Source organism: Nelumbo nucifera, chromosome 6 (genome assembly GCF_055504915.1).
Source record: "Nelumbo nucifera cultivar China Antique chromosome 6, China Antique-T2T, whole genome shotgun sequence".
NCBI lineage: Eukaryota > Viridiplantae > Streptophyta > Magnoliopsida > Proteales > Nelumbonaceae > Nelumbo > Nelumbo nucifera.
The window spans coordinates 60,665,296-60,737,384 of record NC_142654.1 but is presented as its reverse complement, the minus strand read 5'-3'; the positions used below and the strand labels follow the sequence as shown (position 1 = coordinate 60,737,384).

At 38.4% G+C, this 72,089-nt stretch overlaps 1 protein-coding gene across 1 annotated transcript; it reads right to left on the bottom strand.

Annotated features, from left to right (window-relative positions):
• Nucleotides 1-46,202: 46,202 nt before the first annotated feature.
• On the bottom strand, nt 46,203-69,143 carry LOC109115189 (uncharacterized). Its single transcript, XM_019198921.2, has 11 exons — nt 68,909-69,143; nt 68,294-68,424; nt 67,950-68,183; nt 67,574-67,829; nt 66,078-66,223; nt 65,090-65,114; nt 51,178-51,462; nt 50,209-50,339; nt 49,865-50,098; nt 47,104-47,359; nt 46,203-46,787 (listed from the first exon to the last, which is right to left on the bottom strand). Exons 1-11 carry the CDS (start codon nt 69,126-69,128, stop codon nt 46,594-46,596), a joined length of 2,112 nt encoding a protein of 703 aa, XP_019054466.2. The 5' UTR covers nt 69,129-69,143; the 3' UTR covers nt 46,203-46,593.
• Between the last annotated feature and the right edge of the window lie 2,946 nt (nt 69,144-72,089).

The window sequence follows — 72,089 nt, the reverse complement described above, 5'->3', positions numbered from 1 at the left end:
GCAGACTGTACCCACGTCTCTCGACAGATGGTGGCGTGCCTATCCTCTCGAGACGTGTCACCCATCCAATTGGGTAGTACCCTCCAACGGTCACCTGCGCAGCCCTGGCAGGTAACGGCTGCACAGAAGCCTAGTGGCGGTTACGCCCGATTTGACAAGAACACCTATATAAGAGCTCCCTAGTTAAAGGGAAGCTCTCTCTCGAACATCTGTGATCTTATCTGAAATTTACTTGCTCTCGAGCTAATCTTGAGAACTTAGTGATACAGCGCGACCTACACTCTTAGCCTCTTTACACTCTTTGTTTTCTCCCCCAGCGTTATAACTTAAGCTTTGGAGTATTCCCGCTGGGCAAATCCCCTGGGAATACTTCATCTTCTTCCTCTCAGGTGCCGTTCGTTGCCAGCTAGTAGCCAGTCAGCAGTCGGCTAGGAGTGCCCGGATCGTGCCGCATCAATGGCCCTTCCCTGCTCTTCCCTTGGAAATGAAATCCCATTCCTATTGATTCTAATTCCCATTCCCATTCCTGTTTAAATCAGACAGACTATGGGATGGAGTATTCTGATTCTAAATGCAAACCAAATGGACCCTAAGATGATTTCCTACTTGCCTTGTGTATCTGGAATATTTGGAAAGCCTGAAACAGCTTTATCTTTGAAGGTTCTAACCCTTCTCCTAATGTTGTGATTGGTGTTAATAACAAAGCTTTTATGGAGAAGATGAGGATTTTCCAAGCAAGATCTCAAAGCTTTTCCCCTCCAGAGAATCTCTCTTATAACCGGGAAAGTTGGGAGGCACCGGAGGAAGGGTGGATCAAGATGAACATTGACGCTAGCTTTCACAAGTGAGGATGTAGCGGGCTATAGTATTGCGACAAGTGATCATTTGAGCAGCTGTGTTTTGAAACCAAGGGCTCTTGGATTTAATGAAGTATTTTTGTTTATCAAAAGGAAAAAAACAAAAACAAAGATTTTGTCCAAGACAAATATTAAAATAATCATTTTAATTTTTACAATGGTGCCATTCGTAACTTAAAATTTCAAAATTAGACCAATTAATCGTCACTACTAATTTGTTCAAAAAGAAAAAAAAAAAAAAAACTAAGCTAACAACCATTAGTATTTCTTTGTTTTCTTAATGTTCAAAATCAACATATATACAAAAGATACATAAACAAAGAATTTGTTTGATCTGTAAACATAAGGGTCGATTTAATCTTAATGGGACTTGGTTAATTAGAGTCGGATTGGACCCTCGTCTCCTCGATAGATCTGGTTTAAGAACCAAGTCTAATCCTATGATTTTTTACATGGTGAAGGTGGAAACCTTGAACAACTGAGAATTCCATTGGAGAGAACTTTGATTTGTTAGAAATACATATTTAGGGCTTATACGTAAGGGAGTGATTTGGGCACATCTCTGGTTGAAAGTAGGGGTGGTCACGAGATGAGTCTTTCATGAGCTATTTGAGTTGGGTTTGGTTTAAACCAAACTTTGAGCGAGCCCGATATTTAGGGTCGTTTGCTAATCGAGTCAAGCTCGAGCCTAGTGAAGTTCGGCTCGTGAGGCTTGCAAGCCTAATATTAAATAAATAATTTTTATTATACATACATACATACATACATACATACATACAAACATACATACATACATACATACATATATAAACAACTTAACTATATATATAATAATATTTTTATTTTTTATGTATAATAGTAAATAATTTTTATAATTCTTATTTTCTTGTATGTAAAATAAAAATTATTTTTATAATTATTTTTTGTATACATAATATTAAATAGTTTTTATAATCCTTAATTTTTTGTTTGAAAAATAAAAATTAATTTTATACATATAATTTTTATTTTTCAAAAAGAAACTTTGCTTATATTCAAACTCGAGCCGAGCTGAACTCGAACTTGCGAACTATGAAACGAGCCAAGCTCGAGCTCAAGTCTCTAGTTTGAATTGAGCTCGAGCCTAATACTATTCCTACGAGCTGAGCTTGAATAGCCAAGTATTCAGCTCGGCTCGACTCTAATCCACCCCTAATTGAAAGACAAAAGGATAAGAAACCTCTTACTTCCATTTAATGATATATGGTGTATTTTGTCATGTACTTTGTTGTATTTGATTTGAAGGAAAAGGTAGGAAACCTATACAAACTTTATATTAGGTTTTTCTTCATTTCCCTGCATTTTCCTTCAAACCAAACACAACCTTAAGTTTTAAATAGTGATTAGAGATATGGCCCCTTATCAAACAAAAATGGGATTTGCCCAAACCACTTCCTTGTATCTATCAAAGTACTTTCCAATGATGAAGTCACAATTCTTCTAAGTTCTCTCTCTCTCTATATATATATATATTAAGGTGGTCAGTGTCACAAGTCACTCCTTTCTCCAATCCCTCCTTAATTCTCTCTCTTCTTTCTTGCTCGTATTAGTCCCAACTTCCCAACTACCTAAAATATCTCTCTCTAATTGACCCAATGTTTTCTCCTAAAAACTCTTTTAATTACTTTCTGTTCATTTACGTGGATCAATAAGATAGAGACGTCTAAAAGAAAAAATAGAGAGACAACTTGAATAATTTATGTGTATAACATAAAATATGGACCCCATGTGTTGACATTACCTGTACTATACAATACGGACCCCATAATATCATAGCTTAAATTACACAATAATAACAATTTACTAAATAGATTAAAATTGATTTAAATTCAATTTTAAAATAATGAAATATAAGCACAACAAGTTGGGTTCAATATGGATTTGTCTTCACACTTAATTTAGAATAACAAATTCTAACATTATCTAAAATTTTAACAATAGTAAACTTAGCAAATATCATTACTTGAATTACACATCAATAACAATTTACTAAATAAATTAAAATTTAATAAAAGTAAAAATTAATAATTTAAAATTTATTTAAATTCAATTTTAAAATAATGTAAAACGAACACAACAAGTCAGATTCAGTATGAGTTTGCCTTCACCCAAACACAAGTCAGATTCAGATATATAAAATAATGTTCAAAATCAACAAATATAAGATACATAAACAAATGATTTGTTTGATCTGTAAACATAAGTGTCGATTTAATCTTAATAGGACTTGGTTAATTAGAGTCGGATTGGGCCCTCGTCTCCTCGATAGATCTGGTTTAAGAACCAAGCCTAATCCCATGAATTTTTACAAGGTGAAGGTGGAAACCTTGAACAGCTGAGAATTCCATTGAAGAGAACTTTGGTTTGTTAGAAATGCATATTTAGGGTTTATACGTAAAGAAGTGATTTGGGCACATCTCTGGTTGAAAGTAGGGCTAGCCACAAGTCGAGCCTTTCATGAGCTATTTGATCTCGGCTCGGTTTAAATTGAGCTTCGAGCCAAATTCAAGCCCAATATATAAGATCGTTTGATAATCGAGCCAAGCTCGAGCCTAGTAAAACTCGGCTCGTGAACCTCGCAAGCCTAGCATTAAATAAATAATTTTTATTATATATATACATACGGGTTCAACTATGATATGGAAAAGATATGATGTCCGAAAAACAATTGGCCAATAAATTGGAACCATAAACACGGTAGCAAATAAGGTATTATTTATCAAAATTCATGGATGGGTTTTGATTGTCAAAACTTTTTCCATACCATATCTTTTCCGCATCATAGATTTTCCCATATACATATATATATATATATATATATATATATATATATATATACACAACAATTTAATTATATAAAATAATATTTTTATTTTTTTATGTTTAATAGTAAATAATTTTTTTGTTTGAAAATAAAAAATAATAATTTTATACATATAATTTTTAGTTTTCAAAAAAAAAAACTTGGCTTATAGTCAAGTTCGAGCCGAGCCAAACTCGAACTTGCTAGCTATGAACCGAGCCAAGCTTGAGCTCAAGTCTCTAGCTCAAATCGAGCTCAAGCCTAATACTGTTCCTACAAGTCGAGCTTGAATAACTAAGTATTCGGTTTGGCTCGGCTCGATTCCACCCCTAGTTGAAAGACAAAAGGATAAGAAACCTCTTACTTCTATTTAATGATGGTGTCTTTTGTCATGTACTTTGTTGTGTTTGATTTGAAGGAAAAATGTAGGGAAAAGTAGGGAAACCTATACAAACTTTAATACTAGGTTTTTCTTCCTTTCCTTACAAACACAACCTTAAGTTTTAAATAGTGATTAGATATATGGCCCCTTTATCAAACAAAAATGGGGTTTGCCCAAATCACTTCCTTGTATCAATCAAAGTACTTTCCAAGGATGAAGTAACAATTCTTCTAAGTTTCTATTTCTAAGTTTTTTTTGAGGTGGGGGTATGAATATAAATTAAGGTGGTCAATGTCACAAGTCACTCCTTTCTCCAAACACCCTATCTATCTCTCTCGCTCTCTCTCCCCTTTCCTAAAGTTTCTCCTAAGTCTTCCTAAAATATCTCTCTCTCTTTCTAATTGACCCAATGTTTTTTCCTAAAAATTCTTTTAATTACTTTCTGTTCATTTATGTGGATCAATAAGATAGAGACGTCTTAAGGATCAGTTTGGAAAGAGTACAAATATAAATATGTACAGTACAATTATATACAAAATAACACAAAATACACAGTTTTGCACTCTCAAATTTGTATTTATACTCCTTCCAAACTGAGCCTAAAGAACAAATAGAGACAACTTGAATAATTTATGGGTATAAGTATAACATACAATATGGACCCCATTTGTTGACATTACCTATACTATACAATATGGACCTCATAATATCATAGCATAAATTACACATTAATGACAATTTACTAAATAGATTAAAATTGATTTAAATTCAATTTTAAAATAATGAAATATAAGCACAACAAGTTGGGTTCAATATGGGTTTGCCTTCACACTTGATTTATAATAACAAATTCTAACATTATCTAAAATTTTAGCAATAGCAAACTTAGCAAATATCATAACTTGAATTACACATCAATGACAATTGACTAAATAAATCAAAATTTAATAAAAGTAAAACTTAATAATTTAAAATTTATTTAAATTCAATTTTAAAATAATGTTAAACAAACACAACAAGTCAGATTCAGTATGGGTTTCTGCCCCACCGTATTCAAGGCAATTGTTTTAACCATTGGTTAGGTTTAGGGTGGGTTTTAAGGAAGCCTGAGCTTTGATGACCGAGGATAGGGTGGGGTAGTATTTGTCCCAATGTTTTAAAAATCGACCTGGACCAAAACCATTTTGGCCACCAATTTCTAAGTCAATGGTTTGATTGTCTAGTTTAAACGAACAACACATTGCAATTTAAAAATTAAAATAAAAGCAAGTAAAACCATTATCTGAGTTAACGATTTAACCACCTGCGTTAATGGTTGCTGACCAAGTCAACGATTTTTGGCAAAGGAATGATTCAGGGGTGAAACAAAACTAGTTGCCTGGATGGTTTATAGTCGAACATTTTGACCATTTGGGTCAACGGTGGTTCAGAAACCATGATTTGTCTAGCCCACCCCAATCTTGACACTATAACCTCCCAATAGATAATGTGTATGATATATTATTTTATATTATCTTTCATGTTTTATATATAAATATTATAATATGATACACACCTATAATATATATTATATATAATATTTTATATTTCCTATAAAAAATATAATATTTTATATTATGTGCTTTTCTCTTTAGATGATGGTGTATGTGCTTCCTTCTACCCAAGAGCATTTTTATTTCACTTAGTTTTTCTTTTTGATCAAAAGTGCCCTCCCTCTTGATGGGAACCCCTATTTATAGATTTCTTGATCTAATCTCTTCTTCCCTTGATTGAGGATTTGATTAGTTCTTCTTACCCTTTTTAGAGAGTAAAATGTTATAATTACTGTCATTCTTGGAGAGAATAACTTATCATCCATTATAGGAGGATTTGATTAGTTTTTCTCTTCAATCATTGACTAATTTCTATCTATAGGAAGATCTGGCTTAATTGACTAGAGATTTGATTGACTCTAGTTACCCTTCATAAAGAAGAAAGTTGGAAATTTACCATTTATAGAGAATGATTTTCAATCACTTATTCTCTCTTCAATCATTGACTAGATTTCCATCTCTAGGCTCTAGTTGGATTATTTCCATAAACCACTAAGACTTGTAATTCACATTTGAATTTGACTTCATAGTGGGTTCCACATGGGCCCTTCCATTATGCTAATGGATTTGCAAAAGCAAGACATACATATTAAGGCCCATGCACATATTTGAGAGTATGGATTGGGTCCAAATAGAAGGACACATATTAAAGCCCATGAGTAAATGGTTCCATTGCAAAAACCATTGACTTAGTCAACAACCCACTGACTCTAGGAGGTCAAACCATTAACCCATTCAAACCAAATAATGGTTTTTAGCAATTTTTATTCAAATTATTTTTTAAAATGCCAAAAGGTTGTTTGTTTGGACTAGATGGTTAAACCACTGACCTAGAAACCAATGGACAAAATTGTTCTAGTTTCGAGTTTATTTTTAAAACATTGGTAGAATCAACCTCCAAAAATATTATTAAAAATAAAAATTTATTGAAATTTAATGCAGTTTTATCAAACAATACATACTATAATAGTAATGTTTGTGATGGATTTAGTCTGACCAAACCCAATACAAACTGGCATAAGACTCCTTCTAGCTCAATTTTCTTACAACAAAGCCCGTTCATCGCATAGTTACTTAAATATATCATATGATTTCACTGAACTACTTAAATATACTATATGGTTTCCATAACGACTTATATATGCTTGTTAAAAAATTTACCATTAAAGTTAAAAGATCAAATTTAAGGACAAAAATGCCCTTAATTATATTTTAATTTTTCAAAATATTGACTTTTGTATAAAAAAATATATTAATATAGACTTTTCAATCTAATGGTTCACTACATTAGCAGTTTTCCCTTAATGCTCTCTCTCTCTCTCATCTGCAAGCATGTTGGATGTCCAAAATAATAAATGATGGTCCATATGCAAATCTTCTACCAACAAAAATCCTACCCATAGGACACTACGACTGTACATTGGGATAGCATGAATATATATGTGAGATGTTCTCAATGTGTGGCTATAGTGATGTGTGGGTAGAGTTTTGGTGAGTAGGAGATCTAAGATGTGACAGTCTCCAACAATTAGGGGCAGCAATTGGATGGGTTGGGTTCGGGTTAAGCTTTAACCCAACCCATCTAACCCATCAATCCATTAAGGACTTGTTAAGATAAAATTAGATTGGCTGAGTTCAACCTAAACCCACCTTAATCCAATCCAACCCACCCTACCCATTAATCTTTTAATTCATGGAGACATACATAAATTGCAAAAAGTTAATACAAAATGCAAAAAATAACAAAAATCTTAGAAAAAAATAGAAGATAAAGAAAATAAAAAACTTTACAAAAAAACATTAAAAAAGGAAATTGCAAAATAAAAACATAAATTGCACAATAATAACAAAAAAATATGGAAAATGAAAAAAAAAAAGAAAAATTATAGATAAAAGAAAAAATATAAAAATAATAACAGAAGCAATGAGAAAGAGAAGAATGGCTAAACAAGTAGAGTTCATAAAACCGAATTTTAGAGACAAATATGCATTCTTATTTTGCAGAAAATCCTAATTATTTGTTCTGGAAAAAAGCAAAGCATACCAATTTTAGAGACAAATATGTTACAGAGAGGTATTCATTTATATTACTAATAAGCTAAGTTATTACTTGTGGATAAGTAGTTGAGATATTGATTCACATCTTTTGAATTAATATGCTAACTAGCGGAGGGCGCCTTGTGTTGTAGGGGCTCGCTCATAAACTATCAGGCTCGAGCTCGAGCTCGGCTCGAATCAAAAGCTCAGAAGTTCGAGCAAGACTACCTTTAATTGCAAGTCTTTCAAGTAGCCGAGATCTCCCTCAATTGCCAAGGTGCCAAACCGAGGTCTCCCTCAGTTGCTAAAGTGTCAAGCTGAGGTTTCCCTAGCAGCAAGGTGTCAAGCTAAGGTCTCCCTTAGTTGACAAGGTGCCAAGCTAAGGTCTCCCTCAGTTGTTGAGGTGCTAAGCCAAGATCTCCCTTAGTGACCGAGGTGCCAAGCCAAGGTCTCCCTTAATGGTCGAGGTGTCGTCTAGCTCGAGCTCGATTCGAATTAGAAACTTGAGCTTGAGCTTAGAAGTTTGAGCTCGGCTCGACTCGAACTCGACTACTTTTGATTGCAGGTCCCCTAGTAGCCAAGATGCCGAGCTGAGGTCTCCCGCAGTTGGAGAGAGAGTGGTATTCTTGTAATTTATAAGGAGAGAGAGATATATGGTAGGAGAGAGAGATGACGCTCTTGTAATTTGTAAGAAAAAGAAAGAGAGAGAGTTGGTAGGAGAGAGAGTGACGTTCTTGTAAACTATCAAGCTTGAACTCGATTCGAATTAGAGACTTGAGCTCGAGCTCAAGCTCGGCTACCTTTGATTGCAGGTCTCTCAAGCAGCTGAGGTGTCGAGTCGAGGTCTCCTTCAATTGCCGAGGTGCCAAATCGAGGTCTCCCTCAACTACTGAAGTATCAACCGGAAGTTTTCTTAGTAGGGGAGGTGTCGAGCTAAGGTCTCCCTTAGTTGACAAGGTGTCGAGTTGAGGTCTCGCTCAATTGTCGAGGTGCTGAGCCAAGATCTCCCTCAAAGATCGAGGTGTCGAGCCAAGGTCTCCTTCAGTGGTCGAGGTGTCGTTTAGCTCGAGCTTGATTCGAACTAGAGACTTGAGCTTGAGCTCAGAAGTTCGAGCTCAGCTTGGCTCGAACTCAACTACCTTTGATTGTAGGTCCCCTAGTAGCCGAGATGTCGAGCTGAGGTCTCCCTTAGTTGGAGAGAGAGTGGCATTCTTGTAATTTATAAGGAGAGAGAGATAAGACATTCTTGTAATTTGTAAGAAAGAGAGAGAGAGAGAAAGAATTGACAGGAAAGAGTGGACTTCTTGTAATTTGAAAGAAAAAGAAATAAAAGAGAAAGAGTTGGTAGAGTGGCATTCTTGTAATTTCTATGAAAAAAGGCAAAAAATACTGATAAATTCCATTTCCCTCATTCTCAGGCCTTCTAGCGGAGGGGGCCCTACGTTGTAGGGGCTTACTTATAAACTATCAGGCTCAAGCTCGATTTGAATTAGAGACTTGAGCTCGAGTTCGAGCTTGACTACCTTTGATTGCAGGTCTCTTAAGCAGTCGAGGTGTCGAGCCTAGGTTCCAAGCCAAGGTGCCAAACCGAGGTCTCCCTCAGCTACTGAAGTGTCGAGTTGAGGTTTCCCTAACAAGCAAGGTGTAGAGCTAAGGTTTCCCTTAATTGACAAGGTGCCAAGCTGAGGTTTCCCTCAGTTGTCGAGGTGTTAAGCGGAGATCTCCCTCAGTGATCGAGGTGCCGAGCCGAGGTCTCCCTCATTGGTCGAGGTGTCATCTAGCTCAAGCTCGATTTGAATTAGAGACTTGAGCTTGAGCTCAAAATTTTGAGCTTGTCTCGACTACCTTTGATTGCAGGTTACCTAGCAGTCGAGATGCCAAGTTGAGGTCTCCCTCAATTGGAGAGAGTGGCATTCTTGTAATTTATAAGGAGAGAGAAATAGATGGTAGGAGAGAGAGAGAGATGGCATTCTTGTAATTTGTAAGAAAAAGAGAGAATTGGTAGGAGAGAGAGTGACATTCTTGTAATTTGAAAGAAAAAGAGAGAGAGAATCGGTAGGAGAGAGATCACATTCTTGTAATTTGTAAGAAAAAGAGAGAGAGAGAGAGTTGGTAGGAGAGAGAGTGACAATCTTATAATTTGAAGAAAAAAATGCAAAAGGGAGAGAGTTGGTAGAGAGTGGCATTCTTGTAATTTTCATTAAAAAAAGGCAAAAAATACTATTAGATTCCATTTCCCTCGTCCCCATGCCTTCTTAGTACACATTTCAGCTTAATATATTTATATAGATATAGATACTTAATTGAGCAAGGGGTGTTGTTTTCACTTCATAGTTCACATTTACATCATGTAATATAAAATGAACAATGTTCCAAGGCTACCATTTGCCTCCATTAAATAAAAAACTATCGTAAAGACGTAAACTGATTTAAAGAGTAATTCTATCAACAATTTTGGGTTGCCAATATCTAGATCGGATCGGATTCGAATTCGAATCAATGAAGAAATTGGATTTTCAGATCTGACCAGATCCAATTTAAATTTCTTAATAAATTAATAAATTATTAAAAAAAAATTAAAATATAATAATTTGAAAAAAGAAAAACAAAAAACATATACAACTATCTTTTCAACTACAAATTTACAAAAAATCAATATAAATAATATATTTATAAAAAAATAAATAACATATGTATGTTATATATATTTATATAAACGAGTAAATAACATATATATATTTTAGATATCCTCAAATCCGATAGGGGCAATCCGAATCCGACCCGAATAGCCAAACAAGGGAGATCTGAATTCGAAAAAATAGATGAGATCAGAATCTGATCCATTTGCACCCGTACCAATACCATCAATATATAGATAATAAAGAGTAATTCTACCAACATTTTTCATGATACCTGATGGAAGTGGAAGTTATCTCCAATGAAATTCATACACGTGGAAACTCCAGGGACGTCCCAACGAGAGCTCATCTCGGTGCTTAAAGCTCACGTCGAGTTAGCACAACTCGTTATGGATGACCTCAACTTATCTCATGCGAACATGCCTTTGTTGTCAAGTCACCATGCCATAAGGACAACAGGCAGCTTGCCAATATGAACCAAGCTGTATGGATAAGAAGAAAGCACACCACACCGGGACAAGCTGCATTAGAAGAAACACATCGGAGCTTCACCACAAGTAGCCTGGCAGCACCATCACCGCCGGTAGTGTCATCGTCACAAATGCCCTTCATGTTAATTAGTGGGTCCCAAACTCCCTCTGTGCATGAACAATGTGGCACGTGAGCCACTTGTACATGTGTTTAAGTGTTTATGTTACTGACTTAGCCTATATCAGAGTCTCAAGCTCGAGATATCACCCTGCGCTCTTTGACCTTCCTGTCTTTTGTAGGTTCCTTGCTAACTATCGAGCTGCCCCCGAGACCCTACAAGGCGTGTTGTCTTTGGGAAGCTAAACAAAAGGTCATTCCCCTATCCTTCCTACCCTATCGGAATGTCTCATCAGAGCCATTCTCGACATTCTTAGCATGTCTCCGCCATTCATTACACGGGTGTTGATCTAGAGATAGGAGGAACCGACACACGGACAGAAGGACTCACCGACAACTTGAAACGTCTAAAGGGAGCACATACGCCTCTGAGGAAGTGAGCAAGACTAGCTCATCATCCAGGACAGATCACTCCCAGGCGGCGGTTGTTTCAGTCGAAATGCGAAGGAAGCGACCTTGGCATGCACCGGTAGAGAGCCAAACCGAATGCCAGGACTACAATAATGACAGGTCAGACACTACAACTTGTGATGGTGTAGTAAGTAGTAGTATGTATGTACACCTCGAGTGTGCTTAACGTAACTAGGGTGTTAACTCTTTCTCTCTCTAGAGATTTTAGCAGAACCCAAACAGCTCTGAAAATTTTGAAACCTATAACGGAACCACAGATCCAATGGATTATGTGGAGAGCTTCCAGGCATTAATGCTCTTCCAGGGTGCTTTGGAAGCGAAAATGTGTTTGGCATTCCCCACCACGTTGAGAAAAGTCACCAGATTGTCCTACTTACGGATCCCACCTCATTTCGCCACAAGCCGTAGGTGCCAAAAGACAACAACTATTCTAATGCACCTAAAACAGAAATCGGACAAAACCCTCAGGGAGAGTACATTCAAAGATTTAACTCTGAGGCACTCAAGGTTAGGAATCTTGACCCTACCATGGTCGTTGCAACAGTAGTGCATGGCATCAAAGACCCATGCGAAGAAGCCCTTGCAAGACATGAAAGTGTTTCTCCTTCAGGCCGACAAGAGTATATGACTATATAAACGCTGAGGAGACACTTGGAACGAAGGACTACAGCAACAAAATGAAGAAGAAGCAAGATATAATAGAGACGAAGAGTGAGAAGGTGGTCACAAGAACTCCAGGCTCCACGAATGAGGAACAATCCTCATGATCGACAACTCCACCTCGGCAGTTTCAGCCGTACACACCCTTAAGCTCTACTTGAGGTGAGATTCTCACATAAATAAATAAAGAACTAGGAGTATCTCAAATGGCCACCTCACATGATGGGCAATCCGGTTAAGATGAACCAGAAGCGGTACTACAAGTTCCACAATGTAGTCAAACACGGCAAAAGCATTATCAGTACTTAAAAAGAACAAGATTGAAGAACTGATCCAACACGTGATCTCAAGCAGTTTGTGAAACAGGACTGCCCTTCCGGATGATGAACTAGAAGGGCTAGCTGGAATCATAAACGTCATTGTAGGTGACTCAGTATTCATAGGATGTAGCCACATAGCCAGAAGTGTCTCGATCAGAGAGTTATAGACCGACTTGGGATGCCAACCTACCAAGAAGACAAAACTCCACAGCAAGAAAAAACGGTCAAAGCCGGCGGTCACTTTGACCGCGGCTATAGGGACATCTAAGGCGGCGGATTTTCAAAAGACCGCCGCCTACATTCGTTTTAAAAACTGGCGCGGCGGTATTAATGTAAATTCGGCGGATTTTTCGTGAACTGGAATTAAACCGGGTTAATCTTATAATGGACCGGCGTGGAGAAACTTATGGAGGAAAAAATTTCTTTCTCCCGCGCACGAATTCCTCTTCCTGTTCGACCAAAAAAAAAGTTCTGTTCTCTGTCTGTCCATAGAGAACCTTGCTAATAAATTTACAAGACATAAGTTATTCTTATTCTTCACGAGCAAGACGGAAGTTCTCTTCCAGCAGATAAATTTTGAAGAATAAGACAAGTTATTCTTGCGATGATGTAAAGTTGAAGTTCCAAAAATGGAGGAGAAAAGAGGCGGGAAAGTGATTTAGGGTTTTACGTTATAGTGAGAGTGAAAGGTCTCCTGCTGCAACGGACCAGACTTCTTCCGAGAGTGCAGACAAGTTATTCTTCACGAGCAAGAAAGTTGGGAAGGAAATCTAGGGTTGTGCGATTTTCTGGACGACCTCTGTTCGTTCGAGCAAGATAAGAGAAGAGAAGGTAACGTTCTAGGCGACCTCTGTTAGTTCGAGCTAGGGTTCCCCTTTGTGCTTGAGAACAGAGAAATTTCTGGGCGCTATCCAAGCAAGCACCGACCTCTGTTCGTTCGAGCAAGAGAAGAAAAGGAAACCTTCTAACCCTTCTTTTAATAATTTGCCGCCGAAGAACAAGCCGACCATCTAGTCATTGACTATTATCAATTTCAAGTTAAGTTAGAGTTCCAAGTTAAGTACCTTTGTATGGATGGACATTAGTACCTTTTTATTCTTGACTGTGGTAGCTAGCTAGAGACTCTCAGGTCACTGTAATATGAATGTATATATATATTGCCAGAGAGAGGCATGCGCTATGGAGGTATCTAGCAAATCTGAGATTTTAGAAATGTGCACACTGCCTCTCTCTCTCTCTCTCTCTATTCTTTAGTAGCATCACTGGCTTAATAATAAAATGCCAAGAACAGTACTGGGTCATTTTTCCCCTAGAAGCCAAGCATTTGTTCCCTTCATATATTTATATTAGTATAGATAGAGACTGTAATTAATCTGTAATTATCATACATTATCCCTCTTCTTAGAAGAACAAGATTCACATATTTAAAACACTAAATCTCAAGAAAAGAGAGGGGGGAATAGACCATTTTTATATGAGTGATCATAAAAAAATTCTGTGGACAAGAATAATATAGAAATTGATGTAATTAATGCTGCAACAAGTGTGCATGCAAATCCTTTTGAAGACAAGAGCCATCCTTATAGAATCAAGTCATTTTATTCTATATGCCTCATCAGTTGGCACCCTGATAAGCATTGCCAAAAATAACCAGAAAATTTTCCACAAGTTAATTAGAAATTATTTTTTATGCCAATATCTCTTGCTCTTATATGACTTGTTTCAACAGTGAAGCACATCAGGATCTTTTTCTCTATAGCTAGGATCGGCTATCCATCATGATCTTAAGTGGCTTCCCATGCAAGATGGTGAAATTTCACTCTAGCTAGTTCTCAGTTTAAATGAAGCTAACTTGTGCTAATAATTTAGCACCGTCCAAAAAAGGTTTCAAGGTGTATTTAATCTGACTACTTTAGTTTTGTCATAGTTATCCCACTTTGGGAGAAGGCTCAGCCTTATCTTAGCTTGTAAAGTGGTTATCTAGAATATCTTCCTATTTCAGCTGTATTTCTGGTGTCTGAAACATAGTGATCAACTTTCTGCTGGCAGATAGTTTAGCCAAGCAATGGGTACATAGAACACGTATGTTTTGGGCTCAAATGTTGTAGTGATTTGGGATAGCTTCTACCGCTGGTTCCTTTCACAACTTATTCTTGTCCCTTTCAGTCCATATTGTCCTTGGCCACGAAAGAAACTAACCATTAGCCAACCGGGACTGTCTTCCAAACCTCTTTAGCCAATCTTGACAAGCCTTTAATCTCCCAGCACCATAGTGAGTCCTTTACTGATGATGGCATGGTCCAGCTCAAACCCACCGTAGAGAGATAATGGTTCAACAACTCTGCAGCAACTAGTCAGTGGAGGAAATACATCACAATCAAAATAATAGGAACATACAGACATCATACGATAATTTTACTGATAAATTTAAATAATGAGATGGGAAACATGAAAGTTTGAATGCTTAACAAGCTAAATGGCTGGAGTGGCAGTCTGAATAATGGCATTATGAAACATTCCACTGCAACAGAACATAATACAGAGGCTACTTAGCTTTAAAACAAAGGGATGGTCATAGGACTAAGCCTCGGCTGTTCTTCTGGGAAGGTTCCATCAGGGTTCTTTCAAAATCTGGAAAGTAGAACTTAGGTGTCCTATGCAGTAACGCACTCCTTGTCCTTGGATGGATGGTTTTTGAGTTTCGTGTAATGTGAATCACAGTGATCAACTCATAGTGTAGGCTTAAGCAATTTGTCATCACAGCTAAATAGATTTTCAATGCATCAGAAAATAGGGCCATCATCCCAGTAAGTTAATAGAGAGCAGCATAGTTTATGACAATGGAAGCAACTAGTTTTTTTTTTTTCTTTTTTTTATTGTTAATTTGTTTGTCCATCATAGAGTATCTGTCATGTACCAATAACCCAACTCTTTAACCTGTTCTACCTTCTCTTGGATGACCTGGCCAGTAAAGCATCTTACCCATCCAAATTAACAATAAAATATCAATAGCCAAGAAAGTACCCAAAAAGGATTATCCTGAAACCAATAGCCAAGAAAGTTTGGATTAAGTGACCCTTATGCCATCCTATAGAAAAGGATAGTGACTTTGCTCTGTTGTATATATCTAATTAATATTTAATTAATGTTCTTTTACACGAAAAATCAGGTTGACTGGGTTATTTGAAGGTCCTTTTATCTGTTGAAATTCCTGAGTTACAAATCATATATCTCATATAGACCTAGCCTGCTTCAAAAAGTATTATGAACCTAAATGAAGGGTCCTAGCATTTCAAAGTTTAGTCCATATACCAATTTAAAAATCTTTTGTCTCTAACCCCCGGCTAAAAAGAAGAGAGAAAAAAGAAGTGGAAAAACAGAAAAACTTGAGTGGTGTGACCTGTTGGGGCAATTAGCCTGGGTGGAGGAGCAAGTAGTTCAGTAAAGTATGTAAGTTCAAGTAAGATATTATTTTGCCTAATGGAAATGACACTAATTTGAATTTATAAACTTGTGTCTTTCATTGCAGGTTTCTGAACTGAAGGGGGAAGATGTAGTTTGCATGATATAGAACTCTGCTATTTTTGGTACATTCTAAATCTGCCAACCCATTGAACACTGGTCGTTGGTTAACCATCTGATATTAGTGATTTGCTACACTAACCATTGGAACTAACCTGGATATGATACTTATCCTTCCTGAATTGTGATCAGGTTTACGTATTTCAAAAATCTGCTATCTACAAGTGCAACATGGCTGGAAAACCTGCAGTTGTTACCCGAGTTGTGGACAGTATGACTGATAACCTGAGAACAACTCGTGCTGAGGCTACTGATATTGCAAATGCCGTATTGGATGGTAACTCATATCCCAATTGGGAAATTAATTGTTTCTTCATCAAACCGGAAAAGATAGCTGGTTGAGGCTTTTGAGCTCCAAATGTTGTGCCTTTGTTCAAAACTTTTAAAATTAATAATGCAAATCAAGCGACATTTAATGTCAAGAATGAAAACACGTCTCAAGCATCAAAAGCTATTATAATTTGTGCCACTGCTGTTATCTTTGGGAAGTTCTTGAGGTTACAATGTTTTTTAGTTTTAATATATGATTAGGGAGGGTATCGGGTTTATATGGTGATGGGTTTACCAGATAAGTGTTCTTCATATCAATTCTTTCTACTTATCTGGTTAAAATATATGTTCAACCACCTAATTTTCATTTTAAAAGCCCTAAATCAATAAGAAAAAGCATTTTAAGTATCCTGTATAAGAGTTTAGAAATTTTGAGATGATCATAGCTAATGTCGTTACATATGAATGAATAGACCAAAACATAGTCTGAAAGAAGATCAATCTTCCTGAACTTTTCTCTAGGTTTTTTTTTCTTTTTTGTATCAAGTCCATCAGCAAGGGGATCCTCTTAGGTTGTTGATATCTTCTATATTAGTTTCATTTTCTAGTTCTTTATAAAATTTCATTACTTCTTGATCTCTTGCTCTCCAATAAGGATGTGCTTTTCATGATCTATTTTTGTGGTTTATCTTGTTTAATAATTGTGTCCTAAAATATTTTCTTCAAGGAAGTTTATCTTGTTTAATATGTGGGTTCTCTTTTGCAGGCTAATTCACATTACTTTGCCATTATTGAGCAGTTATCTTTGAAGAGCTTTTCAATCTGGTTTTTTAGTGGCTATTGCTTCAACATTCATTACATGACCATTTCAAGTGGCCAAGCTATGGATTTTTCAAATTTTATTTAATGTTATATCCATTGTTAGATCAGTGAACACTTAAGTGATGTTTCAGATTTTTCAGAATTTTTGTTTGATCTGTTTTCTTAAGGGTAGTATAGTGGGACCGTGTTTTGGACTTCTGTGATCCCAAGAAGCATGTTTACATCTTTGATAAGATACTAAAACTGAATGCTTAAAGTATGTCTATGAATCATCTTCTTTTTTCTTTCTTTCTTTCCTTTATTATTTTTTTTTTTTATGAATAACAGAATTTTATTAATATGTAAAGAATCCTAGCTGTCCAAAAGAGATAGCAGGGGAGGTACAAAGACAGCTACCACAGAAATTTGTACAAAATATAACTGCCTACACTTGAACCCTTGGCTCAGGCATTTCCCAAATGAGCCCTTGACAATTGACTCCAGCTCTTGCTAAACTATCAACAAGGAAATTATGTTGGCTTCATTAAATATTGTTAAATCTACAAATCCGAAAGAACTCTAAGAATTAATGTTTTCAATCATTCGACATTAGTGGGAAGTGAGAACCTTCCATCTTTTCACAAAACCCCTTTTGAATTCTAGGGGTATAGTGGGTTTTCTGTTTAATACTTGACAAAAATGGGGAAGGAAGAATACTAAAACATAGGACCCAAATTCCTTGTGGTTCATTTGCTGTTCTATCTGCAACACCATCTTTCTGAGAGCTGCAGTTCCTGACAGCTGCAGTTAGGCAGCTGTTGTTGCTACTACTGAGAAGTTGTTGACATGGCTGCAGTTGTAGACAGCTGCAGTAGCAGTGGCTGCTGCTGTTACAGTAACTCCAAGGTTTGCTTCTGAGTTTGATATGGCTGCAGCAACTACCATTGAAGATGCAACAACAGCTGCTGTTGCGGCAGCAGCAGTAGCTACAAGAACATGTTTTACAAATTTTGCTAGGGAAGTGTCCTTAGCTCAAGCAGTAGATAGCTCAGACTCTGATGTATAAGACGGTCCAGTCCCTACCCCTACATCCAATGGACAACTAACACCCAAACCCTCCACACACTTGGGATGTTCCACATGTACGCCAGGACTAGCTTTTGATTGTATACCATGACAAGTCAGAGGTGGAAAATCCTGACCAGGACTGATATCAGTTTGATCCTTATTTCTGGTTCCATTCCTTTTCTTTTCTTTCCTTCTTTGTTATCCTTCTTCTTCTTGGCCTCAATTGCCAAGGGATCTAGCTACTCAGTATCAAATTCAGAGAATAGGTTGGGGGTTGCAACACCACCACTTTCTAGCAAAACATCATGAAACTTCAGAGAATAGGTTGGGGGTGCCAAGGGAATGAACCACAAGGAAGAATACTAAAACATATTTAATTTGAAATGCTATGAAGATAAATGATGCCAAAGTTTTTCCCTTTGTGAATGTTTTCCTTATTCATATGCATTTTCTGATTTGGAAAAGGGAAAGTGATTTTAAACATTTTCTAAGTTAAGGGATTATAACATACATTGGGGCCTAGAAGAATCTCAATGATCAGTAGCTAGCAGACAAGCTTTGCAAGCCCCATTAACATTTTGTTTTTATTCTTTAGGAAGATAATTAAGTAATAGTAATGGAACAGTTTTTAGTTTAATAAGATCCTTAGGGAGTTCTTAGGGAGTTCTCAGTTCCTATTGGGCCTGAAAACATTGCTCTACTACATTTTTGTCTCTACACTCCCTCCTCCATTCCAGGACCTAGAGTTCCCATGTTACCGCCTACTGCCATCAGAGTTGAATTTTATGACACCTCTACTAGGCAGAGTGAAAAGACTAGTGCTGCTAGGATGGTGGAAGGTTTGGGTCCTGAAGGATGTGAAAGAAGTGCTGATTTGTTTTAATGCAGTTGAGAACCCCATACCATGTGATCAGCCATGTGCCTATCCAAGAGAATGTGATGGCTAGGAGGCTATTTGTAAATTATTGAATGGTAGCCATGGCCAAATTGATCAGGAAAAAAGGGGAAAGAAAAATGTAGTAATGAATCTACTTGGGTCAAACTGTTTTTGAGTATTCTGTAATTTAGCTATTTGAAGAAAAATAAAAGCTATTTGATGTTATTTTTAATTTTTACTGTTTTTTCCTTTTCTTTTCCCCCCTTTTTGAAGTAGGACAGAATTCATTTTGCTAGATCAAATAGTTGGGATTAAGGCTGAGTTGAGTTGAGATCTTTTCTTTTTCTTTGATTGCAGGCAATGCAGAGCTGTACTGCAAAGTTGGTGTACCTTTCAAGGATGATTTAACACTCAATTCAACATGTCCCATTCTATGCATATAATTCATTTTCTAAAATTGTTTATTAGTTGCATTTTTTTTTTGAATTGTCATCAGTTAATTTTGATCTTATAAATAATTTAAATTGACATTCATTTGCAGCTCAAGTGTCAAATATCCAAGTTGGCCAAAGTCAGCCCTTACAAAGTGAGAAAACAATATTCTTTTAAAGATTTTCACTTCATTTTACTTGATCTTGTATTTTGAACATTGACCAATTTTTTACTAATAAACATAATCCATTCTCTAACAATTTATATGGTATGATTTGCAGGTTCAACCATCATGTTAAATGGATTTTCATTGGAAGACATGTTACATTATCCTGGAAATTGGACTTTTTTTTTAATTTGTTGTACTTTTATACATCAATTGGATATTGTATTTAAACAACTTGCTTTGAATATTATAATAATAAATAATTCAGGTACCACAAAAATGCTGCAATTAAGTGGGTATATGCATTTTTTTTTGAAAAAAAAAATAGGTATATGCAGACAGTCATGTCCGCCGGCTTAGCTATCAACATGACCAAAAGATGTTAGAATTAACCTAGTATAAATAAAAATTAAAAAAAAAAGATCTAAGCCAGCGGTCATGAAACCGCCGGTTTAGCCACAACACATAAGGCGGTAGTTCGGACCGCCACCTAAGAACATGAGGGAGTTTGAAAGAAATCTAAGGTGGCGGTCTTTCGGTATCTAAGCCGGTGGTCTAAACCGCCGCCTGATTAATGCTAAGCTGGCAGCTCGGTGTGACCGCCGCTTTAGAGTAATTTGAGCCGGCCACCTAAGGCGGCGGTCTTGACCTAAGCCGGCAAAGGTTTAGGGGGCAGACTGAAGACCGCCACCTTAGATCAAAGCCGACGGACCGATTTTCTTGTAGTGGTCAAAGAGCCCATCACCTTCATGGAAGAGGACTTGAAGGACGTGAGACTACCACATAATGACGTATTGGTCATTCACATGATGATAACCAACTATGTGGTGAAATGTATCTTTGTCGATTCTAGTAGATTGATTGATATTTTATTCATTGATGCCTTTGAGCAAATGAAGTTAGATGGGAAAAAACTTGCCCCAACAGGTGTATCACTTGATCGGTTCTTTGGGGACATTGTCATACCCTTGGGAAAAATCTGCCTACCAATAACAATGGGGACCACCCGAGCACAAGCCACAGTCATGACCCAATTTCCTATATTACATTCACTATCTCCATACCACATAATTCTTGGAAGACCTCTACGTACCACCTTCCCATTAAATTTCCTATAGAGCATGGTGTGGGGATAGGTCGAGGGGACTATCTCGAATCTTAAAAATGCTAGTAGCTGCACTTAAGGGGAAGCAGCTTGTAAAGGAGGAGAAAGCATCGAAGGAGAGAAAAAGAAGACTTTGAAGGGAAAGGAAGCACTCATTGTTAACTTAGACTACCTCGACAAGGTTATCAACGTCTAAGGTTAGCTAGTAGAGCAAACTCTAGTAGTGCCTAGTTGAAAATTACACCTACAGTAATTCAAATAATGCAAGAAAAGAATAAAAGAGAGAAAGAGAAAAAAAAAGAAAAGAAGTTTCAGTAATAGGTTGTGGAAGAAGAAAAGAAGGGAAGAGAGAAAAGAAGAATTCGAAGTCTAAGTACAATTACTTGGATGCCCTTAATGGGGCGGCTAGCACTAAAGAAATAATTAAAGAAAATAAAAGAAGACCCATAAGGCCCATAACTAAGAAACATAACTTTTAAATACTACTTAAAAGAAATAAAGAACACTAGGGTCCATTCAGCCCATTCTTACTACACTCCCCCTCAAGCTGAGCATAGATGTCAATCATGCCCAGCTTGCTTACATAATGTTGAAGCTTTGCCTTTGGGACTCCCTTAGTTAGAAAAACTACTAGTTGCTCTTTTATGCAATGAAAGGTAAGCACACCTCTTCTTAAGCCACTCTCTCCCATATAAAGTGTCTGTCTACCTCAATATGCTTACTTCTATCATGCTGAGCTGGGTTGTGAGCAATGTTAATAGCAGCTTGGGTATCACACTACAACATCAGTGGCTCGTCATGTGAAACACTCATCTAACTAAGGAGATATCTAAGTCATAATAATTCAAAAACACCATGGGCCATAGATCTATACTTTGCATCATCTAAAGATCTAGCAACCATTGACTTCTTTTTGCTTCTCCAGGGATCAAAATTTCCAGTTACCGTAGCACAATATCATGATGTGGATCTCCTATCATCCACATTTTCTTCCCAATCAATATCTTTATATGCTTTTACCTTCATGTGTCCATGTTTAGCAAATAATATACCCTTCTTGGGGGTTCCCTTAAGGTAGCATAACACCCTTTCTGCAGCATCCATATGTGTGTCTCTAAGAGCATGCATGAATTGGCTGATAACACTTACAACATATGAAATGTTTGGATGGGTCATACATAAATAAAGAAGTTTCCCTAGTAATCTTTGAAACACTCCCCTATCAGCTAAAAGTTATCCCTCATTAGCTGAGAGTTTATGATTCACATCAATAGGGGTAGAGGTAGGTTTGGCACTAATTTTTCTAGTCTCAATAAGAAGGTTTAGCATATATTTCCGTTTAGAAACAAAGATAGCTTCCTTGGACCTAGCAACCTCAATACCTAGAAAATACTGCAACCCTCCTAAATCTTTAATTTCAAATTTAGAACTAAGAAACTTCTTGAGAGCACTAACTTCTTTTGTATCACTACCACTAACCACAATATCATTTACATAAGCTAAGGAATGTCACCAGAGTGCCTTTTCTCTTAACAAAGAGGGTATGATCTAATTGAATTTGAGTGTAGCCAAACTGAACAAGAGCAGCTCTAAATTTACCAAACCAAGCACGTGGAGATTGTTTCAGGCCATAAAGTGATTTATTCAATCTACACACGTTACCCTACATTTCCTTGCCATATATACCCGGAGGAAGGGACAAATATACCTCTTAGTGAGATCATCATTCAAGAATGCATTCTTAACATCAAATTGATACAGAGGCCAATCATAGCTCATGGCTAAGGATAAAAGAACTCTCACCGAAGTCATCTTAGCAACTAGAGAAAATGTGTGAATGTAATCTATCCCATATACCTGGTATATCCCTTGGCAACAAGCCGGGCCTTATACCTCTCAATTAACCCATCTACACGACACTTGATAATGAAAACCCACTTGCACCAACAAGTTCCTTCCCAGCTGGCAAATCAATAATATCCCATGTATTGTTTTTATAAAGGGCTTCTGTTTTAGTACTCATAGCATCCCTCTAATCTGTTGTGGCTAAGGCTTCTAAAACAGACTTTGGGATGTGATGAGGCAGAAATCTGCTCACTCCTTCATGTCTCAGTGATGTGGCTCAAATTGGGTTCCAACCTAGCGATGCCGAGCTGCGAATCTGTACGTTCGAGCTAAGAGATACTGTGAAGGAATAAGGGTTAGAGTGCCTGGGTAGGTTTTACCCAGGAGAACACTTTGATGCTTAAGTCAGTAAGGAGATTTAATGAGAATCTTTGAGAGAGTTCAAGAGCTTTAGTGTGCATACCTTTTAGAGTGTCCTTAGGTTCTTTTTATAGTTATTGGGTATTTAGGTATCATTGATCAATGCCTTTGAGCTTTTTGCGGAGCTATTTCCACAGTTTGAGGGAATAGTGATCCGTTAGTCGCTAAATTCGTGCAGCGGTTACAGATTGCCCACAGGTCTTGTGGCGCATGGTTCGGAGAGTTGTTCCTGTAGTCCCGGTAACGGTACTAGATTGGATATGGTGCGCGAGATGGTTTCGGGCGAGCTGTTTGTTGTTGGTGGGCCGAGCTCGCCTCATCTCGGCCACACACCTATTATAGATTGCTATGTGTTGAACTGGCGAGCTGTCTTGCTGAGTTGGACACAGTGTTGCTGACAGGTTTGGCGCGTGCGTATGCTTGCAGTTGTTAGTAGCCTATCAGGCGTAGGCGCCGCTCGATCGTGTGAGATGTGCTCTTGTCACATCTTCTTCCAAATCTAGGCCGTTGACTTTTTTCCTACAAGCTTTAAATATGGGGGCCCTCAAGGTCCCCACTTTGTCACTATTCTTTAGATTTTTTTGAGGATAGGTGTGTGGTGAGAGTTTGGAGTTTCCTACTAAGGTGAGCTCTATTTCCCATGGGCGAGCTATACTTTCTTCCTTTGCCAAGTTCGGTGGTTTTCGTTCCGAGTTCTTCCTAGCATTTTTCTGGTGAGTACATCATTCTTGACATTTCTCATAGTTCTGCTAAGAATAGAGTTCGTTGTAGTGGGTCAAGGGAGGAGTCTAGCTCCTCCGATGAAGAGTCTTTCGAGGTCTTCTATGATGGGGCTTTGGTAGCCAAAAGGGAAGAGGTTGAGGCTGCGACGAGTTCGCTTGGGGGGACTGAGTTGTCGAGGGATGAGATAGTAGAACTGTGCCATAGGTATCTTTAGGCAAGCTTGCCCCTAATGAGGTTAGGACACTGGTTGGGTTGATAAGCTTTTTCCATCATTGTGGCTTTCCTCTAAGTATTGAGGTCTTCTCGGCTTTGGTGCACATGAAGCGGGTTTCGGGTCCCTTCTATTTCTATCTTCCCTTCCGTAGTGGGAGAAAAATTTTTAACTTCCCGAACAAGGTTAGGAATTCGAGGCAACGATTTTTTTTCTTAAGAAGGCAGGTGGTTGGGGCTATGGTACTGCCTAGTACAGCAGTCCTCAAAAGGTTCCTGGGTGCAAAGATGACAATCTGCGGGCCACTGTTCAGGAGCTCATCTGAGAATGTGTTAGAATTGAGGATTTTCTGGCCGAGCCGATGCTCGTGCAGGTGGGCCTAAGCCAGATAGGTGGGTCAGATGTTTGACCACTTATTGCACATTCAGTTCAAGTCGCTTGTCTATTTATTTCTTCCTTTTGATTTGGTAACTGATAATCTTTGCTTCTTCTAGGTATGGCGAGCTTAGCTTCCATGATGTCTACTGACGCTGAGCGGAGGTCTGCCTGTAAGAAGCGTTGAGCTAAGCGTAGGCTTTCGAGGGGTGGAGCTTCTTCTTTTGGGACTCCTCCCATTGTCGACCTGGAAGGGGAGGGGGACCCAATGCTTACAGAGTATTCCTGACATGAAGGTGTTTGATTGGTCAAGGTGATGCCTAGGTGGCGCTTCAAATCGGTAAGGGCATTCTTCTTCTGACGGACATGTAGCAGATTGCCGATATGGATCTTGCGGAGACTGGGGCTCGGATGATCCAGTGCATTATACAAGTGCCTTCTCTCTCTCCCCTTTTTTGGTGCCTTACTTCTGTTCTTTCTTTTTGTAGGCGAACTCTTATGGCCAAGTCTTGCTGGATCATGCTTACTCCAGCCAGAAGAAACGAGCTAGCCTGCAAACTAACATTGGTTTGCTTAATGCCGAGGTGTAGAAGCTCAGGCTGGACTCGGAGGGGGAGCGTGTGGAGCGTCAACATTTGCAGCGCGAGCTGTCAGAGGTGTGGTCAAAGTGTTCCTAGAAGGAGTACCTAGGGGCTGAGCAGGCTAGGACGGAGGTGGTTGCTTCTTACTTGAATTCCCCCACGTATGAGAACCAATGAAAATTGGACGGTATCCCCTCGATGAAAAGGGGTTTCAAGTTGTTTCGCCGCTATCTTAAGTCTCTTTTTCCCGACCTCGACGTTAGCTCCATTACTTCTCGGAAAGTGTCGCTCAAGCTTGTCACCCAGGTGGACAAGGAGTCATTGACCCCGTTAGAGGAAGAGGAAGATGACGAAGAGGGGTTTGAAGGGGGAGATGGAGAGGAGGCTTAGGATGTTGCTGGCGGTGATGAGTAGCCTGCTTCTCATCTTGACCGAGGAATCTATGGTGGTCTTTGGTTGTTCTTCTCAGTTGTTCTGGGGGTTTTATGCTTCTGTTAAGATCTTGGGGCCTGTCTGCCCTGTATTGTCTGAACTCATGAAACCTCTTTTTTTTTAGGCAACCACTTGGCCTGCCTCTTGTAGGGGGGATAGTTCGGGTTCCCCTTTTTCCTTTTTCAATAATAGAGGAGTTTGTTTCTTTTAATGTTCCATGCTTGTTTGTCCTGTGTGACTTAGTTGTGTTTTGTTGTTCTGGGCTCATCTATTGCCTATTGCTAAACGGGCTGATCTTTGGTGCTAGCAAGCTATTCGAATCCCCATTTTAGGCATAATACTAGCACATGCTATCTATGTTCCACGCCCGGGGAACCATTTTTCCTTCAAGTGTCTCAAGTTCGTATGCATTCCCGCCAAAAATTTTAGAGACTCTATAGGGACCTTCCCAGTTTGGACCGAGCTTCCCTGCTCCATGTTCAAGCATTAAGATTTTCTTGAGTACTAGGTCGCCAACTCTGAAGTTACGTTTTCTGACTTAAGCATTATAGTGTCGTGCAACACGCTATTGGTATGCTGCAGTTTGAATGTGAGCGAGTTCTATGGTTTCTTCTAATAGGTCGAGGTTAGCTGACATCTTCTTCATTTGATTTTTCAGTGTATACCGCAGATCGCAAGGTTGGGATTTCTATTTCTATTGGTATCACAGCTTCGGTTTCATAGGTTAGATTGAACGGAGTTTCACTAGTTGCTATTTTGGTAGTGGTCCTATAGGCCCATAGCACGCTAGGTAGCTCATCCACCCACAATCCTTTGGCTTGAGACAACCGAGCCTTGAGTCCTCGTAGTATTGCTCTATTGGTGACTTTAGCTTTCCCATTGGCTTGGGGGTGTGTTACCGACGTGAATTTCTGCCTTATTCTCATTTTTCCACACCAATCTTGAAACTTAATGTCTTCAAATTGTTTTTCGTTGTCGGAGACTAGTACTCTTGGTAAGCCAAATCTGCATACTATACTCCACCAGAAAAAATTTTGAATGCTGCGAGCTGTTATTGTTACTAAAGGTTCCGCTTCCACCTATTTGGTGAAGTAATCCATAGCAACTTCCAAAAACTTCTTCTGTCCTTTAGCTGGTTGAAAGGGCCCCAGCAAATCTATGCCCCATTGCGCGAAAGGCCACGGGCTGGTCAGGTATCTTAAGTCGACAGTGGGTTCATGTAGGATGTTCGCATGTCTAGAATAGCTTGAATCTTCTCGGGGTTGACCTCTATACCATGTTACTAACGATGTAACTTAGGAACTTTCCGGAGGTTACACCAAAAGCGCACTTCTTCGAGTTTAAGTTTAAGCTATGTTTACGTAGAACATCAAACACAAGTTTTAAATCGGAAACTAGATCTTTTGAAAAGAATGTTTTTACAACCATGTCGTCGACATAACATTCGACTTTATTGCCAATTAACTCAGAAAAAACAAAGTTTACTAAATATTGATAGGTTGCCCCAACATTTTTTAAACCGAACGGCATGACCTTGTAGTAGTACAGGCCTGTCTCGGTAGTGAAAGCGGTCTTCTCGTGGTCTTTAGGGTCCATTAGAATTTGATTGTAGCCCGAATAGGCATCCATGAAATTGAGCAGTTAATAGCCTGAGGTCACATCTACCAGGCGATCTATACTAGATAGGGGAAGTTATCTTTTGGGCAGGCTCAATTCAGGTCTGTAAAATCAATGCACATCCGCTTGCTTTCTTTACTAAGACTGGGTTGGTCACCCAGCTCGGGTATTGGAATTTCTCAATGAAGTTCGCTGCTAATAGCTTCCCCACCTCCTCATTTAATATGTTCCACCTTTCCGGGGAAAGATTTTTCTTCCTCTGCTGGACTGATCTGACTGTAGGGTCCACATTAAGCTTATGAGTTATCAAACTAGGGTCTATACCAGGCATTTCAGTAGCTAACCAGGCAAAAACATCCAAATTATTTAATAGAAAACTTACCAATTTAGATTCCAATGGTTCCTTCAGGTGGGCTCCTATCCGGAGTACTTTCTAAGGCTCGGTTTTAGAGATCCGTACTGCTACCGTTTCTTCGATTGGGCGAGCTCTTTCTTCCTCCTTCTCCGGTAGTGGCTCCAAATCTATATCAATTGTAATTTTTCCTTTGGCTTTCAATGAAGCCACATAACATTTTCGGGATTTCAGTTGGTAGCCTCGATACTCCTACTCTCATATCTGTCAGAAATTTCAGTGCAAGGTGGAATGTTGAGACCACAGCTCGTAGTTCATGCAGTATTAGTCATCCCAGGATTGCGTTGTATGGTGACGCAGCATCCACTACCAGAAACTCATGTTCAAAACGTACCGTGTGGGGTGGCGAGCCCGCCTCAACCGACAGCTTGATACTGCCAATCGGGCGAACTACCTCACCAATGAATCCTACCAAGGGTATGTTGGCGGGTTGCAGGTCGCCTTTACTGAGTTCCATCCTGTCAAAAGCTTTTATGAACAAAACATCTGCCAAGTTGCCTGAGTCCATCAAGATCCTCTTCACCATGAAATCATTGATGGTAGTTTCACCACTAGGGCGTCATCGTGGGGGTACTGGACCCTGTGCATATCATCTTCTATAAAATAAATGGCTTCCTCCTTTCGTGGGTGCTTACATGGCTGGCTGTATTCTTGCTTCAGTTCTCGCAATGTGTTCTTCTCGGTTGACGTGGTACAACTTGCTATTATTGAGCCCCCAGCAATTACATTTATGGTCCCTCGGACCTGCCTTTCTTATGTTTGCTTACTTTGCATAGTTTGATCCTACTGCTTGGTGTCCTTAGGTGCCTCCTTGTTGGTTCCCACTTCGGGCTGTCGTTCATCCTTGATGAAGCATTTCAGGTAGTCTCGTTTGATGAAGTCTTCTATCTCGTTCTTTAAATTCCAATAATGCTCAGTGTCGTGTCCAAAATCCTTGTGAAAATGGAAATATTTATTTGGGTTCCGGGTGTTGGGGTCTCCCCTCATCTTGGGAGGCCACTTTACATAATCACTGGACTGAATTTGCATTAGGATCTCCTTCCTCCTGGTGTTTAGCAGGGTAAACACCCTCATGTATGCCAGTGGTGTTGCTACTTGTTGTCCTGTCCTCCAAAACGACAACCTGCTTTTTTGGCGTGGCGAGCTACTACGTCTTCTCCTTGGCGACTTGCTCTTTCTAGGTGACCTGCTCCTTCACCTGGTTCTACTTGTGCTGGCTTCTTCATCAACTCAGTTCCTTTTGGTTGTCTTAGACTCCGTGCCCACTACTTCTTCTGCTTTGATTAAATCGCTGGCTACTTTAAGGAATTTCTCCATGGTAGTTGGGGGATGCAATTCAATTTCCAACTTCAACTCTCAGTGTTTAACTACTTCCTTGGCCACAATGAGATGTATAGAGGGATCCAGGTCTGAAATTTGTAGCCGTTCCATGTTGAATCGTCGAATGTAGTCCCTGAGTGTCTCATTGGGCTTCTGTATGATGTTGAATAGACATGTAGCCAATTTCGAATGCCGCTTGCTGGTGACAAACTAATTGATAAAGAGTCTAGCAAACTGGTCCTAGTTCTTTGTAGACCCAGGGGCTAATCCTAAATACCAAAGCCATGCTTCTTCCTTCAAAGTGGTGGGAAGCTTAATGTACATATTGGCATTATAAGGGCCTGAAAGCTATTTGCATATTCTATGGGGTTTGTCTTTCCCCTGTAGGATTTGAGGGCGGAGGCCCATAAGTTTTTGGGCTGTGGTGCCTTATGGATTTCGGGTGCTAGGGGAGTCTCACGGGTCAGGCTATGCTGTTCTGAGAGGGAGACCAATTTACCAGATGCAATGCTACATTCTCCCGGTGGTATCATACTTTTGGCTTGGGCGAGTTGTACTTTCTTTCCCGCTCGATGTGTCCATCTTTTCTTCTTGGTATACTTGGTGGAACTAGCTGCATTGGACCCAGTCGGTGCATCTGCTTGACTCTCTGTTAGGACTTGTTCATTTTGGATTGCCGCTTATTCTTTATTTGGGACCTAAATTTGGCTTCACATTCACTGAGGGGGTGGGTTTTAATGATTGGAATTATGACAAGGAGGTTATTGGCTGTTACGAGGTCGACTTCCTCGCGGTATTTGCTGATTGTCCTGCTGAACCAGGTGATCTGGTACCGCAGGATGTGGTTGCCGGTACTGCTGTTGCTGGTGTTGTTGTTGTTGCTACTGAAGAGGTTGTTGTTGTTGTTGGATTGGTTACTGTTATTGTCTAGTAATGAATACAATTTTGTTCTCCCATGATCGCATTTGTTCTGTCATGTTGTGGACGCATCGCACTAAATTATTAAACTGCTCCACATCAACTGCTGTAGGAGGTGAGGGTGGCATGTTCATATTGTCCTACACATCAGTTGGTGGTAAAGGAACACCAATTTTCCCTATTGTGATCGTTGGCATTTGTCCATTGACATTGTTGGTAAAAGGATTGCCGGGAGATGCCATTGAGTGGTTCTTTGAGTAAAATGAGAGAAATAAAGAGATGAATGAAAGGAAACACATGCTTCTTGTTGCTGTAATCACCGTAGACTCCTGGCAATCGGTCAGTCTCTGATGGTCCGAAGATGGCGGTCGGAATGAGAGAGGAGGTGGAGACGAGAGGAGAAGAGAAGAGAGAGAGGGAACCCCTTGCCCCTAAGAAACCCTAGGTCAGGGTTATATTGTGTTTCTCCACTGGGGAAGAATTGCTCTCCCCCTTTTATAGAGAGAGTTAAGGCTATCAGGGAAGGAGTTCTTTCCTGTTAGGGAAGAGGATCTCTCCTGTTAGGAAAGGAGGTCTTATTAAGGGATCATTAATAGAGAATCCTATCCCTTTCAGATTCTCTTCGTACATGACCCTATTGTAGTGTCGTGGTGTGAGTGACGTCGTCGTTTGGTGTGCATTCCCCATGCATAAATAAAAGATGCATGCGTACCCAACATTTATTCCTGATCTATCGTGATTCCCCAATTCTTTGTAATGGTGTCGGGATCATCGCAGCTTTACGTGTATTCGGGTTCATTAGAAATCTGTGTGTGTCCGGGGTTCATCGCAAACCCGCGCGTGTCTTAGCTTTTATCGCAGATTTGCGCTAGCCAAAGTTCATCACGACCTGTCCCGAGTATAAGTTCATCGCAATTGCGGATCTACGATGAACTCATCACAAATGTGCAATGAGTTTTGGATTCATCGCAGGCGTTTGTGTAGTTTTGGTTTGACTCCTTTTGTAGTTTGAGGGTCATAGTGACCACTATGTACCTACAGCTGCATTTCCCATATATGGTGCCAATTGATGGGGTACAAATTCGTTCACTCCCTCGTGTCTCAGTGATGTGGCTCGAACTAGGTTCCAACCTAGCAATGCCAAGCTATGAATCTATACGTTCGAGCTGAGAGATACTGTGGAGGAACAAGGGTCAGAGTGCCTGGGTAAGTTTTACCCAGGAGAACACTCTGATTCTTAAGTCAATAAGGAGATTTAATGAGAATCTTTGAGAGAGTTCAAGAGCTTCAGTGTGCATACCTTTCAGAGTGTCCCTGGGTTCTTTTTATAGTTACTGGGCATTCAAGTGTCATTGATCAACGTCTATGAGCTTTCTACGGAGTTGTTTCCGTATGAGGGAATGGTGGTCCGTTAGTCACTAAATTCGCACGGCGGTTACAGGTCGCCAGTGGGTCTTGTGGTGCATGGTTCGGTGAGTTATTCCTGCAGTCCCGGTAATGGTATTAGATCGGATATGGCGCGCGAGATGGTTTCGGGTGAGTTGTTTGTTGTTGGTGGGCCGAGCTCGCCTCAGCTTTGCCACGCACCTATTATAAATTGCCACGTGTTGAATTGGCGAGTTGTATTGCTGAGTTGGACGCTGTGTTGCTAATAGTGTCCACGTGTCCACCATCAAGTCGGTTGACCAAAATGCCCCTCATCAGGATGGATTCAGAGGAAATGGAGGCTAGAAAGGCATAGTAGGATGGGGACAACAAGCTATAGGAATGGTGTTTGTAAATATAATGAGTTATACATCTTTTTACGTTTTCTCAAAGCAATGGGTAGGTCAAGGTCTAGAAACGAGGGTGTTGGTGGAGGAGGTGAGCGACATATACTCTCTTTAGTAATTGGGAGCGCCCGAGTCTCAATTGGAGGTGTGGGATCAACCTGTGTTTGCCTTAGCCTTTACCTCTGGTATCACCTCTGGAGAATATGAAGAGTAGAAATAACTGGAGGACTAGCAGGAGGAGGGGGACGAGCAAGGGTGGAAGACCTCAAAAGAGAGGATCCCTCCACGGGAATGGGGGTAACTGTAGAGGGCTCGACACAAGACTTAATTGGAGTTGGAAAAAGAAGGGATGAAGAAAATAAATCGAGAGATCTCTCCCTCTTAGAAGGATGGCTATAAAAAGGAACTGACTCAATAAAGGTGACATCCATGGAAACAAACTAGGTGCCACTAATAATGGGATTAAAACAACAGTACCCTTTTTGTGTAGAGGCATAACCAAGGAAGATACACTTCTGAGCGTTAGGGTCAAACTTGTGTATTTAGGAACTGGGAATTGGACATGACAAGTGCAACAAAGACCCTTAGAGGAATAATGATCAACCTATGGCTCAACATACTAAACATGCATTTTGCTCTCCTCGCTGCTCACCATAGCATATGCCTGAGAAAAAGTCACATCATCCTTTGAAAAAGCATTATGCCTTACAATATCATACTCCGAATTGAGCCCAGTAAGGAATTCAAAGACTCGATTTATCTCCAAAAACCTCCTAATTGCATCCTTTGTGCAACCCCAAACAACAATCTCCATCAAATCAATCTCTTGCCAAAGAGATTTCAACATAGAGAAGTAGACTGCTAAGGGATTCTCCCCCTGTCTTAGATTATTCACATCATGCTTCAATTTGTAGGCCCAAGCAACATTAAGCTTTTGGGAATAGGTCTCTGTGGCACTACCCCACACTTCTTTTGCAGTTTCCATCCACAAGTAATGCTAACTAATGTATGGTTGCATAGAATTCACTAACCAACCCACTATTTCCTTTATCCACCTTTCATAGGTAGGATCATCTTCTTCTAGTTTCTTCTTGCTCCTGGTAATATAACCCCATTTTCCTCTACTACACACATGTATCTTAATAGATTGAGACCAAGCTAAATAATTGGTCCCAACTAGCTTTACAATAGTCATAGCCCCGAAAAGATTCTCCACTAATCCCCCATGTCCAAAACTGGAATCTATGGAATATTTGGTCTCTCCTCTAGTTTGATCCATTGAGTAAACAGATGCAAACAAAAATCAAATTAGGGCTTTACTAAGCTAGATTTACTATTTTAAGCAAAGAACAACCTCTCAAACCCCAAAATTAGGGTTTCACAAGGTTCTACGGGATGGAAAGAAAGAGAGAAACTTCAATTGCCCCTTCCAGAGGTTCTAGAATTCAATCCAACCAAAACCTCCTATAATATAAATCAAAAGGCTTACCTCTGATCCCCAAGTGTTTGGTTTAAATTGTCCCTTTGACCTGTAATAAGGTTTCTCTAGTTATCTAGGGTTTTTGGGGAAAATCTTCAAGAACCTACCCTGGGCTTCAACTAAGGATGAAAAACCTCCACAAAACTCTCCAAAAACCTTCCTAAGTTGCATAAGTAGCACATTGACCAATCAATCAGTTCTCCGTACACACTATGTATGGGAAAAGAAAGGAGAAAAAAGTCAAAAGTGAGATCCTGCTCTGATACTAAGTTGAAAATTACACCTACAGTAATTAAAATAATGCAAGAAAAGAAGAAAAGAGAGAAAAAAGAAAGAAGAAGAAAAAAAAGTTTCAGCAATAGGTCATGGAAGAAGAGAAGAAGGGAAGAGAGAAAAGAAGAATTTGAACCCCTCTCTCTCTCTCTAGCCCCCTTTCATCATTTTTATTAATAATTCTAACTCTGAGTACAATTATTTGGATGCCCTTAATGAGGCGACCAACACTAATGAAATAATTAAAGAAAATAAAAGAAGTCCCATAACAAAGAAACATAACTTTTAAACACTACTTAAAAGAAATAAACAACACTAGGGCCCATTCGGCCCATTCTCACTATACATCTCTAAGTTAGAACCAGAGTAGACAATCCAGATCAGTTCACTCCTTCCTACTGACCTACAAGATGAGCTAGTAAGTTTTTTGCATTTAAATTTTGACATTTTCTCTTGGTTCATGGTCAATAAGCCTAGGATCGACCTTTCTATCATAACTCATAGGCTTAATGGGGACCCAAACTTTAAACCTATAGTGCAAAAAAGGAGGAAGTTTTCCCTTGAAAGCTTTAAGGCCATCGGGCATGAGGTTAGGAAGCTTTTTGAAGCAAGATTTAAACAAGAAGTCAAGTACTTGGACTAGGTTGCCAATGTGGTACTTATCAAGAAGGTGAATGGCAAGTGGCGGATCTACATAGATTACATCGACCCAACAAAACCTGCCCAAAAAACTGCTTCCCACTCCTTCGCATAGATCACCTCGTGGATGCGACTTCGGGCTATGAGCTACTTAGCTTCATTGATGCATTTTTGGGGTATAACCAAATTTTGATGCACCACGAGAACCAAGAAAAAACTTCTTTTGCAATTGAGATTGGATTGTTTTGTTACAAGGTGAGATGCCCTTTGGTCTCAAAAGCATCAGAGCCACTTGTCAAAGACTTGTAAATAAAATTATTAAAGAATTAATAGAAAACAAATGTTGAAGTGTATGTTGATGATATGGTTTCTAAGAGCCGAGCTGCTCATAATCATGTTTCTGAATTAAACAAAATATTTGGGGTGTTGAGAGAGTATCAACTCAAATGAAACTTGAGTAAGTATGTCTTTGGTGTTACCTCGAGAAAATTCCTTGGGTTTATGGTAACTCAACGTGGCACCAAAGCTAACATCGAGTTGAATGAATACCTCAGCTTGCTCCCCTTACTAACCACACTAGAGCTTGGAGAAGTGTCATTTCTGTATTTTTCTCTGCCAATAACGAGGTTATCATCTCGGTGCTTGTTCAGGAGTGCAGTGACCTATCTATTCTGTCAGCAATGTGTCACGCGATGTCAAGACCAGGTACCCTATTATTGAGAAGTTGGCATTTGCTTTAATTATATATGCTTAGAAGCTCCAACCTTATTTCTAGGCCTACACCATAGTAATGCTCATTGACCATCCACTCAAACAAGTTTTGTCGAAGCCTGAGGTGTCAAGAAGGCTAGTGAAGTGGTGGGTAGAACTCAACGAATTCAATGTGAGATTCGAACCTCAACCTACAATAAACGCACAAGATTTGGCAGATTTCAATAGTGAGTGCGCATTCAACTAGGATGTTTAAGTACCAGTTGAAATGTCCACCAGCTTAGCAGTTGCTCCCAACTCAAACCAACAACTAACATGGGTTCTCCATGTGGAAAATTCATTGAAATCCGGATCCCCTACCCACACCTACCTACAAAACATTATCCCCGTGCATTGGGAACATCTCCCCATGCATAATAACATGTAAGAGCATGAGATGTTCCCCATGTGTAGATGTGATCTCATGTGGGGAGTCGTGGGTAGGAGATCCCGAACCAAAGAGGAAGTGGAACCAAATTGATCCTACTTGGTTTTGAAGATATTAAGCTGGAATATGTGTTACGCTTCAGGTTCAAGGCCTTAAATAATGAAGTAGAATATGAAGCACTGGTAGTTGGGTTGACCTTAGCCAAGGAGATCAGACTAAAGAAGATTACAGTTTTCAACGATTCCTAACTCATAGTTAATCAGGTGATAGAGTACTACGAAGTTCATGAATCCGCCATCGCTAAATATCTGGTAAATGGACAAGAATTAATCCTGTAATTTGAGAATTTCTCTATTTAGCAAATCCCTAGGTCACATAATGCTTAGGCGAACACACTTTCAAAGTTGGATGGCTCAATTAATTCCAACTCTCGAAGAACTATAAACATTGTTGATTTACCGCGACGTAGCATCTTGTAAGCCCTGACGGTTGAGGTCTCTCCACTGTTGGCACTTGAACAGAGTTGGATAGACCCGATCTCGGAATACTTGCATTCTAGCACTCTTCTTGCAAATCATATTAAAGCAAAGAAGGTACAATGGAGATCAGCTCAGTACGTCATCAATGGGGACCAATTATACAGGAAATCTTTTACCTTGCCTTATCTTAGGTGCCTCAAACCCTCAAGCAGTGTGACCGTTTTCAATGTCGCGCCAACACTCCCCGTAAGCCAGCTACCGGCCTACAATACATACCAGCCCATGGCCTTTCACACAGGGGGGCATTGACATCCTGGGCCCATTTCCCCCCTGCTATGGTACAAAGGAAGCATCTCATAGTTGTGATTGAATTTTGCGAAATGGTTGAAATCAAGCTGTTGGCTACCATCACGTCTCGGAATGTCCAGAACTTCTTCTATAAGAACATTATTTGTAGATTTGGCTTGCCACGAGCATTTGTCTTGGATAACGGGAAGTAGTTCGATGATATCAAATTCTAGGGTTGGTGTAATGAGAAGGGAATACACCAGAGGTTCACCTCGGTAAACTACCTTGAAACTAACAATTTAACCGAGGTGACCAATTGCATCATTTTCCAAGTATAAAAGGCCTGACTTGATAAAGCTAAGGGATGGTGGGTAAAAGTGCTCCCTTGTGTACCATAGGCTTATCGAACTACAAGTAGATATTCACCGGGAAGACACCCTTCAACCTCACTTGTGGCGTTGAAGCTATTATCCCTGCTGAGATTGATGTTGCCCACCTTGTAGATAGACATATGGGTCCAAAAGAGGAATTTTTGAGTTAGCAACCTCACGCTCAAGAAGGTAATTGTGCCCGAAAAAGGTGTTGATAAACTCGGCCCGAATTAGGAATGCCCATATAGAGTAGTAAGGGTGTTGGGACTTGGAACATACCAACACGAGACCATGGATGGACAAGCTATACTTCGTATTTGGCATGACATGAATTTGAAGTTGTATTATCTATAATGAAATCATTTAATTATAAATGAGGTTTTGAGTTCTTCTCCAACACTTCCATCTCATTATCTTAGTTCATTTTAACTCAACTTGGATGTTCGTTCTCAATGCATAACCAAGATGGGATGTTTGATTACTTTGCTGATAATCGAGCTGGGATAACTCCTGATTTCTCTCGGCAATTCTTTCGACGTTTCCTCTAGCCATATTTCCTGACAAAACAAAATACCAGTCAGTAGACTTAGTAAAATAAAACTAAAATGATTAAAGTGTGAAATGGTAGTCAGGCAAATCTAAGGTTGGGTAAGATAGGTTACCTTGACACCACAAACTCAAGCCTGCCCTCTAGAGTGCATCTTCGGACAGGTAGTCAATGACCTGTAGCTTCAGACCGACATTCTCCCCAACCCAAGCTATTTCATCAGTGTGAAGGTGTTTGCCATCAAAGTCGTTGTTGACGCTATCCCACCTATTTAGGAAGGGCCAGGACTTGTCCTACACTACGAAGAAGTACATCGAATTCCACTCTAAGACCTTTTTTGGAAGGCCATCATCAAGGATTTTCTTGGAGCTACCAAAACTGAATTAATTATGCAATATTTGCTTGGGGTGGTGCTTAATCAAGCACAGGCCCCCAAAGACTAATGTTAACAGGGATTCCATGCACATAACCTACCGAGGCAGTCCCTATGGCTATCTTGAACGTGTTTGGGGAGAGATGCCCAAGGGTAATTCTAAGGTAATTCAAGATGTTGGTGATTGGGTGCGGGAGAGGAAACCTCAACCTGACCTCAAAGTCCTACTCATAAATATGCCAAAGGGCCTCACTAGATGTAGAAAGCCTAAACTGATAAGACTCAAGGACCCCATAGAGAGAGGTTGAATCCTTTCTAGGTCGGTTAGGGTTGTGTGAGTTGGGGTGAACGGCTCAGAAGGGTCTAAATCGAGCTGGTTATAAGGTTGCTCAGAGATTGTAGCAAGCTGCCCTGACTCCTGACAATCAGAGGAGGTCGAGTCGGGAAGCTCTTTCTCCTCCATCCGAATGGCCCTTATCCATTTATTTAACATCGCTACGCTTTGGAGAACCTAACATGGAAATTTAAATCAAACATAACAAGAGAACTCGGGAAAAGAAGACTACTCACCCAGGAGGAAAATAAAAGAAGACCAACTATGACTTGGGAAGACTCTAAGCACTGAGCTCTCCAACCTCAAGAACAGGACCACTCTAGATGACGGATCTCCAACGGCTACAATCGCCTCACATCTAGTGATTGAGACTCGCGACATTTTGGATTCTCAAGGACCAAAAACCAATTAAGCCTCGTACTGTCTCATTTAGTTACTTATTTCATCCAAGCAGATTCACCTCGGCCTCAAAAGTGGGGCGCAAGTGATGAAGGTGAAAGTGACCTCCAATCAAATTCAGACACATGAGAACTTCGGAGACGTCTTGGCCAACCAAAGCTCATCTCGGGCGCCCATATCTGAGCACAGCTACCTAAGCTCATCTTTGGAGAAAAAGCCTTTGTTGTCAAGTCATCGCACCACTAAGAACAAGAGGCAGCTCGGTAGATGAGCCGAGTTGTATGCATAGAAAGCACACCACACTGAGATGAGCTGCATTAGAAGAAATAGACTTGAGCTTCACTGCGTCTACATAGAGTGATCATCTAGCATTACCCCCTGGAAGCACCATCTCGCTGCCCGTTGTATTTGGCAATGTCATCACCATCACCATCACCATCACCATCACCATCATATTTGGAAGTGCCATCATCACACATGCCCATCCTGTCAATCAATGGGCCCAAGGCTTTCTCCATGCATGTACAACGTGGCATGCGAGCAACTGCATGTCCCATAATTCGTCCAGGTGTTCATGTCCCTACTTTCAAGTGTCTAGTGCCTCTCCCACACGATTCGTTTAACACAAGCGACCCTTAGTTTATCATCAATTATATACTTTTGGTCTCATTTATTAGCAATTACAGTTCGACCCATACTAACTTGTTGGGCAGGGATATCACCCCAGGCCCTTTGACCTTCCTCTCTTTTACAAATATCCTACCGACTACCAAGCTGTAGAGATGGCAACTTGTCCCATCCACATAGGGCTCGGCGGGTTTTTTTGACCACTAGTCATGGTTTGCAGAAGGTTTAGGGAAAACTCGAAACTCTAGGGGTTAGGGACAGGGTGGGGACTGTATTTGTCCACCTTGCCCCAACCCCGAACCCAAACTCGCCCCAACAGTATTATATAACATAATACATAGAAAAATTGTTAATACATAGCATGTATATTATATCATAATATATTATGTAATTTAAAATAGTTTTAGGCAAGTTTCAAAAAAATAAAAATAAATAAATAAATTTATAAATATACAAGTAAAAATGATCAAAGTGGAGTGGGGCAAACTCGGGGATCCTTGTTCATCGTGGGGACGATGATGAAATTAAGATTTTTAGCTCTATCAGGGTTCGGGCAAAAGAATTTCAATTCGGAGTCGGATACAGGGCAGAAAAACCCCAGCCCTGCCCCGCCCAGTTGCCATTGAATTCTGTTGTGTGTCTGCTATAAGTCCGTTTCAGTGACACATCAATGCCACATAAGCGATTATGGTCGAATATTGTTTGCTAGGCTGATTTGATATAAATATTTCCTTTGTTATGTTAAAATTTCGCATGTGTTGCTTCTACTTACATAATAAGGAATTTTTGCATTGCACTTCATGGCTGCAACAGATAACAGCACCATTATACCAAACATCATACCTTATTAGGTTCTAAATATTGCACCCGTACTAACATTTCTGGTGTGTGGGTATCATCAAATTAATATATTGGTAATGAAGCATTTTCACAATAAAACTTGCCAGTTCTTAAAAGACAAAGAACAATTCATTTTAATAAATTTGATTAAAAAATGAGGCAAACGTTATGGTAATTGATGAATTTACCAAAATGTTCATCATTGAGTGTTGATTTTTTATGATACCCACACCGTTCATGTAATTTAATAGAAATTGTTTAATGAACACAAAAGATTCTTACTTTTCAATTTACTCTATTCATTTTTTATGACAAATACCAAGAAATTGAATATATATATATATATATATATATATATATATATATATATAAACCACTATCAGCGGCATTTAAAGTTCTAACTACATATCTTTATTTCTCATCTCCTTTCCACAAGCTACCGAGTGAAAGTGATATGTATCAAGTTAGACTACAAATTAACACCGGTTTTATTTTTATTTATAAAAATTACTGTTTAAAAATTATGAAACAAGAAAAATAAACCCCAAATAAAAAAGATAAAGGCATTGTTTGTTTACAATTATCTGATGGGGTAAATTGATCAACCGAGTGATAGTATAATGGGTCCTTTCTGGAGAGTACTGGTTTGCAATAATCGATAGTGGGTAAGTTGTTTATCCATCCATTGAAAACGTTAAAATCCCTTGCCAAAGTCTTTATCCAAATTAGGGCTGTACACAGGTTGGTTCGGTTTTGTTATACATAGTTTTTTCAACCGAATCGATTATGTCGGGTTAACTATTAAATTAATCGAACCGAACCAGAGAAATAAAAAACCATTTTGCAATAAAAACTATCGATCGGTCAGTTTGTTCAGTTTCAGCCGAAACTTCGTCTCGAAGCCATCAAGCACTTCGTCAAGTTTGATGTTGTCACTTGCAAAGCTCAGATTAGACCTGAGAGATAGGCCTAAGGCTCAGATTAGACCTAAGAGCTAGGCCTTAGACTTCTTACTACTGTCCTATTAGCATTAAAAATCCAGACTTGTCATACTATATCTGAAAGCTAGGCCTAAGACTCAGTTTGACTTCACATTTCCACCCTCTTGCACGTTATCTCATAAAAAGACTTTTGTCTTTTTTGCTTTTTTTGCAAAGATTAAACTAGAACATGCAAGCATCATTCATATGGCCGGTTCGGGTCGGTTTACTTCGGTTTACAAAGTAATAATCCGCAACCGAACTGATCAGTCGGTTTATGCATATTTCTAAACCGAAACCAACCAAATTAAGTTAAAAACTGGCCACATCGGGTCGAGTTGAATCAGTCTGGCCGGTTTGGTCGGTTTTTGACATTCTATGAACAGCCCTAATCCAAATAAGTGTTGATGTGGCAGAACACTAACACCGCAATATGTTTAGAAATCACTTATCCAAGTGTGTTACAAAAAATGGAAATTCATAACTACCATCCCATTGTTTAAACTTGCCACATCAGCATTCATCATAAAGGGAAAAAATTCGTCTTTCTAGATGGTCAATTCATGCTGACACCTTGCCTGGATTTTGATTTTAATGTGAGATGACATTTCAACTTCATGTCGTGTCTCTATTGAAGGTAGGGTGCTATTTGAGTGAATCATGATCATGTAATATATCCAAGGTTTAAAATTTCGATAAGATATTGGACGTATTGTATTGTATTTTTGAAAAATAGACTCAAGATATACATAAAAATTGGATGTCTTGTCTTTTTTCAAACATATCAGACCCGTAACGAGGGTGTATATGTATATATACATACTTGCATTGACACAACACGGTCTGAACTGTTTAACCCGACTGGTCGAACTAGTGAGCCATGACCGCCGGAGGCAAAAATGGTTTGGCCTCCAGGATGGTTTTTAAAAGACGGGTTCTATCATGCTTAGAAATACCTATCTTATCTTATATCAAGGGACCAGATATTGGCTTAATCCAACCCAATCCAATATAAATTTGTTACATACGGACCAGGTCCAATCCAATCTGATAAATATTTTGGATCAGATTGTTCCAATCCATATGTCTTGTCGGTCTGTCCAATCCGTCCAAATTGATTTTGGATTGGACGGGTCCGATCCCCACCCTCCAACCTTTTGGTGAATTCGGATTTGATCCTCACAAGACCGTCATCACAACCCCTTCTAGCTGTGCATTGAGAATATCTCCTCATTAATAAAAAATGCAAGTATAAAGTTGTTTCCAATGCAAGGCAGCAAAAGGTTGTGAGGATAATTTTATAAGGACTAAATCCGATCTCCCATATGGTGCTCTCCGTTATTTATGTTTTGAAAAAATAAAGACGAAAGATGCAAAGTACAGCTCTCTAGTTGGTAATGATACTCTTTGGATCTACTACCCACATATTTCCATAAATGACAAGAGAAATGTTCTTAATGCACAACAGTAATGTTCCATGGGCATGTGAGATCTAGGGGTGGCCACAAGCCTCATGAAAAGCTCGGCTCAGCTTGGTTTAAACTAAGTTTTGAGTTGATCTCGAGCCCGATATATAGGTTCATTTGCTAATCAAGCCGAGTTGGAGCCTAGTAAAACTCGGCTCGTGATGCTCGTGAGCCTAATCAAGCCTAGTATAATAAATAAATAATTTTTTATTATACATACATACATACATACATACATACAAATACATATATAATAAAGAATTTTTATAATTCTTATTTTTTGTATGTAAAACAAAGCAACTTTTTATATAGTAGGTGCACTTTACACCAGTTAGAAAGAAAGACAAATTTCTTAAACTATCCTAATGGTTTAGGTAATTGACTAACTCTACCCTTACTATTTAAATATTGTCTTACACCATTTCTACTGTTTCTGACCTAGCTCTACCCTTGTCGTTAGCGTTTCTTAATATTCCGTCAAAATCCGTACACATGTGATACCATGTGACGTATAATTTTTTTAAGCCCAAATTTACCCTTTATCCCTCTTTTGTAAGCTTGGCAAGAATCATCACCCGTGAGAGAGACTATTGCAATCACCGTCTCTTTAGGTATCTTATTTCACCAGTAACCAATCTTCTTTGACAATAAGAGAAAGATGGAGTTTCCCTCCATGTACACACATAGAGAGAGAGGAGGTGAGAGTGAGCAGCAAGAGAGTGAGAGATAGAGAGATAACGGGAATATTAACAGAGGGATAGTGACAGAGATGTTACCAAACCCGCTCATGCAACTTGCAGCAACGGTGGCGGAACAAGGGAAGTGAAAGAGGAGGGGAGAGAGAAAGAAAGAGAAGGAGAGAGATAATCGGAAAGAGAGATCAGGAGATAGGGAGACAAGAGTGAGAGAGAGGTGGCGGAGAGTGAAAGAGGGATTACCAAATGGCAGTGGCAGAATAGGGGAAGTGAAAGAGTAGGGGAGAGAGAAAGAGAGAGAAGGAGAGATAGCGGGAAAGAGAGAACTACCACCATTGAAGGATCTCCTGGTGATTCAAATGGGGCATCTTCTCTATCAACAACGCAACCACCTTGTTGGAGACTACTGAGTCATCGAACAGAAAAAATGGTTGTTTGACGTTGTACTAGAGCGAGTAGGAACCGGAGAGGGTTGCTTGAGGGGGAGGAGATAAGCAGCTGAATGCAGAAGGGGCCATCTCTTTCCCAAGAAGATTAGGAGAAATCTTCCTGCTTTGAAATTCATTTTTCCTTGACTTCCTAAAATTTTAGAAATCTTCGGGGCGTGGACCTCATTCCCCGTCCTTGACCCCACCGGATTGGGGAAATCGGATACCCATTGGAGATGGAGAAAATTGCCATTCCTATGCACCCTTCACCAAGACTTTGAAAGATCACCTTTTGGTACACCCGCTTAGTATTCTGATTGCATTGTAAAGTGAGTTGGTACACCCTATATTTGTAATAGTTGGTTCAATTTTTTTGCAATCATAGTCACATGTTGGTTTGACTATTTTTTTGAGAAAATTCCCGATTAGGCTGAGTGCCAATTTAGTACTCCAACTTTAAAATGCGACAATCTAGTATCCGAATTTTAATTTTGAGACAATGTAGTATATACCGTTAATGGACCGTCAGTTATGTATATCACCTGACTTCATGTGCGATTTAAGACTTTAAAAAATGTCAAAATTACCCTTAAACACTGTTCATCATCTTCTTTTTCAAGAAAATGAAAGAGAGGCAAACAACTACTTCAAGCTCTAGGAAACCTCTAAGCACCAGACAGCAAGCATTTTCCACTGGGTTCTCTAATCCAACGTGCACCAACCCGCCAAAAACATCCAAACACAACCCTAGTTTCAGCGCGTTGATCGGGCATGTCGGACTAGTTGAAGGTGGAGGATTTTTCGTCCTCCGAACGAGACCCATCACAGCCTTTTAAAGAAATTTTCTCGTCGTCTCTCTCTAATAAATGGACATCACAGCCCGCATTCGTTCAACTGCCATCTCCTTCTAGTGTAAGGCGGGTACGTGGATTACGGAAACATTCGTCTGCAAAACATTAGTGGAGTTTCGGATGCCGGAAGAAGAAGAAGATGAAGAAGAAGAAGAAGAAAGAGTAGGAATGTTTGAAAACGAGAATGGCCACGAAACAAAGGAAGAATTACCCGTAATGCTGTTAAACCCTTGAAACATTGGATTGACCAGAGAGCCCTTAATAAATGGGTTGCTGAGCAAAATAATGGAAAGAACAAAGAGTGAAACCCCTGTACCCAAACCAAAACCAGAAATTATCTTTCTCCGTGAAGAGATAGAATGAGAAAACTGCTCGAAAATACAAGCCTTTTCAAATCCATAACTGAGGAAAATCATAACCCCCAAAAGAATAGAAGAAATTCTAGTGCAGTGCAGTATCCCAAAGAACAACAACAAAAAGGTAATGGTGAGTGAGAAGAAGAAAGCAGAAGTGCTTGAAAAGGTTTCTCCCTCGAAGAGAAGAGGCGAGAGGATGAATAGGCGGCACTGTCGATCTGGTTTTACTGGATGGTTGATAAAGAAAATTAGATGACACTTGAAAGGCATTTTTGTCTTTTTTGCATGTCACTACAGCTGGTTAACACCGGGTACTAAATCATTGCAAAATGAAAGTTCGGGCACTAAATTTGCACTTAGCCTAAAGTATAGGGTACCTATCAAGAATTTTTCCTATTTTTTTATTTTCAATTCAAATGGCTCGAGTCTAAGTGAAGCTTTGTCTTATTGTAGTCCCCTCTGCATAAATAGACGAAGCTAGGGTTGAGCACTCTAATTAAGCATGCTGATATGGCCAAATCCATATGCCAATTCAGAGTCGGAGTTCCAACTTTCATTGATGGTAGAGATGGCAATTTTTTAACCCAACATGTTAACCCGCCCAACCCAACCATTAGACCTGTTCATGGGCCAGGCTTTGGGCCTGACTTACACTGTATCGGGCTCAAGCTGTGGATCAGGCTCCATTCAAAATTTGGCAAAAGCTAAACCCGAACCTGGCCCATGAACAGGTCTACCAACCATTAATTTACGGGTTTGATTAATTGTGTCCATTTAATCCAAGGTGATTGGCTGTTGGGTAACCCATGAACAGGTCTACCAACCATTAATTTACGGGTTTGATTAATTGTGTCCATTTAATCCAAGGTGATTGGCTGTTGGGTAACCCAAGAAAGGAAATATTAATGGTTCAGGTGAATTGGAATATAGTTATCCCCGAACTTTAAAATGCAACAATTCAATACCCGAACTTTCAATTTGTGACAATCCGGTACTTGGCATTAACTCACCGTTAGTCGGCACGTAAAAGGATGTAAATAACCATCTCATTTTCGATAACCGAGTTTGAGTCATTTTCGAAATGATGAAAAATGACCTTCACTACAATAACCTATCTCTGCAAGTGGGAACCACTGTTCACTGCTCTAACGAAGACCACAATTCTCCCTACTGGTGCTGATAATCAGAATATGCCGTCGGAAAAGCTCAAATCAAGGGAAAAACAGCGCCAAAAAACATTATAGGAAGATTTTCACCATTTTATTGGGAAAATATCGTCGGAACATAAAGCATTTGCCACCATTAGAAGTGTTTTTAATACCACTATCGTCAGAGAAGAGAACGCTGGTTACCTATGCCAGAGAAGACAAACAAGGTTTGTTTTATTTTTTCTTGCTGAACTATGAAAATTCAAGATAACCCACGATCGACCTAGATTTATATCCTGAACTACGAAATGCACAATAAAGAAAATTGACCCAATCTAACAGATAATCAAAAGATTCAAAACCCAAGTAATCTCTCACCCGAAACTAACCAAATTAGAGATCATCATGCAACTGATCATAAATAAAAAAAAAATCAAAAAAGTAAACATATAGCCCATCATAAAATGAAATCATTTTTTATCAATTAAAATCAACACATTTCAACATGAAGCTTTTACCATAAAGGTAAAAGGAAAAAGCACCTAAGTTGGATCTCGTACCTTCAATTCCAAAATGAAAGATTCCCTAGCCGAACCAGTAAACATAGTTGTTAAGAGGGGTTAGATCATAGACATTCAGTAAGACCTGACTCCCACAATTCCCGTCGTTGCCTTCTGGAGTGATCGAGTTCGACGCATTCACAATTTTCTTTTCTACAACTTATCAAATGAGAAAATAAAAAAAGCTTAGACATATCACGAACAAGAACCCAAAAAGCCCTTATCACCTATTCTGCTATCCATGCCAAAACCCAGAAAAGAGGCTAAGAAAGAAAAGAACCTCAAGCAACAACCAAGGTAACAAATCAAACAGAGCTCGCGCGACAGGGAAAAGGGGATTTTATTTATGGAGGAAAGAAAAAGTGTTCAAAACAACACCAGTATCTGGCCTATCTGTATTATATGGGACCTTCTTAGAAGGTTTTTCCTAGTAGTTTTGCAAATCACAAAGTATATTCAAATATTTTGGTCAAACCACATGTATATTTATATTTAAGCAATTAAACCTTTTTATTTTCAATTTCATTTTATGATTATAGTCTTTTAGGAATGTAGGGCTCGTTTGGCATGTCTTTTTGGAAAAATTTTCTGGTAGTTCTGAAAGTTAAAAGATGCATTGATTTTTTGAAGCATGTTTTTCATCGAAATCAGCCTCAAAATGGGCTTTTCATGTATTTTGGCGACTAGATCTTCTGCACGTCAAACGGAAATAGACTAAAAGTCGGTATTCCCTACTTGTAAACAGCTGAAAGACCACGCAGAAAGACATGCCAAACACAGCCGTATTAGACATGTTCCATAGCTCGAGCTCCAAGGTGAAGCCCAGCCAAATTCAAGATGCTAAATCCACTGAAAAATCCATTTAATTGAGGAGCATTTTTAACATAGAAGAGGTGTAAAAGACAAATATCTCGTATCTATGTGAATGCAACGATGTTTGTGTAGATAGAGATCATCTGGACCCAGAAGAAGAAAAGAATCTCCCTTGGTTTATGATGAGTATGTCTCAGAAGAACTCGTTAATGTGTTTGCTCAATACTGGTTCCACAACGCTCCGGTAGGCTTTTTCTGTTGGATGGTAACTGTCCCAAAATACGTAGTTAGAAACGTCTAAGCACGTAAGAGGGTCTAAGTCATTGCATAGAACCGCTACTTCTATCTTCCCCGTACCACAGCATCCTTTGTTTATCACTTCAAATCCTAGCAGACACAACACAGAGCAGGATTAGATTTCCCAGAAGATGTTTAGGTTATATATGGGGCTATTACAGATGGATCATGTCTAATCTGACATGAATATTTTCGATCATTTTGGATTAGTCTAATTCAATGTTTAAGCCATCCAATTTATTCAAATTGGTTCTAGTTCAATATATCTTATTGGTCCATCTAAATTGATTTTGATTTAAACGAGTCCAATCCAATACCGGTCCATTGACACCTTATATATATATATATATATATATATATATATGTTTGAGTGTATAAAAAAGATTGATATGGAAATGATGATTACCATAATTTTGAGGCCTTTGTATGATATCAAGTATGCGATAGTAGACATCAATATAGACAAGTCTTGACTGGGGGAGCTGCTGCTTAAGCGAGTTTAGCTCTGAAGATAGTTTGGTGTTGAACAACTTTGCCGCTTCATTGTAGTTCTCTGCACAACTCCTGTCTTTTCCTCCACCTAAGGTTCTTTGTGATGGCACACATCCTATTGGTGGAATGCTAATCAATCCAATCCTTCTTGCCCCTAAACCATACAGCTCCTGCCATGATATTTCACCATTTAATTTGTCTCATTTGCACTCACAAGTAATGCTTTTACACCTCAAAAGCAGATGCAAAATTTACACCAATTACAGAAATTAAATACATAGGGCTCATAGGGCTCATAGTGAGAAATAAAATAATTGTGAGTTTCATGTATTTTATTGCTGGTGTGAAAAGTTATTATTGGTTTCACAATCTAGACGAACAGTTGTTGCATTCAGTTAATCCTTTTCCACCTCTATCATAGGTTTAGCTGAACGCTTTATCCCATATATTTAAATACTGACATGGAACCTTATCATTGATTTCACAGTCTGCTAAACAGTTAAAGCATTCAATTAATCTAAATTTCTACCATATAAAGAGGGGCCACATCATCTTATTTACCCCCTCTTACTTCCATTTTACTTCCTATTTTACTTTTCACAAACAAATAAGACAAGTTCAAATATGAGTAAAAGTAAATCAGAATTTACACTCTCAACAACTTAATTACTGTCTAAGGATGTGAATGGGTTACCCAGTTGTATAGCCTCATGAAGTTTAGAAAAAAGGCGAGACAATAATCTCCACACTTGAATTTGGATTTACTCCTCATAGAGCACTTCTCACATGCACCTCACAGCCACATCTCAGCACTATGTATTGACAACATCTCCTTGAATAATAATATATAAGTACGGGAGATATTACCAATGTACTCAAACATGCTGTGAGGTCCACATGAGAAGCGCTTTGTGAGGAACAGATATGAACTCTAAGCGATTCTGGATCTCTTGGTCACGAGAACTCTTCTCACATCTATCCACAACACACTACTCTCGTGAATAAAATCATTTCCCCTTGCATAATACCATGTAAGAGCATGAAGTGTTCTCTGTAGTTGCCATGTTATGTGGGTAGATGTGGGCAAAATTTGTATGGGCAGGAGATGTGAAATTATTCCGAGCTCCTTCAACCATGAAGAATTATGATTCCTGTACAACAGTACATGTACTCTAACTTAATATTAGCTACCAGTCTACCACCACGATTAACATACGGCTGACGTACACATCACAACTACAAGAGCCAGGCAGGACATAGTGACCGTCTGTATCTGGACCAGCAATGGACCATAAATGACCATGGTTGGTAAATATTCATATGGCATATGTACTATAAAATGCTTGTGCATAATTCCGTATAATGGTCAAACCAATTAGACCAAACGAACCGGAGCTGAGCCGGGCCAAGTCGCATTGCTCCAGAAATCCACAAGAGTTGACGTCAAGTTGAGGTGGTTCCTTTAATTTATCAGCGGTAAAAAAGGAAGATGCAGCCATGCATATATGGTCTTCCATTAGAGAGGGTGCGGGATATATATATATATATATTTTTTAAATTGGAATGGGCCGTCCATTCGAATGAATGGTCGAACCACTGACCTAAAAACCAGTGGCCAAAGTAGTTTGGATTTTTAGCTCGGTTTTTAAAACATTGAGAGAAATTGCTGATTAGTGGTTACCATCTAATAAAAAGGGCATTCCAGTGCATGAGGTTCCTGTCAATGTGAGGTATGGGGAGGGAGAGATGTATGCAGCCTTTGCATATATAGGGTGGCTGTTTTCAAGATTTGAATCCTAGTCATCAAATCGCAATGGAACAAAATGGGTGTCAAATGGACCAGATTTAGACCAATCTGATCTAGCCCATTATGAATCCATTACAAATGAACTCGGTCCAATCCCATCCAATAAATTTTTTGGACCATTTTGGATCAGTCCAATTAATTTAATGTTTGGACCATCCAATCTATCAAGTTGTTTTTAGTTTAGATTTGTTCCACTCCAAACCTGGTCCATTGACACTTGTATTCTTATTTTCTATCAATGGACTAAATATTAGTTTATTCTGACACAATCCAATAAAAACCCCATTATGAATGGACCAGATCCAACCCGGGGATTGGACCACTATATTAAGTCTCGACTGGTCCAATTCAATATGTCTTATTCGTCTATCCAATCCATCTAAATTGATTTTGATTTTGATTTTGATGAATCCATTCTTAAACTGGTCCATTAACACCCTTAGGAGCAACCCATCCACAATGCCAAAGGCTCACCCTGTAGTGATTACAATCTAAGGCATAGAATAATGTTTTCAAAACCAGATTGAACGGTCAGACTGAAAAAACTGGGAACAGGTTATTTGGCCGGTTCTGTTTAACCCTAAAACCGTTTTTGGCCAAAAAACTTTGATTTGGTCAGTGAACCGTTGACCCATGCGGTCAGACCATTGAACCATTCAACTCAGGAATGGTTTTTGCCATTTTTTATTTTTAATTTTTTAATTTTTTTTATTTTTTCTGTCAGAACGGGCGGTCCATTCGGACTGGACGGGCAGACCGTTCGACCCGGGAACCGGACCCAGAACGATTCCCTGTCCGGTCCGATTTTAAAAACTTTATTATAGAATGAAAAAACTAGTTTAATAGGTTGGGACTTGGGACTACTTGCCTGTACGAAACTAGAAGCCGACTGGAGCATGAGATCGGTGTAAGAGGGGACGTCGTAGCTCAATTTCCTGAAGGGTGTAGTGAAATATGTATTTGCGAGGTCGTCACTTCCTGCACAAACAATGTACATGCTCTCAGATATGATGGTTGCGCTTCTTTCCTCTCCCACCGCTAAGTTCAACCTTCCCACGTACTCTTTGAACAACTCCAATTGCTTCGACAGTGATAGAACCGCCTGATGTTTCAGGAATGAAAGAAATTAAAGGAAAGACCGGAACGAATCGGCACTTCGAAGATAAATGTAAATATTGAATGATTGGAAGGAGAAGAAGATGATGAACATACGGCGACTTTTGGGGTGAGAGGATCAAATCCTGTACCGCCTGAAGCAAAGGTTACTCCAGTAAGTAGGTCCTCTGTTCTTAGATTGGGGTCGAGATAAGCGGGCAAAAGCTGCTTAATTCCAAGACTGTCAGCTGGAAAAACAAAAGTTTCAAGGAAATTAAGCAAATCACTTGGCCGGAAAGTAACATTAAGCAACAACTATATAGGTTTTGCTTATATATTTATGAGTACTGTGTTATTCTATCATCAATTTTGGGTAATGAATAGCGTGGCCATAAGTGCTACGAATAGGACAAAAGATAATCCATGCATGGGAATGGGTTCCCCCATCCCTAGATACAGCCGTTAACATCGGAGATCCATACTGTCCGGTATCTGTTTGTCGAAAAGCTTAATTATGGTTCACCAGTCCCCCAGTACTAAAATTATCATCAGCGAGCACTTAACTGATCTACGTACTGGTTTGTGCAGAACCCATTTTACAGAAAGGCCGGACACATCCGCATTGTAGATACCTCTGTATCTATTCCATTCCATGTGAGTCACCTACTCTTTCCCTTTTTCATTCTTTTTAGCAAAGCGGGTGGTCGATGTTGAACCTCACGGAAATCGTCGGATCACAGAGAGGATAACAGTCAACGCAACAACTGTTTGAAACATTGCACGAGCTACAATTGTACCTGTAGAGCTCTAGCTAACCTAGCTATCCTATTAAATTCAATATAGAAGGTTTTTACTACTTTTAATTTAATGCTTTTTGATAAAAGAGGATATTCGTTTTATGCACGTACTCTTCTTTTTCTTTCTTCTCTGTGTATGTGCTTGCTACTAGAAACTGGAAGTGGTGTGCTCAGGACTGTGATATGAAACGTGTTTTCAGGCATCTCTCATGCATTCGTAGAGGAGGAAGCTGCCTGAACGCACTTGAGAGAGGGAGTGAGTGAGAGAGAGAGAGAGAGAGAGTACTACCTATAAGGTCGGAGGGAATCTTTCCATTGCTAAACCTTCCTGTGGGTATTCCTCCCATGAAATCCTTTCCATACGGAGAGAAATTGCACTTAACCAAGGTCGCAAGATTGTTGTTGTTGCCGGAGTCTACAATTGAATCTCCAAACACGATCAAAGCTGGGACTGTTGCATTGTAAGGTAAGGTGAGACGGGCATCAATGGTTGATAAGAGAAGGGAAGAGAAGAGAGAGAAAATAATGGTTAGAGAAATGGATGAAGAAGAAGAAGAAGAACCAAAACTCAGTTCTGGGGAGAGAGGAGTCATTGTTAAGGAAAGAACTTTCTTGCTTGCAGCCTTGCTCTTACTGTGGAATGGAGAAGAGTACAAGTAAAGATAACCTGCTCAACATGTCGATCGATATTTATATATTGGCCGAATAGTAAGATTGAGGCGTTTTAGTGGTTGAGATATTAATAGAAATACTCTGGACCCAATTATCAATCTGTGAACATAATTTACAGTTGTGCATCTAAAATATACAATATGATTCGACGTACGCCATTCTGGTTCTTGTTGAATACACGACTCACTTGTTTCCACACAATTAATCAGGCAATCTCTGTGGTTTAAATGCATAGCAGTGTTAAATTCATTTTCACTGGAGTAAATGCATAACAGTGTATTTGGTTGTAGTGTAAATAAATTTGTACTGATGTAATATTATGGTAGTGCAAATGATTTAGGTACAAATTCTGATTTATTTTTGCTTCAATTTTTACATTTGATTTCAGTACAGATGAAGTAAAATAAGACCTGAAGTAAAACCCAAAACAAAATTAAACCAGAATTTGCATTCTTTTCATTTTCACTCCCATGCATTTATACTATTACAAATAAGATTGCACTGCAACCAAACACAACCTAGCTAACAAACAATATAGAAAGTAAAATGATGCACTCCCCCACCTTATATGAAAAAAGAGTGGAGAGAGAGAGGAAGTTACTTATTTAGGAGAAGTTAAGAAGCAAAATGATATAACCTCCATTAAATATTTTATATGAAAGAGAATAAAGGTAGAAGGAAGGTGGTGCAAATTTAGGAGTGCATGTTCATAGGTTGATTCCGTTCGGTTTTAAGCTGTTTGGCCAACTGAACCAACTTGATACGTTGGATTAGAAAATTGGCCACCCAAAACCAACCAACCACTAGTGAAAATCAACCCTACTGTGAAGAATTAGTTTGGATCGATTTATTGATTTGATGAATCGGTTCAAAACTGTCAGAAGTGGTTTTAGTTATGTTTTCAATAGATTAAAATCATATATTAAATCATTAAAGTAAGGTTTTCATACTATGAAAACCATTTGTTCGTGACCAAACCAAAGCTGACCTTGACCTCTCAGGTTAACATAATGCATGAACCGAAACCAATCAAAATGGTTTACACATGACCAAACTGAAAACCGACCTGATCTCTCCGATTAGCACAATACATGAATTGAAACTGATAAAAAATAATTAAAAATCGATCAACTCAGATTGAATTGAGTCAAATTGATCGGTTTCATGAACAACCTTAAAATTTAGCACCATAGTTAAAAACAAATGGATGCGAAATTAATCGAATACAAACATTGTATAATTGTATGAATTCAAATTTGTGTCGCAAACAAATAAAACTTGGAGCAATCAATGTTTTACAGTAGCCTTGTGCAAATAAATGAAGTTATTTGCGCGTGGTTAGTCTCAACCGTCCCAATCCTACAGTAACTCCGTATATTGTGTTAACGCATGGAAAAATGACCAAACATACGATTGGTGAAGTGTAAATATGTATAGTTTTACGAGGACTGACAAAAACCCACTGGGCGTTGGACCAAATGGTGTGCTCCCTTGTCCATACATATATGATGGAGTTGGTTGACATTTTGAAGAGGCCATTTTGGATTTTGGGCCACTGGATCGATAGTTTGGTACTTCGGTTAGGTTCAGTGTCACCCAGGTGGGCCCTTCCTGAGAGTATGTCTGACAACCGTTGATTAATTCAATTTCTTCCCTAACTAATTGGGGCATAGATAATGTGTTAACTAAGGGTTCATTTGGTGTGTTTTTCCGTGTGGTTTTCGGTTGTTCATAAGTTGGGTAAATCAATTTTTGGTCTATTTTCATCTGATTTACAGATGATTTAACCGTCAAAAACCATAGCGCCAAAAAAACCTGAAAAATCCATTTTGGGCTGACTTCAGAAAGTTACAAATGAAGATTTTCATGTCTTTTATGTTTTATTCTCGCACAGAAAGATATACATCTGCTAAATGTATTTCAGGCTGCTTAGATCTTCATACAAAAGCTCAATGAGTCTTTTGACTGTTAGAGCTACCAGAAGATCTTTCGAAAATACGCTTCAAACGGACCCTAAGGCTCCATTTGGTGTATTTTTTATACGATTTTTTTCTGTTTGGTTCATAATAGATCTAACAGCCAAAAGTCGATGGGTCAAAAAGTCGTGAGAAGCTTATTTTGGACTAATTTTGGAAAGTTCCAAATAAAATTTTTTACATCTTTCTCGCTTTATTCTCACACAAAAAGACACGGAAAAACGTGTAATAGCGAAATTATCTTCAAGCTGCTTAGATCATCATGCAAAAACTCAATGCATAAAACTGCCAAAAGATCTTTTCAAAAAAACTTGCCAAACAGCCCTTAAGATAATTAATGATCCAATTAGCATGCAATATTTATGATAGGTCCACATCACAGTTATGTAGGGCATGTGGCAGGATTATTGAGCCTCAGACTATTTATGGGTCTCGTGAATCCAGACTCACGGAGCCCGGATCCAAGAAACAAACCGCAGGAATGCTAATTAATGCTACAACCACGCGCATTACTGGCTGTAGAAACTGGCACCACCCGATCCAAAGCAATCTACCTGCTACCTGTTGAGCAGGTTAAACCTTGTAACTCGTCCCTTTCTCTGTTCCATTCGGTTCAACCCACTCGATCGGTAATCGATCTTGCGGGGGCAATAACCTATAACGGTTGTTTATGATGGGGCCCACAGTAAGTACTTGTATGATTTCAACTGTGATTTTGTCTCCATCTCACCTGAATTGATATAAATCCGCTCATGTATCAAATGGTTCTCTTGAACAGATTTCCTACTCGTATCCCTACTTACACCCTACGGGCCTACTCACAGAACATTGCAGCTGTAAATCTCATAATACAAAACGGTAATGTGTGGCTGCAATTCAAGGCGGATAGAATGTGGGACCTGTGGGTAGAGATCTGATGGCTAGTGGGCAGGAAATTTGCAATGGTTACTGGATTATTCAAAATTAGTAAGGAATGCAGTAAATTCAAATGCTTCGACTGGCCAGTTGATTATAACAAGGCCATGTGGTTTGAAAATACCCACAGTACATTGCATCTGCACACCTCATAATATGAGATGGCGACGTGTGGCTGTAAATCAAGGCAGGTAGAGTGTCGATAGAGATCTAATAGCTAATGAGCACGAAATCCGGTTTGCAATGGTTCCTAGATCGATTCAAAATAATTAGGAAATGCAGTAAATTCAAATGCTTTGAATAGCCAACTGTTTATAACAAGGCCATGTCGTTTGAAAATACCAAGTGTGGATAGATATGTAATAGCTAGTGGGTAGGAAATCCGGTTTGCAATGATTCTTAGACCGATTCAAAATAAGTAGGGTGGTGTTTGGAACTGTGGGCGTTTATTCAATAAACAATGCCATTTCGATTGCAAAAATAAATCTTAATTTTTGTATATATCCATTGTTAGGGGAAGTTTCATTTTAACGCTTCTCCCAACGTATAGACATTTATTTATTATTTTACTGATGTAATGTCTAATGACTCTTAGTGGCACCTAATTGTCAATAACCGCTTTACTTAATTTTGCAAACAAATCAAATGCAAATATACTTAATGAGTAAATCAAATTATTAGGGAATGCAGTAAATTCAAATGCGGCCAACTGTTTATGAGAAGGTCATGTTTGAAAATAACATCATCCATGGACAAACCCATCACAAAGTGCTATTTATTTATTGCTAAAAACACAGACCCGCGCCTCTTCCTATCAACAACAACTACTGCATTGACCACCGACCATTAATTTACGTCCCCCAAAACCAAATGAAGGAAAACCATCCACCTTTATATCTGGGATGGTGTTTGCATGTGTTTCTGCAAAATAAAAATGAATTTGTATTAGTGAAATTTAAGATGTCTGCAAGGTTTTGTGTGGATGAGTGCAAATGTAAATATGTTCAATGCATGTAGTATTTGTGAGTCCTGTACTCTTCTCAAACTAAACCCAAATGGTAAAGCAACATCATTTAGGTCTCTTCTTTTTTTTAAAGATATTTATTTAAGTTTAACTTTATTCTTTTGATTCCCATGATAAATTATACAATAATTCTTTTATGTTTTATCCATAAAAAATCTTTACTAAAATAGGTAAAATTGTTTTGACACATTTTGGCAATTTCCTCCCACAAACATCAAATCAGGGTATTTATGCATCCCAATTCATCAGATTTATAAGTGTTTGTTTGTCATACAAAAATGCAATGATTAAGAGGGGGAAAACATCTTTTTTGACATTTTCATATTTTTTATATAAATTTATATTTTTCGAATCTCGAATTGATCGAATGAGAGAAAGACCAACTAATCTACCTTTTGCATCCATTTAAAACAAACAAGAAGATAAATCTGATGGTTTGACATACTTTCTATTAGGCTCTTACAAATTAATTTGCTTTGAATTTTATATACACACGCACACAATAAAAATCAATTTAATTTAATGATCAAAACAAAGCAATTTAAATGATCACTACTTTGGTCAATGAAACTGGTAAGACTATCAATCAAATGCCTTATGGTCAACTCTGCAAAGATAGAACAAGAATATGAAAACAATAACGCAATACAGCTACTGTGATCAATATAAGTTGGTGCTAGGCTGTTTTGTTTTGTCCTATTTTTTTTTTTTTTTTTAATATATATCACTCTGTTATATAGCCCTTGGGTTCAGCAGAAATTTATATTCCTATATATAAATCTCTTTTGTCTAAAGTCATTATCATCATCGTTATTGATGTAGGCGTATATGGCAAGGCTTTGGATGGCACCGGTTGGATGAGATATTCTGGTCGTTTTTCTCTGATTGTCTCCAATCACTTTATTGCAAGGTTAACTATAAAAGGGGGTGTGTTAGCTTTAAGTTAAAGCTGTTTTACTCACTCTTGCTCTTCTGTATGTTTGCTAGAGTGATTTTTATGGTGTTTGGAAGTGTGGGTGTTTTTTGGGACTGATTTTCAAGAAAAGATGCCCATATTTTTAAAAATTGTTTTTTCACAAAAAATGCTTCTGCCACGTAGGTAGTGAGCAATACTATGCTGTTTGGTAAGGAAATTTTCATCACTTGTGCTGACAGGTAAGCACCACATAGGATACACACCAGTCAACTGTTGTAGGAAACAGTTCACTGATTTGGCGTTTCATGCATCGGTGGGGTCCCGATTTTTTAATAACCGGCTGAACCAAACAATGAGATACATGGGTGTTTGTTGAAACACCTATGTGGCTACAGTTCCAAACATCCCCCCTTGTCTCAAGCCTGGTCTGACCCCTCCTAAGTGCTTGACTAATTTGACCATCAGAGTCTCCGCTCTTGGGATAATACTTGAGGCCTATAACATGTGCTTTCCTCTTATTCACAGATTAAACTCATCGGCCTCGAATCGAAGCAAAGTTACCTTATTGCCCTCGGCCCCATCCTTGGCAACAACAATTATTATTATCATATTATCGATGAAAATAATAAAAAATGATTTAACTGTATATAATTTAACAATGGTGTGGGACATAAGAAACAATCTTAGTTGGTGGTGATATTATTAGAGAGATCGGATTTTGTTCTCACAATACTTGCAGCCGTTCATAGAAAACATCTCTCCATACTTCTATACTTTCATTCATGGGGTTCATGAAAAAATATTCCCACGGCTAAAAAGTTTGTGAAAACGGTGTGTAAGGATGAAATCCGGATTCATTGTTAGATGAGGAATATAGATAGGATATATAGGAATATATCCCTCATCTAACATTCCTTACCTATTTATTTCTTTGTATCCGAGATTCCAACTTCAATGTCCCTCCTCATTATATATGAATTGAATTGACTTTGAATAAATTGAACAACCAAAAAATGTACGATGCATGATATATTAGTTAATGACCTGATTGTACATCATTTTTTATTGTATAGAGAGAGAGAAAGAACATATTTTAAGGGTATTTAATTTGTCACATGAGAAGTAAATTAGGGGCAATTTAGTCATTTAAATTTTTACTTTTTATTACACAAGACGAAAACCTAAAGAAAGTATATATAATTAATGAAACCTTCTCAGTTCTGAGAGGGGGTTCCCTAATTTTCTTGTATTAAAGGGGCAATCACGTACGCCTCATAGGGTTTTATCATTTATGTGCATCGGGCAATTTTTGATGGATGGACCATCTTATGTGTACTTATTTTTCTTTTCATATTAACATCGGGCATACATAGTAAATTGGAAATACCATAGTTTAGTTTTATTTGGTGAACCAGCTTATCAGATCACCAAATCATTCACTAACCGGTTAAACCGTCTGGTCAGCTCCGAATCTGACAGCCATCCCAAATACTGTGATTTATAGCCGTTGAGAGTGGGAGCTTGGTTAGGTTTGGGTTGCGTTTAGTTAAAACTGAAATAAATTTTAATAAAAAATAAGGTTTTTAGGAGATAAAAGCTACTTTTTGCCCTTAATATCAAAAAAATAATATTTTTATATGATAACCAAAATGAGATAGTTTTTTGGAAAAATATCAAGAAAAGGCAGTACATACTGTTGCTCGTCTTCCTCCTCTGCCTATTCATGCAAATGGATTATAAGATTCAGGCCAAATAATAACAAGAAATACTCTTCACGTCCTAGAAAAAAAACCAGCGGCCATGTCCAAGTGTCCATCTACAAGGACTCACAGAACCTCCACAATCCGTAATACTTGCTAAAGGATCATAAGATTCCGGCCATATATTTTATCATTTTTCCTTATGAATCCATTGTTTCTTTCATTTCTCTTCTTTCTCTTGTCCGCCCATGTCGGTGCATGAAACGGAACACGAGCGGAGGGCTCATACTCACCCGATTCCGTCACGGCGTTCTGCCCAAGCCTTGCCCTTGTCGTCGTTTTTTCCGGCTGTGCACGTGAGAAACTACGGATATTACCAGAACAAAAGTGCAGTAGAGATCCGGACTCGACTCTCAAGTCTCAACGACAGATGTTACCGGGTCATCGGTTTCACACTCTTATATGCTTGTACTTACTTTTAAAGTGTTGATCTAGAACAACTGAACAAAACAGACTTGAGATTGGAGACTGGAGAGTCCACGATGCGAATCAAAAGAGCACACCAAGATACGAATCCGGAATAAACTAGGGAAAAGTAAATCGACCATAGATTTGTCTTAAAAACAAACAAAATCAACCATAGATTCCCCACACCTCACCCGATTCGCATTGTTTTTACCGGCTGTGCACATGAAAAAACCCGGCGATACAGAGGCAGAGGAGGAAGACAAGTAACAGTGTCTACTGTCCTTTCTGATATTTTTCCAAAAAAGTTATTCCATTTTAATTAATATATAAAAATATTATTTTTTTATTGATATTAAGGACAAAAAGTTGCCCTTATCCTATAAACCCTAAAAAATACTAAAAGAACGGGTCTGTAATTTTAAACCTAGAACCGAATCAATCAGTTCTCAGGATAATCAAATCTGACCTGAACCTGATTATAGTAAACCTCAAAATATTATAGGTTAGATCAGACCTGGATTGGTTTGAAATAAGTAAAACCGATTTTCAAACCAATAATAATTGGGATAATACATCAAGAACCGAAACCGATTTATCGATTCCAGTTTCTGAAACCAGAACCGATCCAATTTGTTTGGGTCCATCGGGCTTGACCCATTCCCATTGACAGCCCTAGTAATGGGTTACTGGACTCTACCCAAACAATGCCACCCAGCGGAGAATAGAAAGAAAAACGTGCGGACCCAACCCTCTGAAGTCTGGACTCTGGACCACCATATTTTATATCTAACGTGAGGTGTCATTATTGGTTACACAGCCATCAAGTTCAGCTAATCCCGTTTGGAAACATTTAGATATTCGCTGAATGCCTGAATTCCATCAAAAAATAATGACAATTTTCACATTTAAATAGATGAATTAATCTCTCGTTTATTGTTCATTCATTTCATTTCAGTGTTTTCAAACTGCCATTGACCCGGACAGTCAGACAGACTATTTGGAAATCATCCAGACAATCGGTTCCTTTTCATCCTTAATTCGGTCTTTGGTCAAAAACCATTAATTTAATCAATAAACCGTTAACTTGGGCAATTGAACCGTCGATCCATTTAACCCGTTTAATGGTTTTTGGTTTTTTTTATTTTAATTTTTTAATTTTTTAAATTGAAACGGATCATCCAATGGTTAAACTGTCAATCTAAAAACCAGTGACTAAAAGGGCTCCACTTCCGATGGGTTTTTAAAATCTTGTTTCATTCTATTTATTTTTATTATTTTGATGGGAAACTCTATTTTAATTGACAATTGGTTTGTCTGGTTGTTGAATGAAGGAACTGATGAAGATGAATGACCCGAGGAGTGGTCCTTAGTCCTTAGTCCTTACTCTAGCATCAGCTTCCAAAATGTAATGCGGCGACTAAGGCGGAGCTCTGGTCCACACAACACACGCATCCAAGTTGGGCTAGTGCTGCCGTCTCCTGACAGCAGAGATAATGACCATATATTACCATCTCCTTGAATTGGACGTCCAACTTCCTAAGCCCAATAAATTTTACAAGATGGAGGCCTTTATTAAATATGAACTGTCCCTCCTGCCCAAAAGAAAAAAAAAAAATTAAATGAATAAACTGCCCAGGGCCCATATTTCACCCTCAGTGCCTCCTCATCAATAGATCAACTCTCCATTTTGTCTGGCTATTCCTCTACTAACTGACTCTTGTTATTATCATTTCTAGGGAAAGTAGTAGATGCACAATGGGCTTTCTAGAAATTGGATTCTCTCCATATAATCGGATTCTAGTAACTTTTGTCAGGGTGGCTCCATTCCTTAAATGGGGCTTGTTTGGTTCAAAGGTTTTCAGGATCAGACCAGGGATCAATTTTGGGGACTGAAGTGAACTTAGAGTCTTAGACTGAGCTTGGGCAGAAAATAGCCCGTCCCTAATTTTCAGGATTGGGCTTACGTTTTCTTTTCAGGCCCAGATAGGGTATTTAATTCGTAACCCAGAACCTGAACAGGGCCGGGCCTCGACGCAAGATATAGCTTATCTTAAATGCTAATCCCGGCCTAGCCCATGATCACCCCCTTAATCGTGATCGAGCTTTGTTGGATTAGCATTATTTATTTATTTATTTATTGTATTGCGAATTACATTAGAGGGGGATAAGGGGTGGGGACAGAGCAGGGTGCACGTGAGATCCATCGACCTTGCCACGTAGAACCTGCAACAAGGCGGGTGATCATGATTTGTGATTAGACCTGGCAATTGGGTTGGGTGGGTCGGTTTCGGGTTTGGTCAAGGTATTTTGGGTTGATTTTAGGTCGGGTTGAATTTTGAGTTGGGTTGACAAATGCTAGACCCTAACCCTAAATGTTTGGGTTAGGGTTGACCCATGCGTCAATTCAGGTCATCCCAAAAAATAATTGGAATTTAAAAAAATAAAGAAAAATTACATGAAAAATGTCAGAAATTAAAAGAATTAACCTTAAAATTCCAAATATAAAAGAAAAAAGTTGAACATTTAATAATTTAAAGCGTAAACAATAAAAAGTAAAGACTAAATAGAAAAAATTAAAGAGTGGAAACTTCTAACAATGCATAAATAATCCCAATTAGACTTGACAATCAGGTCAGTGGGTTGACCCATGACCCAACCCAACCCAATTTTTTTGGGTCGGGTCATTTTCACATTCGGGTGGCTAAAATATGAGACCCTAACCCTGTCTTTTCGGGTTGGGTTGGATCAACTTTTTGCCAGGTCTATTTGTGATATCTTTAGAGCTAGCAAATTTACCCACAATGTCTTAATCTTCCTTTTGAGCGAGAAAACATTCATCAACATTATCACATTTCCACCCCACAAGGAGCCCACCCATAACGCCCCATAGCACATCCCCGCCGTGTATTGGGAACATCTCCCGATGATGATATCATCGAGATTGGTACTATCATCGGGAGATGTTTCCAATACACAGCAGGCATATGCTGTGGGGCAGAGATGTGAACACTTCATCAACTACTAAAAGGTTAACTATTCAAGTTAAAGCTATCAATGGGTCAGGTCTGGTTAGGGCCGGATAGGGTACGATGTACCAGTTGGGAACAAATTATTAAGCGGTTTCATATGATAGAACCAGAACCGTCCCAATTATTAATTAGGACAATTTAGTGGTGCAAATAAATGGGATCACGATCTTATATTTGTTGGATTAATTTGGATCACCCTCTATAGGATTTTTGGATCACCCTTATCTGATCTGACCTATATATGTATATATTTATAAACATATTTACTTATAAAAAGCATGTATATATTAATATATTTATTAGCATATTTATTTATAAATATGATTATATTGCTTTTTCTGTAATTTTTTGTGATATCCGATCGAATCTTCCGATTGAATCAAATCTCGGATGTATGATATTAAATCGGATTCAGATAATGTCCTGATTCAAATCCAATCCAATCTATTTGCACCCTTAGGACAATTGGGTGTTAACTGATTAGACCCAGTTATACTTGAGATCTATAACTATCTAAAATAATAATAGTTAAAACTTTATTTATGTTTATAGAATCTTAATAAAAATGACAGTAAAATAACAAACTTTTGTATATTGATAAAACATGTGTTTTTAACCAAAATTATCTTACATGCTACATAGCAAAAGTTTATCCTTTTGAATATAAAATATAACAAAAATTACAAAACCTTTATGTTGTATGATTTCAGAACAATAAGAACCGATCCTCTGACCCAATTATTAATTAGGATGAAATCACAGAACCGGAAACAGCATAATTGGATTTGATGGGTTGTTTTGTTTTGATATAACATACCCATTGACAGCCCTAACTCGAATTTGGATCTCCTCCCAATAAAAATCTGTTCCAACACTTTCCAAACATGATCCGTGTCTGCAAATCTCATGCAATTTATATACAGATCATGTTGGGAGAAGATAGTATATAAATTTTCAACCTGAAAATTGAGCACCTTTCTATACGGGTCTTCATTATATGGTTTAAACCGTAAAACTGAATCGAATCAAATTGAATTTGTGGTTTGATTTGATTTGATATATATATATATACTAAAAACCATACTAAACTGTAATAAAATGGATTGGTCTGGTTTGACTTTTATACTAAATATAATTATCGATTTGGTCTGAGATCTTCTCCAAACCGAACCATAAACACCGCTATACCTTTTTATTTGCAAAAAGAGGTTAGTTATAATGCACGCAAAAAGAGGTTAGTTATAATGCACCTTTCTATTTTCTGCTCATGAAAACACGAGAAACGTTTCTGTAAAATATTACCAAAACACCTCGTATGCGCCTTCTTCCTTGTTAGTTTGTATATATAATTGATACGCTTGTCAACTGTTCAATTTTTGTTCACGTCTCTTCTGTAAAGAACTCTGAAACTTCCTAGCTGGAGAATTGTTTGGACATATTCACACAATGATCTGAATCAATTTTCAAAACAGTGCTTAGAGGGACTTAGGTGGAAGACCCAGTGAGGTCACTCTGATGCTTAAGTCAGTATTCTGTGTGTTTGCGAGTTAAGTATGAATGCTACAGAGCTTGGATGCAAATAATCGTGCATACCTTTGCCTTAAGGATCGATGCCCTTATATAGTTGAGTAGTCGTGAATCTTACGAAAAGGCTCTAGGATCTGTGGGTTGCATAGATAAGATTCATTCAATTTTAGAATGAGAGCAATGTGCCAGTTGATAAGGTTTATCACTTTCCTCCGATTCTGGCGGAGTGAGGATGAACATTGTTATTAAATGTTGCGATCCCGGGAAATTCGGAGTTCGTTGGGGAAGCTTCTGGAGTCGATACGTAGCACTTCGGTTCTTTGGCCCCAAACTGGTATTTCGGTTCTTTGGTCCCGAACTGGCATTCAGTTCTTTGGCCCTGAACTAGCAATTTGGTTCTCTGGCCCCAAACTAAATTGGGTGCCAAGGTGCCTTTATGCCAAACTAAATTGGGAGCTCGGGAGCTCCCGAACTGTTGACAAGACTCCGTTGCTAAGTTGTCGTCCTACCGGCTGATCGCATCTACGTGTACCTCGGTCGCTAGATCAGGCCAAATCGCCCCTCATCACAATCAATTTCGTCTTTTCCAAGTAAACAACTTTGACTTTTCCATATATACTGATTAAGTGACAGAGAGCTCCGGAGATTTCTGTTGGCGGTACATCTCCAATGATAATGATCTCGTTTATGTCTCGTCTAAATAAGCCAGAAACTTCCTTGATAACTAAAATCTTTTGAGCTTATTATATGTTGATGGAGGATCTATGACGCTTCTAATTCTGTTTAAGGCCATGGTTGATCCGAACGGTCAGACCGTTTGGCCCAGAAACTGTGCTGTTGACTTGGTCAGTGAGTGATTCAGGTGGTCAAACGGTCAATACAGACAACAGTTTTAATTAACTGTTTTTTATTTTAATTAATTTTTTAACTTTTATTTTTTTAAATTGCAACAGTCATTCATTTCAATTCAGATGGTTGAACCACTGATTCAGAAACCAATGGCTAAATCGGTTCGGTCGGTTTTTAAAACATTATTTTCAAACAATTGTGGAGTTTCTGTGGGTGGTGATCTTCCGATCCTTTTGTCTTTTTTTTTTGTTTTTATTCATATAATATTTTGTTTTTATCATTTTGAACCACATGAGCAGTCACAACAGTCAAATTGTTGTAATATTAGATTCTTCTCCTTTTTGGGTTACCTGACGCGTCAGTCAATATTGTTAAATTTAGGTCGATTTATGAAAATATAATATAACACTCGTACAACTATGAATCTATTCCATTCGATTCCGTCAAATTGGATTTACAGTTGTAACTAGGACAAATGGATCAATGTTTCAAAATCGGACCGGACCGGATGGTTGGACTAGAAAAAACAGGAATCAGTCATTTGATTGGTTCCGTTTCACCTTAGAATTGTCTTTTGGTTAAAAACTGTTGATTTGGTCAGTAAATCGCTAATTCGAGTGGTCAAACCATTCGAACCATCAATTCGGACAATGATTTTTGACCGTTTTTATTTGTTTTAATTTGCTTACTTTTTTTGTCAGAACAAGTCATTCATTCGATTCGAACGATTGGACCATTCAACCTGGGAACCAGACTCCTAAACAGTTCATTGTCCGGTCAGGTTTTAAAATCCTTGAAATGGATACATTTTATGACCTTTTTTTGGTATTATATAATTTACATTACTAGGGATTAAGCGGATGGAGATATTTTATTTATTAAAAAAAAAAACTGTCTACGTATTATACTTCTACTTTGTGGTATTAGTTTCAGAAAAAAAAAAGCATAAGATTCTTTTGTAGATTTTAGACCTATTAGTCTATGCAATTTTTGTTATAAAGCGTTGGTTAAGATTCTCTAAAATTATTTCTCTAGAGCAGTACCTCTATCAATATATTTTGTTCATGAAATGCAATATCAAAGTTATTTTTAATTAATAATAATAATAATTTAATTCATTGATACTATTTAATATCCAACTAATATAAATCTTATGGATAGGATTCAATTTGAATTCAAACATAAACAAATAAAATTTGAATATATGTACCCATATCCAATTCGATTGTATCCATTTGAGGCAAAATTCAAAGTATCGATATGTATTGGTCGATACGTATCGTGTCGGGAGCTTCCCAATACACTCCTGCAGGGATTATATTGGATCAGACCATGGTTCAGAGGGTAATTGGGACTTAACCGACCCCTCTAAACTGGTTTTGGAAAAAAAAAAAAAAGCAAAAACATAAAAAAAAGCACTGACAGAGGCCAATATACACTTTGAACCTTGATTTGAGGCCTTACTAAAACTTTGGAGATGAATCTCTTTTAAAAATCACAAGAGGGTAAAACTTAAATGATACAGTTTCCTAGTTAAGCTGGCCATGTAGATGGTGGATTATATTATTAAACCAGCTTAATTACAATGCATATGACATAAAACTCTCTATCACCAATGCAAATATAATATTTACAACAAAAACAACTAATTAGGCTGCGTTTGGAAATGATGCAAATGGAGTGTAAATCCCGGTTAAGGGTAAATTTGCACTCTGGTTCACTTTTGCCTATGTTTGACAACATTATATTTATGCATTGACAAGAAAACACATTTTCTAATGCACATTTATATTGATAATATGATGTAAAAGTACATCAATAAAAAGAAGTAAATTTGCATTCAAGTAGCCTTTTGATAAAAAAAGTCATATGCTTTATTGGAATTCGTGTTTGCATCTATTATAGCTAAACATCTGTTTAGTAAGAAAGTAAATTTATCAGTGCAAAACTAACCCAACTTTGTAATTTATATGAACTGTTTTACACTCCACATATTTGCATCATTTCCAAACACAGCCTTAAAAAGTGGAGGATGGTGGAGAAAATAAAGTTCAGACCATTAGCTTTGAAAGAACTTTCTGAAATAGTTCTTCATGAAGATAGTGAAGAGGGCCTTGTAGCCTGCCTCGGTGGGATGGAAACTATCCCAAAATAAGTACTTCGAGGCATTTTTACATGTAAAAGGGGATAAATCATTGCACAGTATCGTTGCTTCTATCTTCCCTGTACCACAACATCCTTTGCTTATCTCTTCAAACCCTGTAAAACAAAACCAATGTCAAAGTCAAGGTTCCAAATTTTGTCCTGTATTAGCCAATATGTATTGTATCGGAGCCTTCCCGATAATGTCCCTACAGGGGGTGTATCGAGTCAGGCCATGGTTTAAAGAGTAACCGGGACTTAAACCGACCCCTATAAACCGATTTATATATATATATATATATTTGATATTAAAGGTGCCAAATTCTAATTAAAAGGGTGTTAACGTATAGAAAACATGCATGCAGTGTATGAAATATTGTGAAGATTTTGGATCTAAATTGATCTTGATCAGTATAGTACATGAGAACAAATATCAGGAATGAGAATATATTGTAAATCTGAGTATCAGGAATGAGAATATATTGTGAATCTGAGTATCAGGAATGAGAATATATTGCGAATCCAAGTTTGAAGAGATCTTAGGCTGCATTTGGCATTCCTTATTTTAAGGACTTAATGTTTATAGCTTAAATGGATAAGCACAAGGTAAAACACTGGAAGAATCTTGATAATATTTGAGACAATTTATTCATTTTAAAGCACTAATTAACAAATAATCAGAAGGTTAATTTAGATATTTTAAAAATTTCAAAGGGTCAATTGTCATATAAAATATGAGTTTGAGGGCATTTCTGGCATTTAAAATGAAATCTTAAAGTATTAAAATGTGATGCCCACTCTATTGCTTTAAATGGAGAAGCCAAATAAAAGATGATGGAGAAACTAAATTGGATGTGCCAAACAGTTTCAATCCAGCATTAATTTGTCTCCATAAATGCAAAAAGCACAAAAATCCCATCGGAGAAGCACTCCCAACGTGACCTTAGTGCAAGAAAATGCTAAAGGTTAAGTCTATATGATTAATACATCATTAGATCATACAAAAGATTAAAAAGAAGGTGATGATGACGATGATGATGATGATTTTAAGTCTTTGATGATCAAAATATCAATAATGAATATGCATGATTTCATACTCACAAAACCATCCTCACATTATTCTCAGTTTTTCACAGTTGTGCGATGGAAATATCTCTATACTTGTGTATTTTTATTCGAGGGAAGATATTTCTAATGCATAGTTGCAAGGGGCTGTGAAGATAGTAAGTGAAGATTTTGTGAGGATGAAATTCGAAATCCATATATGAGATTGATAATTAGGAGAATGACAGATCAGTCCAGGTCAGAATTTTGTAGCCCCACCCTACCGGGGAGTGCATCCTGACCATAAATTAATGCCAAATTTACGGGCAGAATGCTGTTTATAGGGGGGCTACTAATAGACTATGAGGAGCTGTCATTCAGAATTCTGCATTGGTTTCAGAGTACTTAACCCTTGATAATTACCATAATCTTGAGGCCTTTGAATGATGTCAAGTAAAGAAGAGTAGACATCAATATACACAAGGGTTGAATGTGATAGCTTGTTAGTGAGAGAGATTAATTCAGAAGATAGCTTAGCGTTGAACATCTCAGCTGCTTGGTTCAAATTGTCTACGCAGTCTTTGTGTTTTCCTCCAGCGAGGGTTCTCTGAGATGGAACACATCCAATGGGTGGAATGTTGAATACACCAATTCTTCTTGCCCCAAGGCCATACAGTTCCTGTGAAATACATACTTTTATCATTTATTTATTTTCAAGGAAATATTTGTGTTCTTGATCAATTTTTTTTTTTATAAAAATAAGAAAAAAAGAAGAAGAATAGAAATTAGCTAGAAATACCTGTAGGAAAGTAGAAGCAAATTGAAGCAAGAGATCGGTGAAGGCAGAGACATCATAATTTGGTCTCCGGAATGGTGCAAAAAAGTAGTTAATGGTAACGTCGTTGCTCCCTACACACATAATGTATATGCTCTCGGACAGTATGGTTGCTGTTCTCTCCTCTCCCACTGCTTCCTTTAATTTTCCAATATATTCCTTGAACAATTTCAACTGTTTCGATAATGATATGGCCGTCTGTGTGTGAGAGAGAGAGAAAGAGAGAGGCGTAAATTTGACAGAGTAACTTTGAAAATATCAGTAGATGAAAGAAACACAAAAATAAGAAAGGATTAATTGATTTGTACCTCTATTTGAGATGTGAGAGGATCATATCCAGCACCACCCGAAGCAAAGTTTACGCCGGTAATAAGATCTTGAGTTTGTAAGTCGGGGTCGAGATAAGGTGGCAAAAGCTCCTTCACTCCAAATCCTTCAGCTGGAAAAAAGAAATTAAATAAACTCAATGAGACTCAATCTCAAAGAATCATTCAACCTAAAAGCTTAAACTGTTAGGTGAAGATTGATATTCTCTAACAGGCCCCCTCAAACACAAAACCCCATTGAGCTTGAAATGTGAATAAGCATAGGCCCATTCATACCTTGTGCTGAAACTTATTTAATTATAACGGGGATAGAACACTATACCACTTAGTCAAAATGACTCTGATATCATCTCAAAGAACCATTTAACCTAAAAGCTTAAACTATTAGATAAGATCCTTGAATAGATTGATATTCTCTTAACACTCAAGCCCAGAAATCAATAAGTCAAGGTTGGTACTGACCAATGTTTAAAACAACAGGGTCCGTCATTGAATGGGTCTCCAACAGATTGGTCATGTCACACTAATAGCATCTCTCTCTCTCTACACGCACACAACGCACACAGAGGAGTGGGATGGGGTGGGGTGAGTAAGTACCTAAGAAGTCGGAGGGAACCTTTCCATTGCTAAACCTTCCAGTGGGTATCCCTCCTACGAAGTCCCTCCCGTAAGGAGAGAAATTGCACTTGGCCAACGAGACTATGTAGTTGTTGTTGCCTGTATCCATAATCGAATCTCCAAACACTAGCAGAGCCGGGACTGTCTCATTCTTGGGTTGGAGTTGGACGATATGGAGACTTAGAGAGTAAGTAACCATAGACAAAACAATGATTACTGTAGCAGACGAAACAAGACCAAATTCCGGGGAGATGATCTGTGCCATGATTTTTTGCAAAAATTGTTGATTGATTTTATCTTTGTACAAATATATATTATATTGGAGAAAGGAAAGAGAATTTTTAGTAGTTGGGATATGAGATATTAAAGGAAAGGTTATTAGATTACCTTGTTAATACGTTAATGGCGATTTTGACCATTTGTAAGGAAATGAATACGTCTGGTAGAAGTTTGAGTTGGATTGCAGATTTTCCTTTTGGTTTCTCTGCGCCTGTTTGGGAGGGGTCCGTAGGAAAACCAATAAGTTAAGTTTTATGAAAATGTGGAAAGCCAAATCAACTTCTGAATGCCGTTTTAACAACTGTAACTGTAACATAACCTAATCAGCTTCTGTATGTGTAGGAAATGCAAAAGGCCTCCCAAACGGGGCCTAGAGGAAACGACGGTACTGCTCAGCTCGACATTTGTGAGACTGTGACAGATGGGTCGTATTTGTAGAAGCAAAACCGTCTACCCAGATCTCATGGCATGGGCGGAAAATTGACAAGGAAGATTTTAGGTGATTTATTATTGACCTGAAAATTGAGGTAGTGAGTTTACTTTTTTTTCAAAATTTAAGCACTGATGAACATAGTTATTTTTTTTTTTTTCAAAATTTATCAGCCTTAGGCTTAATTTGGAAGGAGTACAAATGCAAATTAAATATGTAGAGTGTAAAATCTTGTATTTTGTATGTATTTATACTGTATTCTTTCCAAATTAAGTTTTAGTGGTGTTTTAGTCAAAAAAACAAAAAAGAAAGAGGAAATTAAAGAAAATTTCGACATTCTCCCCATGTATCCCCAACATGTCACTTTGGATTGTGTTCCAAAAAAATTCTAAAAGGAAAATTTTCATATGATTTTGTGTCCATTTCATTTTTCTATGATGGCGGTGGAAAGCATTAAAAACAAAGGAAATTTTTAAACAAAAAAATAAATAAAGCTTTAGTGATTACCAGTTTTTGCTAGCCCAAAAAGAAAAAGGGTCGTTTAGAAAATACCCATAACTGGGTAAGTTTTGCTAATTAATGGATAAAAGAAATTCCCATTTATCATTTATCAGCAAAAGCCAAGGAATGTGTGATTGACTTTGCAGACAACAAATGGCAATGTGTGATCTAGTATTTATGATTTCATTCAAAAATCTCTTCAATGAGTTAACAACGTGGTTATGGCTTCCACCCCCCAATTAATTCATAGTTGACGAAGTTGGGTGCAAATTTTGCATAGAAGTTTGGATCTAGATTATGGCCGGACAAGAGTGGAGATTTGCAGGGAATCATTCTATGAGAGAGAGAGAGAGAACAGATAAGAACAAAATAGGCAGTTGAACACATCAAAGAAATGTTTAAACTCGATCTTGATGATCTTCAATGCTACTATTCGAAGGTGAGTGATCTGGAAAAAGAAATTGATAACCTGAATAAGAAAAGGAACATGGAGCTTGAATTACAACTTTCATATAATTTGACAAACAGAATTCAGAAAATGAATAAATTCTCTCTGCAATATGAAACGATTGAGTATACATGTATATATAGTTTTACAATCTCAGTGACACACCAGTTGTCGACTTGCCTTCCGCGTGGCAAGATTAGTTATCATGGACTGGTATCGGCTAACACCCCCTTTAAGTTGGAGCATGGATAATGCCCAACTTGCCAAGAAGAAAATGGAACTGGTCAGCCCCAAGGGCTTTAATCTACAGATCAGCAGGTTGTGATATGGTGGGGACATGACAAAGTGCTATAGCCTTGGATTGAACATGAAATACCTGGTTGGTGCATTCATGAAATACCTGGTTGGTGGCAATGTAAATTGCTACTTGGCTTTCACAGTATAGACTAATTGGCTGAGAGCAAGGTAGACCAAGGTCATGAAGAACATACTGTAACCATAAGACTTCACTGGTGGTAAGGGCCATGGTGCAGTATGCCTTTGTAGAAAACCGAGCAACAGTGACTTGTTTCTTTGTTTTTCACGAAATGAGTGAGTGACCCAGCATAGTGACATAATCAGTTGTTGGTCTTCTGGTGGTGGGGCAAGAGGCCCAATCAGAATCACAATATGCCCTTAATGTAAGATCATTTTGAACAGGAAAAAATATACCATGATGAGGGGCTCCCTTTATGTATCGAATGACATATTTGACAGCTTGCATGTGCTCTTCACATGGAGCACTAAGGTATTGAGTGAGAACATGAACAAGGTAGCTTAATTCAGGCCAAGTGATAGTCAAGTAAACAAGTCTTCTATATTGAGTGGCATCAGCAAGTGGTGGACTTGAGTCATCAATGAAGTGACGTTGTTGTTCCATAGGGTGGGAGACTAGTTTGCATTTAGTCATGCCTGTTTCACTATGATATCAGTAGCATACTTGTGTTGATTGACACATTCCAGAAGAAGTCCTTGTGATCTCTAGTCCAAGGAAATAATGAAAATGGCCCATGTCTTTAAGCCAAAAACATCCATCAAGATATGACTTTAGAGCTTGAATTCGTGAAAGAACATTACTAGTAATGGCCACAAAGGAGTCTCCTTGATTTGATGTAAAAAGAGAGTAATCCGCAATAAACTATACAAATCCAATCCCTTTAAGGTAGATGCAAACTTTTCAAACCAGCAATGAGAAACCTACTTTATGCCATGTAATGACTTTTATAACTTGCAGACTTTGTTCTTCTCTTGCTTGGAAAATCTCGGAGGAATGGCCATATAAATTTCTTCGAATAAGTCCCCATGTAGAAATGCATTGTTGACATCAAGTTAGTGTAGTTCCCATCCTCATACAACAGTTATAGACAGTATGCACCGAAGAGTAACAAGTTTGGCTATGGGTGCATAAGTATCATGATAATCATAACCTTCAATTTGCATGTAGCCTTTGGCTACAAGGCACG

Bases quoted from the DNA above. Each gene is read 5' to 3' on its own strand.
- LOC109115189 (XM_019198921.2), bottom strand. From the start codon at position 69,128: ATGGTTACTTACTCTCTAAGTCTCCATATCGTCCAACTCCAACCCAAG. The intron at 51,463-65,089 runs GTATCAATGAAT...CTCTCTCCCCAG, and splicing joins TATTAGTTGGATATTAAATA to AACTGAGTTTTGGTTCTTCT. The intron at 50,099-50,208 runs GTATGTTCATCA...CTGAAACATCAG, and splicing joins CTCTCACCCCAAAAGTCGCC to GCGGTTCTATCACTGTCGAA.